General features: G+C 42.3%; 1 protein-coding gene, 1 long non-coding RNA gene and 1 other non-coding gene across 3 annotated transcripts; 2 read left to right on the forward strand and 1 right to left on the reverse strand.

Annotated features, from left to right (window-relative positions):
- Nucleotides 1–24106: 24106 nt before the first annotated feature.
- Nucleotides 24107–24263, forward strand: LOC140705128 (U1 spliceosomal RNA). The gene has a single exon (XR_013542820.1). It is a non-coding gene; the product is annotated as a U1 spliceosomal RNA (small nuclear RNA).
- Nucleotides 24264–24616: 353 nt separating this feature from the next.
- LOC144586445 (uncharacterized) lies at nucleotides 24617–41223 on the forward strand. The gene is made up of 2 exons (XR_013541283.1): nucleotides 24617–36824; nucleotides 40145–41223. It is a non-coding gene; the product is annotated as an uncharacterized LOC144586445 (long non-coding RNA).
- On the reverse strand, nucleotides 38271–51121 carry LOC110070913 (inhibin beta C chain). Its single transcript, XM_020778654.3, has 2 exons — nucleotides 48353–51121; nucleotides 38271–39579 (listed from the first exon to the last, which is right to left on the reverse strand). Exons 1-2 carry the CDS (start codon nucleotides 48663–48665, stop codon nucleotides 38843–38845), a joined length of 1050 nt encoding a protein of 349 aa, XP_020634313.3. The 5' UTR covers nucleotides 48666–51121; the 3' UTR covers nucleotides 38271–38842.
- Between the last annotated feature and the right edge of the window lie 14382 nt (nucleotides 51122–65503).

The following is a 65503-nucleotide window of genomic DNA, read 5'->3' on the forward strand; positions in this document are numbered from 1 at the left end:
TTTGCTTCTCACTTGCTGCTAACAATTTTAAATGTTTCTTCAGTCATCTGTCTGGGCTTTCCTCTTCTTTTGACTATTACTATCTTTCAAGTCTGGTCTCCCAGCAGAGCCACCCAAGAGGGAATGGTCAAAGCTGAGACTCCAGACTAAGGGCTTGATTCCACTGACGATAGAAACTGCTGTTTTATTGGGTTCTGCTTTTATGAAATGATTTAAATTTTGTTGAATGCATAAGGCGTGTACATGCATGGAATACTGTGCCAGGGGAGCAAGTCTTCCTGATCCTCCGCCAGAGGTCCATTTATTTTGAGGAGGAATGCCCCTATTGCATAAATTAATAATCTTGCTATCTGATACAGCGCTATGCCAAACAGCAAAGATTCAAAATAAAAATACCGTGGTCTGCTTGCTGAAAAACCCGGTGCCATGCCAAACAGCTCATCTAAGCCCAAGCTTCCTTCCGTCCCTTTTTACACCCCCTTCCTCCCCTCCTGCCTTGTCCCAGAACCAGCCTCTTCTCCTACCCCTCCAAATCCTTCCTGCCTTCTGTTCCCCTCAGTCACCTGCCCACATGCCCTCTGACCATCATCCTTTGTCCCCTTGTTCCTTTTCCACCCCTTTCCCTCTTGTTCTCCTTCCCCTAGCATTTTCCCTGCTGCCAAGCCCACGGTGCCAAGCGGAGCCACCTGATTGGAGGCGACATGGGCAGCAGCGGGGAGGGCGAGGCACCAGATGTGGAGGGGATGCTGAGGCAGCAGGGGTGGTGGCAGGGAGGCTAAAGCGGCAGTCCACAGGAATTTGGCCAGAATCCCAAAGAAGCAACCCCTTCTTTTGGATTCCGGCAGTGGGACCAGGCCCCAAGATGCATCCATCCCCTTCAGAAATTAATGGTTGCATCAGCAGAAGATAATTTATAGTTCCAATGAGGATGAAGGTAGAAGACCTCTAGCTACTGGACAGCAGCAATAGTGGGCGAGGAGACAAAGGCAGAGTAGCTTTCCTGGAGAACAGCCGTGATGCTCAAACTGCGTTTAGTTAATATAGTGCAGAAAGAAATGATAGTCCGTTTCGGAACATTTTGAACCCTGAAGACCCTATGATGAGATCATCCTAAGGCTATGGGATATAGGAGATGCCTGATGAAATTTGGCAAGCTTAAGAAGGCAGGATTTCTGAGGGGGTGGAGATTTAATAATTCACATTTGACTCTCTACTTAAATGCCAAAAAGTGAAAGAAAATCACAAAGTCAATATCAGGTTTAATTTGTGTAGCGTGCAGAATTTTTTTTCCAATGGTACAGTTGGCGGCGGGAGGGGGACAAGACAGAAAAAAATACACTGTTTGGTAGAGCCCCACTTTATGCCATTTATTGTACAGGATATCAGTAATTTTACCTTCCACCAGCCACTAGAGGACAGAGCCAAGGTCCTTTCGTAGGTGCCTAATTCCGCCTGGTGCTTCTGCTGTTTTTTGGAGGTTAGGAGTCTCTGTTCAAATCTGAAGAGGCTGAGCTCACTAGCCAGAGACGACATTCTGCACCCAGAGGATGGGGCTGCAGGGTGAAGCCCTGCCTGCGAGGGACACCATGCGGATTAAAGTTCTTGGGATATTTGATTTTGGCCAGAGTGAGACTGAGGCAATGTGTAAACACGTTTGTCTGGGAAAAAAGCAGGATGATGCAACCCCAGGGCCAGGGGCGAAGGTCCCCGTTTGTTGGCAGCTCAGCTCCCAGAATAGGCCAGGAATGTAAACAGTTGGCCCTGGCAGAATGCCAGGGCACGTGTCCCACGGCACCTCCACCTACCTGGAGGTGCCAGTTACAGGGGATAGGAAAGCTACTGTGCTTGGAGGAGCTTATCATCCATCAAACCCAGTATGCTTATTCTGCAAGAGATAAAGGTAAAGGTTCCCCTTCACATTTAGTCCAGTCATGTCCGACTCTAGGGCGCAGTTCTCATCCCTGTCTCCAAGCCGTAGAGCCAGCGTTCGTCTGAAGACAATCTTCCGTGGTCACATGGCCAGCACAACTAGACATGGAACGCCGTTACCTTTCCACCTTGGTGGTACCTATTTATCTACTCGCATTTACATGCTTTCAAACTGCTAGGTTGGCGGGAGCTGGGACAAGCGACGGGAGCTCACTCCGTCACATGGATTTGATCTTACGACTGCTGGTCTTCTTACCTTGCAGCACAGAGGCTTCTGCAGCGCCACCACGTTCTGCAAGAGGCTAGTGTATAAACTCTTCACCAAGAAAGTATTAGCTATTGGGGGTGGGGTGGGGTAAATGAATTAATCCCCTCTCATCATTGAGGTACTTTGCTAAAACCAGCTCCTACAATTTGCTTTTGTTGCCCCAGGAGGACTAAATGGCAGAATCTCTTTACCTTTTTGTGACTCTTTTGATGTATTTTGGGACCTTACTGGCTCTCAGTCTTTACTTCTGATGGATAGGGAAGGGTATGTTAACTTTCTACCAGAAACTCCAGGCCTCCTCCTTCATTAGTAGGCAACCATGGTCAGACTCCACACATGTGGAACTTGATGGCTGAATGGATGAATCAACAAAGTGAGGGTGTGTTCACATGGAGAAATATGTTGATCGCAACTTGGACCATTTGTGGAGAAGCCCGGTGTGATCTATTTCCCAACAATGACATGAAACACAGGGAGATGCACTCCATCCTAATCCCAACCCAGACCCAAGATGGACCTTTTTGGGAGGCTGGGCTGGAACGATTCTCTGGCAGGCGGAAGGGTCACTTTGAGGGAGATCATTCCCATTCAAGTGACCCTTTGCAGGGCAATCAGGCACACACCTTTAAAGCTGTCTAATTGCACCCAAAGTTTCCAGATCTGGGTTTGTTTGTTTGTTTAAGAATTTACTGCCTTTACTTTTTAAAGCTAGCCTAGCAATCATGAGAGTTAAGAACTTTTTGAAAAAAACGAAAAGAAGAGCATTTTCTCACGATTCAAACTCATATCAAATTAGAGAGGTCCAGGTAAAGGCAGTAAATTCTTAAACAAACAAACAAACCCAGATCTGGAAACTTTGGGTGCAACCAGACAGCTTTAAAGGTGTGTGCTTGATTGCCCTGCAAAGGGCAGTCAGGCCCAAATGTCAGACTTGGACTCCGAATACTTGCCTTCAAATTTCCACTTAACTATGGAAATCCACGAGTGGCAAGCCACCCTTTGAACATCTCACATACCTCTAAAACCCTATTAGGATCACCATAGGTTGAAACCAACTTGACAGCAATGAACAACAAACAAACTAGAAGGAAATGTTTTGGGCATATTGTGTATTTGCAGCTGTAGGATAAATACATTTCTCTGATCTGGTGGGTACACATTGGAACAGAAAACCCCAAATAGCCCTTGGTGTCTCAAAGCTGTGTTGTGCAAGAGGGCTCTAGCCATTATCTGGATTCCCTAACTCCTTCCTGTTCCAAAGATCATGTAGGCCAGAGGTCAGTACAGTATTTTGAGATTCATGGCACATATTGCATGAGTCGCTGATGCTTCCCAGAAAACAAAAACTCACACCCAACTCACATGCTAACAAGAAGTAGAATGGCATGATGGGATAGGCTCTGCTTGTCCTCCGGAGGTCCTAGCGCGTACGGCTCTGAACTTGGTCCCCAGGGCCAAATTCTCTGTGTAAAAGAAGAAGAAATTCTTATCAGCTGAAACAAGAAAATTGTATATTTATTTATTACAAAAACACCCAGAACAAGGGGATGAAAAATAATTGGAAAGGTTAAATTTGGGCAAAGTCTTTTCAGCAAATTAAATAACTAAAAGGAGAAGGGTAGTAATTACAATTTGAAACCCTAACATTTTAGTTGAAGTTTGTGAAAAAAAGAATCAGATGAAGGGCTATGTATAAAACTGAAGGCACAAAACAGCCAGCAATACATACAGTAATTACTATGTATTTATGCCCCAACAACTGACCAAGCAAAATATTTTTTAATCTATGCTGTTAAAAACCATAGATCAAGAGGACATTGCCATAGGAAGAGGCTTTAATGTATCATCAAATCTAGACAGATCACACTCAAGAGCAAGCAGCACAACAGAATCTGCTGAAGGTTTTCACTGGTTAAAGAAAGTATGGCAGGTAACTGTACTGATGAAAGCAGCATAGAAGAGAACAGTAACTACAACAGGATAATAGATTTTAAGAACAATGGGCATTGTTTTTAAATCATTGGAATAAGAAGACAAGTGATATAGCTTATCAATTATAATTTATTTACTGAATCGTAATTAAAATCATCTCCTTTTCCCCATGATAATAGGATAATTAGGTATTTTTTAAAAGTGGTACAATTTGCTAAAAGAATTTAATGGGGTGGATAAGGTGGCGATGAATAATTCAAAATAATAATATAACTTTAAAGTGATGTTGAGATTGTATCATCATATATATGATAATGAAGCATTATCAAGTCCCTCCCCCCAAAGACTAGAGAAATGTATATTGTAATATTGATTTGGAAAATTACTTTTTACACTTTTATGACACTATCCATTTGGATAAGATACCTGGATTCCATCACAAATAATGAGAAGAGAGGCAGTGGGTATCTGAGCCATGAAGCAAGTTCAGAGAAACATGTATTTCCATAATCTAATTTTTAAAAGTCAAAGTTCTCTTCTTTCACAATATAATCCCTTTCGTGTTTAGACAGAAAAATCATACTAAAATCAAATGGATTAACCAGCTAAACATGCACAGGATTACTGCCGGAACCCAGTGGGTATTTCTTTCTCTCTGCTTGAGATCAATCAAAACTTGGTAAAAGAGCTATTGGAAATAGAGCATAAGTATCTAGGACCAGGAACCATATCAAGTCAATGTTCATTCCCCCCCCCCCAGGCTGTAGCTAGGATGGGGTAACTGGATCTTTGCCCTGGAGTGGGTGCACTCCTTCCAACAGGCTGCTCTATCTACCACCTTAGAAAAAGGCAGTGGTAGACCAGGTCTCAGGGTGTAATTAGATCATTTTTGGCAGGCTGTACATCATGTACGCCAGGCCACTAGGGGAGAGCAAAGGAAAGGGAGCCAGTATAACTGGCCTCACCACAGCATAGCATCTGGATAGAGGGCTGGTCTAACAAGACCCTGGGTAGACCAGGCATCCCCTGTTGGATCCGATTTCCTCCTTTAGCTATGCTCAATGTGAAGACGTCCTTTGTTTTATCTGCTTAAAATCTCCCGCTATTCAGTGTCATGGTATGACATTTCCTTCTAGTGCTGAGAGTAGGCATGGATATAATGAGGTCTCATCAAATCTTTTCCAACTTATGGGACACCTATTCAGGTTTTTCTACTTTTCTAAGTTACTAGAGACTACCCCCAGATGTGGGTTCCCATTCTCTTCTTTTAGGTTTGCCCTGGGTCTGCTTTGTTTGCCCAAGGTTACAAGACACATTGGGGACTCAAACACCCAGAGCTCCAATTGACAGAGGTATCCCAGCCAGCTAGGCGTGGATAGTCTAACTTACTTCTGGTATATGTTGGTTTTTTGTTTATGCATAACAACTTTGTTCCATCCTGTGTCTACATTAATCTGCCCTTCTATTTTTTAAAAATCAATCTATGTTTACAATTTATAGTTTTAATAAACTCTAAAGAGCACATTCAGGGTGCTTTTTTCATTAACACCAATGAAGAATTCAGAGAAGTGCATACACCCAAGTATGCAGATCATGAAATGCTGGATAGCTCAGTAACTTAGGGGGGAGGTTGGGAATTCGATTCCCCACGGTGCCTCCTTGACAGAGGGTTGGACTGGATGATCCCTAGGGTCCCTTCCAGCTCTGTAGTTCTAACATGATGTTCACTTCAAAACGCAGACCAAATAAAATCTTATCAGTCCCCCAATTTTTAGAAAACAAAGAATGCCTCCTTGTTGACTGTTTCTATGATATGCAGAATTTCACATAACGTGATTGTGTGGATTAAAATCAATGAGGTTTTTTTAAATCTCAAAAATTTTAAATTTTAAATCATTTTTTTTATTTAAATTGGTTTTTTTATTTTAATGAAAATATTTTAATGAAATGCTTTCGCGGGGGGGAAGTCTATCTAAAGATAGTTTTCTATTTAAGATACATTATAGTTTGAAATAGAGTTTAGCATGAGGCTGTATATTCATGCAGTACTGTAGTTTCATTTTTGGTAAATTAATTCAATTAATCCAAGTTATCCAAGCTGAGATGACATGCACTTTTTCATAGTAAAAATGGTTTAAAATAAAGTTCAGGAAAAGACTTTAATCCCATTATTGTTCTGCAATTCTGTGTACAAACAATGAACACATTTTACCTTAAATGCTAGGTTTGAAGGTTGTTTCGAGTGAAATGCATCTGTATGAGACTCTTCAGTGTGAGAAGACAGGGGCAAGCAGGAAAAATTAAAGTGAAACTTTCTAAGCAGTTTGAGATCTTTGTGCACATAGCTTGAAGGTTTTTTGTTTATTTTAAAGATATTTTGTTTAACCACTTCAGTTAATAAACATTGATATTTAAGCAAATACAAGAATATGTAAGCTATATAATTTTATTGTTTTAGTCAAATAAAACAATTTAAGTAGTTCTCCAAATATGAGTGATTAACCTATTAGTTTTACTACTGTAATCTGACAAGTTATTATTCTAAATATGAAATATTCATCTGGTTGCAAAAATTAAAGATTACGGCTGCCAGCAAGAACGAGTCTTTACATTTAAAAATCATGATTTAAATCCATCCTAACTGACTAGTGATTTAAATCAAATCTACCGTGATCATGTATTCATCTCCATGTTTTCACCTTCGTTGTAAGGAAAAGGAAGGAAAAAGCATTGTAGGAGTACTTCCAGCAATATGATCGTGTTCCTGGAGGTGTTTCTGTGCGAGATTCTCAATATGGTGTAGTAGGGGATAGAGTGACAGACTAGGACCCTAGAGAACAGGGTTTGAATCCCCCCCCCTCAGCCATGAAAACTCACTGGGATGTGTGGAACTGGAAAACCACTCTTTTAATATCTTACTTGCTTAAAAGTCCTGTTAGGGTTGCTATAATTTGGTTCCGACTTGACGACACACAGAACACACACAAACATTCTTATGCTATACAGTATCTAATTTACAAGTACAGTACAGTACAGCTGGCATCTCATTTTATGCTTCCTGCTGTGCTAATGCTCTACCAACAGAAACCTGATATGCTCCAGTCAGGAAGGCACGGCTCAATAAAACAAATCATAATTTTCAGTTCTCCAGTTTCTCCTTTGAAGGTAGCTTTGTCTCAGGTCAGATTTTTACCTGCCCTGAAAATCATATATACCTGTGTGCACATTTTTTAGAAGTTACACATTTTAGTCTGTGTTTTGCTGAATTGTACCAATTTTCCTTCCTTCCTTCCTTCTTCTTGACTAAAAAACATTTGTCCAAATGGTTCCATTTTGTGTGTTTTTTCCTGCAACTTTTTTCAAAGCATGCATTTATCTTCTATATACTGTATATATATCACAGGCTCACAGATGTGCAGATTTCCAGCTGCAAATTGCATTTGGGCCCACAGTCTCTCTCTCTGTGTGTATGCATGCAGGTAGGCTAAATTCTAATCAAAAATTGATACGTAAATGGATTTCTCATCCATGACTAACAGAGGCCTAGGATATGTCTTTTGTTGTTTAGTCGTTTAGTCGTGTCCGACTCTTCGTGACCCCATGGACCAGAGCACGCCAGGCCCTCCTGTCTTCCACTGCCTCCCAGAGGTCAAATTCATGTTGGTAGCTTCGATGACACCGTCCAACCATCTCATCCTCTGTCGTCACCTTTTCCTCTTGCCTTCACATTTTCCCAACATCAGGGTCTTTTCCAGGGAGTCTTCTCGTCTCATGAGATGGCCAAAGTACTGGAGCCTCAGTTTCAGGATCTGTCCTTCCAGTGAGCACTCAGGGTTGATTTCCTTCAGAACAGATAGGTTTGTTCCCCTTGCAGTCAAGGGGACTCTCAAGAGTCTTCTCCAGCATCACAATTCAAAAGCATCAATTTTTTGCCTATCGGCCTTCTTTATGGTCCAGCTCTCACTTCCATACATCGCTAGTGGAAAAACCATAGCTTTGACTATGTGGACTTTTGGCGGCAAGGTGATGTCTCTGCTTTTTAAGATGCTGTCTAGGTTTGTCATCGCTTTCCTCCCAAGAAGCAGGGGTCTTTTAATTTTGTGGCTGCTGTCACTATCTGCAGTGATCATGGAGCCCAAGAAAGTAAAATCTGTCACTGCTTCCATATCTTCCCCTTCTATTTGCCAGGAGGTGATGGGACCAGTGGCCATGATCTTAGTTTTTTTTTAATATATTGAGCTTCAGACCATTTTTTGCGTTCTCTTCTTTCACCCTCAGTAAGAGGTTCTTTAATTCCTCCTCACTTTCTCCCATCAGAGTGGTATCATCTACATATCTGAGGTTGTTGATATTTCTTCTGGCAATCTTAATTTCGGCTTGGGATTCCTCCAGTCCAGCCTTTTGCATGGTATATTCTGCATATAAGTTAAATAAGCAGGGAGACAATATACAGCCGTGTCGCACTCCTTTCCCAATTTTGAACCAATCAGTTGTTCCATATCCCATTCTAACTGTTGCTTCCTGTCCCACATACAGATTTCTCAGGAGATAGATAAGGTGGTCAGGCACTCCCATTTCTTTAAGAACTTGCCATCGCTTGTTGTGGTCCACACAGTCAAAGGCTTTTGCATAGTCAATGAAGCAGAAGTAGATGTTTTTCTGGAACACTCTGGCTTTCTCCATAATCCAGCACATGTTAGCATTTTGGTCTCTAGTTCCTCTGCCCCTTCGAAATCCAGCTTGTACTTCTGGGAATTCTCGGTCCATATATTGCTGAGGCCTACCTTGTAGTATTTTGAGCATAACCTCGAAAGTGTATGAAATGAGTGCAATTGTACGGTAGTTGGAGCATTCTTTGGAACTGCCCATCTTTGGGATTGGGATGTAGACTGATCTTTTCCAATCCTCTGGCCACTGCTGAGTTTTCCAAACTTGCTGGCATATTGAGTGTAGCACCTTAATACCGTCATCTTTTAAGATTTTAAATAGTTCAACTGGAATGCCATCACCTCCACTGGCCTTGTTGTTAGCCATGCTTTCCAAGACCCACTTAACTTCGCTCTCAAGGATGTCTGACTCAAGGTCAGCAACCACACTATCTGGGTTGTCTGAGACATCTAGATATTTCTGGTATAATTCCTGTGTGTATTCATGCCACCTCTTCTTGATGTCTTCTGCTTCTGATAGGTCCCTCCCATTTTTGTCCTTTATCATGTCCATCTTTGCACAAAATGTTCCTTTAATATCTCCAATTTTCTTGGTCTCTGGATTTTCCCTTTCTATTATTTTCCTCTATATCTTTGCACTCTTCATTTAAGAAGGCCCTCTTGTCTCTCCTTACTATTCTTTGGAAGTCAGCATTCAATTTTCTGTTACTTTCCCTATCTCCCTTGCATTTTGTTTCCCTTCTCTTTTCTGCTATTTGTAAGGCCTCGTTGGACAGCCACTTTGCTTTCTTGCATTGCCTTTTCTTTGGGATGGTTTTTGTTGTTGCTTTCTGTTACGAGCCTCCATCCATAGTTCTTCAGGCACTCTGTCCACCAAATCTAGTTCCTTAAATCTGTTCTTCACTTCCACTGTGTATTCATAAGGGATTTAGTTTAAATTATACCTGACTAACCCAGTGGTTTTTTCTACTTTCTTCAGTTTAAGCTTAAGTTTTGCTATAAGAAGCTGATGTCAGAGCCACAATCAGCTCCAGGTGTTTTTTTTCCTGACTGTATAGAGCTTTTCCATCTTTGACTGCAGAGAACATAAGCAATCTGATTTCGGTATTGCCCATCTGGTGATGTCCATGTGTAGGGTCGCCTCTTGTGTTGTTGGAAAAGAGCGTTTGTGATGTCCAGCTTGTTCTGTTGACAAAATTCTATTAGCCTTTGCCCTGCTTCGTTTTGAACTCCAAGGCCAAACTTACCTGTTGTTCCTTTTAATCGTTGTTGTGGATTTTTTCGGACTCTTTGGCCGTGTTCTGAAGGTTGTTCTTTCTTTTAATCTCTTGACTCTTGACTTTAGCATTCCAATCCCCTATAATGAGAAGAACATCATTCTTTGGTGTCAGTTCTAGAAGGTGTTGTAAGTTTTCATAAAATTGGTCAGTTTCAGTGTCCTCAGCATTGGTGGTTGGTGCATAAACTTGTATTACTGTGACGTTGAAAGGTCTGCTGGACATCTTCTGACCTGAGGGGCTCATTTTCCATCGTCATATCTTTTAGCCCTTTGTTTCCGTCCATGGAGTTTTCTTGGCAAAGATACTGGAGCGGCTTGCCAGTTCCTGCTTCAGGTGGATTGCGTTTAGTCAGAACTTTCCACTATGACCTGTCCGTCTTGGGTGTCCCTGCACAGCATAGCCCATAGCTTCTCTGAATTACTCAAGCAATAAGGCAGCAATCCGTGAAGGGGAGGAGATTTCGACTGCAGTGCTATTGCCACCCAGTGGCAGTGCTGAGAAGAATCAGTTTTCTTGCCCATTAAAACTCTTGTGGATGCATTTTTATCCATGGCTTTGGTGTCATGGGTTCACTGGACGTCTTGCTCACCAAACCTTAGGCAGAAGACCAGTTTGCCCATTTCTGGAAGACAATAGCTGTGTAGCTGCCAGCTACCTGGCCACCCTGTTTTAGCTTCTACACCAGAGGTAAATTCCTACACGGATTTTCTACAGAATAAATAGTAAGCTCTTGTTTTATTTTTTGCTTTAATACCAGCCGCAAATGTGGTTACGTCCTACAGAAGTACCAAATAATCCTAACAGACTGTTGGGAGAACAGTGGGAAGCATTGCCTCCTTGAGCAAACTCTTTGGCAGGGGGACATGTGACCTGCCAGATGACCAGTTTTATTACTTTTTAGCCAATATAGATGATGATGAGGCATCACGGCACTTGCATTCCAAGAAAAATTGAAGGACTGCGTGTTCTCCAACCTTATTCAGTACATTTAATGTGCAAAAGATGTAGGCTCATTCTGTTGGCCTTAAACTATGTGTGTCGGGGCGGAGGTGTGCCACAAGAAGAATTCTTGAGAATGCATTAGATGTCTGGCAACTGATTGTCTACAGAGATGGGGAAAAGTGGTTCATCCTCTTTAGCCTGAGATGAAACCTGATGCAACAAGTTTGGAGTTTCCATCCCGGAACATTACTTTAACAAGAATCCTGACACTGCAGTATCTGGTTTAAATAATACTTGCAATTCCCCCGCCTCTCTCTCTTCTGCAATGCCCAGCCCGAAGAAGGGCCCTGCAGGACTCAAAAGCTCAACTGTTTTTAATAGTTTAGTGGTCCAGTAAAGACATTGTAAGAGTAGGTTTTCAACCAGCCCAAATAGATGGACAGTCTTCCTGACATATCCTCTCTGGCACTGTCCAGCACAGACTCTGCCTGCTCTGATATATTACCCAAGATGGTGCTAGCATGCCCTGGACAGCTAGTAACCCTTCAGTCAAACTTCTGAAGCAGCTTAGGCTCCAAGGTGCCAGAAGCTAGGTTCTGTTCTTAAACACATCATAGCATCTGGCCATGAGTTGCTGCTGTGGCTTATTGCTCAGCAGTCAACATATTTCCGCTACCAAGTCCAAATGATAGAAGATCATGGGTTCACTACAATGTCTGCTTCCAGGTTGGAGATGAATCTCATGGTATCTGTTTTCCAGACCATGCTAGAGAAACTTTGCCCCCTTTAGAGGTTGTTAGTCTCTCGTTCATATCAGTTCGAAGCAGCTTGGCTCATGATCTGGGATTATGTTGAGGACAGAAACATGCAGGAGGAAAAAGCAACTAAAATTATCTGGAATGGAACCCAGAGTGATTATTTCTCTCTTTGTAAAACTATCCATCAAATAGGAAATACTGTTTACAGTTCTCCTGTTTTCAGAGTTGTGATTGGAATACTGTATACATTGACAGGAGTGTGAGAAAGAGACCAACAGTTTAGACTTAGAAGATGAGACAAATTTCCCAAATTCGAGAGAAGAAAGAAAATACCTTCCTCTTCTGTCTTTTTCACCATCTGTGCTCTGGCAGACATGCATAGCTTGTAGAAGTGGTGTAGGAAGTTGCGGATGTTGTAGAATTGCCATTTCCTTTCTGCCTGCCTGCCTTAAGGAAGTGGTCCCAGGGGTCTCCAGGAAAGCAGTGAGCAAGCGTGGATCTGCTTCTCTTCAAAGCAGTTCTGCAGCATCCAGTATGTGCAGTGCTCAGACTAAGAGTAGTTATATCTGATTACTAAGTAGTTATGTCTGATATGAAATGAAGGAGATACTTAAAAAGGCCCACTTTTATAAACCTTCATAGTGAAAAATGTAGTGTGCTTGAAAAACATCTATTGTGGCTGTTTTCTGGTTTTTTTAAGAAGCTACCGTAGCAATTGTCTTCTGAAGTGAAAAAAGAAGAAGAAGCCCTTTGTCTGTAAGCATCAATGTAGAACTATTACTTCAGCATGGAGTTTGGCTAGAAACTTGAAAAATGTAGTTGGCTGTGCTGGCCAGGGAATTCTGGGAGCTGTAATACACTGTATTAAAAAGTAATTTTTAAATAAGTTCTCCGTTTGGATTTTTAAAATATCCATTTGCAAGACCATTGCGTCCATTGGTGATAGCAGATCAAGAGAAACATTCCCCAGGTAAAGAACTCATAGTCAATTAATTGATCAATTAACCAATTTAATGTATTAAATCATGATAAATTTTAATATACAACAGTCTTTTAGAAGGAAAAAAACAGCATTTTAGAAGGAAAAACTGTAACTTCTTTATGTTCAAGTGGTGCATATATATATTAGTTACGTGTCATCAAGTTGGAACCAACTTATAGCAACCCTAACAGGGCTTTCAGGGGAAAGAGATATTAAAGGAGTGGTTTTGCTAATCCCACTCCCCCAGTGAGCTTCCATGGCTAAGCAGCGATTTGAACACTGGTCTCCAGAGTCTCCTAGCCCCTCATTATCCAGCACACCATTCTAGGTATTCACATTTATATAACACAGGCTTAATTAGAAGAGGTTTTCCCTACCATCTGAGTGAAAAGGAAGAATGTATTTTCCAGGTTGGTGCCTAAAAGCTGCTTATACTAAAAAAATTAATATATATTTTTTAATACAATGGCCCATAAACCGGGCATCCCTTAAGACTTGGTTAAGGTTTTCAGTCAATTAACTGATTAAAATTTGCAGTCAAATTATTTAGCTGTTGATATCCTTTCTGAAACAATGGACAGACATTAGACTTCATATCAGTACAGTCATAATTCGGGGCCTATAGAAAGGGATGTTTCTCACATGTGAAAAGAAATTGTACTCGTCACAGGCCGTCTCGCAAAGAAGCATCCTGATGCCCGACTGGGAATTTGGACCAAAGTTAGAGGGAAGGGCCCTGCCCACCCCCAATGTTCTTGCTCATATAGAGAGATTATATTTGGGCAGAAGGCTCTCCTTTTCTAGTTCAGCACTGGAAATATGAAGAAAGCCATGACAAAGGGTTAAGTGCTTCCCTCTAACATGTTCAGAATGCACCGTCCTATGAAGTTTGAGTAGGAGCACCAGTGGGGTCACCGTGTTCTTTTGAAGCAAGTGGATTCGGCTGTGGGAAGCCCAGACTGCAGCTTAGGGAAGAGGAGGTAGAACTCTCTCCTGTCTGCCATCATGATACCCATGACAGCCGCCGCCACTACCACCAAAGTTGTTATTACCTGGGGAGTTCCTCTTGGTACAAATGAAACTACCTCTTCTGAAGTTAACAGCACCCATAGAAAGCCCCACCATCTGGCAGAGCAAGATGACTGCTTCAGGTGCCGTCAGAGGTGCTGGGGTAGATGGAAATGTATACCTAGCATGACGTTGGGGAGCAAAGCTGTGTATGTCACATAGCCTGTCCTATGTTCCCCGTGCTGTCTTGCTGCACTCAGACATAGTTGGAGGAGGCTGTTCCACCACCAGCACTGAAGTAAGATTCATCTGCCAGCCAGATTGGCTTTTGTATACCTCCTCTTGTTCTTCATCTGAGGAGGGTGACCATATTGACTTCCTGAAGTTTGTGTTGGATTGGACACATACTGTATGACTTTCAATTAATGCCTGGTGACTGCATGACATAAAGCTCAGTGCAGGGAAGCCCATTCTGGAGTAATCTCTTTTGAGTAGTCAGCCCTCATTCAGCTGGCAGGGATGGTTTAAATTTGTTCCAATCAAGTTGACATTGCTTTTGTACATTTTCTGCCACTGTAATTGCCTGATCTGGTGCAAAAAGGAGCATTTGAAGGAGCATAAGTTCCCCTCAGCCCTCCTTATTTCCAAATTGTTCCTTTTATATAAAAAAGTTTCAAATCTGTGCTAGGGCACAATAAAAAGATAGAAGGGTGGTGGTGGTGGAAACAGTCCATTAGCACTTGTTAGTACCTTAAGGCTGCTTCTGTTGTTGGAGCTCTGTGCAAACTGAACACTCTGTCTCTAATGCCTCCTGCAAGTTGTCATCTGAATTACTCCAGTGATTCATCCCAGGAAACCTGATTGGATAATGTGCAAAGACACAGCATGATCAAACCATATTTTCCTTTTTATGCTTTTGAAACCTTAGGCAGTGAAATGACTTTGATGGGCCTTTTAAGAATCAAATCAGTGGAGGAAAGGATTAACCTCTCTCCCCATGTGTTATGGTCCTACAGAAACCATTGGGAGGGGGCAGAGATGCCCTTTTGCAGCACTTAATAATAAAAACATGGAAAGAAAGAAGTTCAAGTGACATATTTAGCATCCTGTCTACTACGTCCCATGTAGGTTCATATTCTATCTGTATTTGAAAGTCATCCATACATACAGTGAAATCATCAGACAGATAACTGTTACCGAGGAATCACAGCATAGCTATATCTGATATAATATTGTCTGTAGTCTAATTAATTAGGTATATTGGAATATTTTACATCATCTGTCAGGGTATACTCATCCTCCAATTTAAGCTGAATTTAAGATATGCGGATGACACCATCGTGCTGGCAGAAAGCACCAATGAATTTAAACAACTGTTAGGAAAACTGAAAGAAGGAAATGCCAAAGTAGGACCGCAGTTGAATGTTAAGAGAACAAAAATCATGACTACAAAAGAACTACTCAACTTTATCATTGACAATGAAGAAATTGAAATAGTTGGACATTTTGTATACTTCGGTTCAAACATCAATCCAAATGGAAACTGCAGCCAAGAAATCAGATGAAGACTGAAACTTGGAAGGGCAGCAATGTTAGAATAAAAAAAAGATCACCACACATAAGGATGTGTCATTGGAGAACAAGACACAAGATTGTCCACACTTGTATTTCCGATCACCATGTAAGGGTGTGAAAGCTGCACAGGAAAGAAAGCTGACAGGAAAAACACTGATTTGTTTGAAACGTGGTGCTGGAGGAAACCTTTGCAGATACCTCAGGACCGCCAGAAAGACAAACAAGTGGGTCCCAGATCCAATCAAGCCTGAACTATCTCTGGAGGCAGACATGTTGAAACTGAGGCCGTCCTGCTTTGGGCACATCATGAGAAAGCAAAGATTCTCTGGAAAAGACAATAATGCTGGAACAGGCGGAAGGCAGTAGGAAAAGAGGCACACCAAATACAAGACAGATTAGCTCCCTAAATGAAGCCACAGGCTTGAGTTTACAGGAGCTGAGGCTGTCGTAAACTCGGGGCAGCTGAGGGCAGGGCAGTTTGGAGGGTCACTATAGGGTCACTATAAGTTGGAGGCGACTTGATGGCTTGTAACAACAACAAATAGACAATACCACAAATGTTGATAGTCTCCTAAAAGTGCTTTGTATTACGTTATTGTTCAAGCATTCTGTCTTATACTCACAATTAAGTTCTTATGCATTGGCCTTTCACTGAACAGATGGTACAGTATATAGAAATTTCATCCTGACAAAGGTATTTCTTGCTTGTGGTGTTATGTTCCAATATCTTCAGGGTTTTTTTTAATTCATTGGAAGATATCCTCCCTATAATTTTTTATAATTTTCCCACACTACAGTTCACATGTTGGGTCTTCAAAGGTACTTTAATTTGGTTTTCTGTTTGTATTTTCCAATTTTCTTGTTGCCTTTGGGGTTCCTTTTTATGGGAAGTACTCCTTCCCCTCATTTTTATCTACTGAATTTGGCTATGAAATAGATCACAGCAAGATTCTTGTGTCAGACCTCTATTCAGTCTAGCTCAGAGTTGTCTTTTATGACTGGCTCTGACTTTCCAAGCCAGAGACGGTTTCTTCTAGGACTGCCTGAGACATTTTTGTACCTGAAGGAAACATGCCCTCTAAATTTTGAACGGCTGGTGGTTTGGGTGCCTGGCTGAGGAAACAGAGCTTGGGAATTCTATTTCTCATCATGCTTCCTTGACAGGGGTTGGACTCCATGATCCACACCAGATCTGCAGTTCTAAGGGGAGGAGGAAGCAAAGGTTGGTGTTGATGAAGTACCGTTTGTGAACTGGGTTGGCGGCCAAACTTTATTTCTGTACTGATGATGGGACCATGTCCTCCGTTGCACCTACTGGAAGCAGGCTTATGTAGGGGATACAGAATGTGTAGTATGAACAGCTGTATTGCCTGTAAAAGTAATACCCAGATACCTCAGAATGATACCTCAGAATGAGCAGAGGCACCAATGCTGTCCTCCAGCACTGGCCACCAGAGGAAATGACCTTACAGAGGCCCAGCCCTGCCCTCAGAGGTCTTGTTAACTGAGGATGGAAGGGGCATACCCTGCATCCAAAGCCCCTATTTTTCTGTCTAGCTCTACACCCTCGGTAGAGTTCCATATTCCTCCAGAAAAATTAATGAACAAGCAGGCACAAGAGGAGGGGAGTGAGGATGACCTTGGTGGGAAACTTGGATAACATTTTTGACAGAGAAATTAAAAATTAGCCCTCAATATGACAAAGGTGGAGGGCTGTGGAACATTCCAGCCTGGCCTTGGGCAAAATAGTGCCTTGGACCTTGGCAGTTTTAGTTATTGATATTGGCAGATGATATTGAATAGATACTGGCTTTGGAACCGCTTAGCAGTGGCCACAATTCTCAAATACATGGGCTTGCCAGGTCTCTCCTCAGAGATGGTGCCTCTCGCCTTAAATGTTCTCTGGCACTAAAAGAAAGTAACATCTGTTCTTCCTGGTCTGCTACTCTACCAGTCCTTTCCCAATAGCACACTTAATGTAACCAAAAGACATAGTTTATTGTAGTGCCGGAAAAAATACAGAACTACAGCAGTGCATCAGAATGAAAATGTCAGCATATAACTCATCTTTCTATACATATGTACCAAAGTATATGTCACTAATGGAGCATGTATTCAGAACAAAGTTAGGGTCTAACTACCCTGTTTCTCTGAAAATAAGCCCTAACCTGAAAATAAGCCCCAGTATGATTTTTCAGGATGCTTGTAATATAAGCCCTACCCCCAAAATAAGCCCCAGTTAAGTGAAACCCCAACCTATGGTGCAGCAAGCAGAAGATGACATGACTGTATTTGAATAAACGTAGATTGTACATGAAAAAAATAAAGCACCCCCTGAAAATAAGCCCCAATGCATTTTTTGGAACAAAAATTAATATAAGACCCTGTCTTACTTTCACGGAAGCAGGATATACAGTGGGGAAAATATAGTTCGATCTGCTGTTTGTTTGCAGTTTATCAAATTCCTGGGTGAATTACTGTAGCTGTCCAGACAACAATTGACTGTAGACAGCAGGGGTGGAGGCAGAGAACTCAGCTTCCATGGACAGCAGAAGATGCATTTCCAAAGTTCTCTATATCAGAAGTCCCCAACCCCTGGTTCACGGACCAGTCCCGGTCCATGGCCTTGCCAGGACCGGGCCGCAGAGACAAATCTCCTGCCACCCTTGCACACGCAGATGCATGCAGGCCCCTCCCATGCACGCATGGCCCCTCCCATGCATGCATGGGGGCACACAGGCCCCTCCCACGCACACACGGATGCACACATGGCCCCTCCTAGCACGGACTTACACAGACACATGGCCCCTCCCACGCACGCACAGATGCCCCCCCCTAGCCTGTATGCTAAACCAGTCCATGGAGGCAAAAATGCTGGGGCCAGTGCACTATAGCATACAAACACATTGTGAACAGGTTCTTCTTCCCCCTAGGACGGCCCCTCAGTTTCGGCGGGAAATAATAAAGGAGATGTTTTAATAACTTTCAACGTGTCTTCTTTATTTTCTCCTACATCAACCAGCTCCTCACTTACAGGTTCAAACGGTTTCAAATCTGGCAACAGGCCACAACCATCAGAAACAAAACTTTTATTGTAATCCCAAGGACTCAGCGGCGAGCCTCCCCACGCCATTCTTTCTGCTCAGGTTTCTGAGGGGGAAAGCTCCGAGTCGCACAGATTGTCCCACAACATGTATGGCGGACCCACCCTCTCTCGTCTGGTCCTTCAGAGAAAGGATGTTGCGAAGGTTCTCTCTCCGTTGCAGCTCAAGTTCTCGGGGTGCGACAATCAGAGTCCATTCCTTAGTCATGTACCGGCTAGCCTTCTCCTTTGCTACCTCAGGATCCGGCAACAATCCTCCAACCTTCAGGTTCGGGAAATATTTCATGAGGCTCTGGGTGCGAACCCTCTCAAATACTTTTATACGCTCTTCTTGTTTCTTCTTTTCATACTCCTCTACTACCGAACTAAACCACCTAACCCCCTCCTCATTTATATCTTCCTCCCACACAGATACTTCTTGCTCTGCCCACTCTCCTTCCACCAAGCAAACCTCTGTCTTTCCCGCTCTGTTATCCAAGTTCAATTCTCCCGCCTTCTCTGTAACTGTCATTTGTTCTGTTGTCTGATCCCCTTCGTTTGATTTTTCTTCTGTTTCTATATCTTTTACAGCCAAGGACGGCACACTCCCAATCTCCACTCCTTCACACGCATACACACACATGCTGCAGAAATACAGTAGTCTACTGCAATTCATTGGAATTACTTGTATTTCATATTGATTTTATCCTCTTTTTTGTCTGTGTAGACATGATCAGTTGTTGTTGTTGTTGTTGTTGTTGTTGTTAAGTCATGTCTGACTCTTTGTGACTCCATGGACCAGAGCACGCCAGGTCCTCCTGTCTTCCACTGCCTCCTGGAGTTTAGTCAAATTCATATTGGTAGCTTCAATGACACTGTTCAACCATCTTATTCTCTGTCGTCCTCTTCTCCTCTTGCCTTTACACTTTCCCAACATCCGGGGTTTTTTTTACAGGGAATCTTCTCTTCTTATCAGATGGCCAAAGTATTGGAGCCTCAGCTTCAGGATCTGTCCTTCCAGTGAGCACTCGGGGTTGATTTCCTTCAAAATAGATAGGATACCCCTGCATGGATTGCTGCCTTGTTGTGGCGAAGGGGCTTGAGTAATTCAGAGAAGCTATCAGTTATGCCGTGCAGGGACACCCTAGATGGACAGGTCATAGTGGAGAGTTCGGAGTAAATGCGATCCACCTGGAGCAGGAATTGGCAAGCCACTCCAGTATTTTTGCCAAGAAAGCCCTATGAACAGAAACAAGAGATGATCTAGTGCTATATTAATACTGTATATCAATTCAGTGGTAAGATATTTAGCGCTAAACTCAGTAGTTTGTTTTAAAAAATAAATGCTTTGGGTCAACTAGGGAGAAAGATTGTGAGGGTGGATGTTGCTGCTGTCCAAAACATCATTGCAACCTTAGTACATAATCAAAATACTACTCATAGTCAGACACATTCACACATACACACTGTCCTTTCAGAGAATGAAACAACTGATCACTTGGGGGAAAAAACATCTGAATCACTCTGGCTTGAAAAAGTAGAAGCCCCCAGCAGCAGAGGGGAAAAACAAACAAAGACAAGTTCTGTAGTATAAACATTCTAGAAATTATTTAATGAAATATTCTCCTTAATGCTAATTGATGCTCCAAGAGCTACAGCATGATTGTGGAGCTTGAAAAAGTGATGTCTTTCCTGAGGGCTTTCTTACATTGGTAACCAGATTCTTGGTAAAGAAAAAGGTGGGAAAGGAGGTAGGGGAAAAAGAGAGGATTATAACAGGAGGAGGATGTTGCCTCGAGACCTCATAAAATCCACTGAATTAGGGGGAACAGGGGCATGATAAAGAGTCACCTGGAACTACTCTAAGGAGGCAGGCGTGCTTATGATGTCAAGGATGAGAAATCTCCCCACCCTTGTAGCAGACAGGGTGAAGATTTAGGTCCAAGGGATTTCCCTACCTCAGATATAGGACATTAACCTCACACACGTCTCCTTTCTCATTCCTTATGGTATTTTTCTGTTGTTTGGCTGTCAGGAGGACAGGGAGTTAAGGTACAATTTCTCTCAAATGATGAGCTAGAAGCAACAACAGGAAAAATATTAGAACTGAGAGAGGGTATGCCTGGGAGCTAAGGGGAAATGAGAGGGGACAAGCTAAAAGTTGGAATAAGACCAGGCTCTTGCACAGAAGAATCCTCATTATTAGCGTTATTTCCTAATACAAGACGCAAGCCATCTGCTCTTTGAAGCGATCATGAATATATCCTGTCACCTGATTCAATGTGGAGAGAAGGGTAGTATCTGTTGGAGGCTGTTAGGGCAGGGGAGCCCAGGCATCCGAAAGGCACCATTTGTGTATGCTCGCCCTTGATGGTTCAGCATACCTTGCCACCAGAGATATAAGAAGCACATGGCAGTGTTTCCACCACTCTGCAGTATCCGGGTGGCTGGCAAGGATTTCTGGCTTTCATTTTTTAAAAAGCAGTTATTCCTTCTCTCTTCCCCATGGGAAAGTTTGAGGCAAGCAGGAGCAAGAACCAAGCTCTCTTTTCAGTTCAGGTTCTCAAAAAAACAAACTTCTGGCTGCAAAACACTTTAATCTGACCTTTTTACATGTCCCAAAGAACATGCTAGGCCTCAATTTGGGAACAAGACTAAATAAGCTTCCCCTGTCTCCAACTTCCCGTATGGCCACAACAGTCCTGTAAGATAGATAAGGTGGGAAGGGAAAATCTCTGAAATGGTTTACCGTTCTTCTGGAGGGGGCACCCTGGGGCTGTGCACTGGCTGATTCTACCATATTTTTCCATATATAAGACGCTACTTATCATTACACTAAAATTTGAGTGGCATCTTATATACGGAAGTAAGCTGAGAACAAGGAGAGGACAAAACTGCCCCTTACCTTGCCTTTGTAAACAGGCTTCCTTCAATCACGAGCCTTATGGAACTGATGTCAGCTGATGCTGAACAAACCAATTGGAACACACCTTGTTGGAGGTGGAGCCTATAGGCTCAGATGCAACAGGGACTCATAACGACTGAGCATTCTGAGCCCAGAGGCTGAATACTCAAAGCTAAGTTTAGATTTCTTAATTTTTAGATTAGAAAAGTGTGTGTGGTGGGGAGTGTCTTATAAGTGGAAAAATAAAATACTTACAAGAGGCACAGTGAGGAATTGAACTCCCAATCTCTGGCTCCCACAGCCAGATACCTAAACCCTTAGAATTCACACAAAGCGAAGTTAACCAGATGATGTAGCAATTCAGATATGGGGAATTTTTATTATTTGTTTATTTTGGAATGCTGGGGAAGTAGTAAAACGTGTCCAACACTGCAGATGTAGTCGTTGCTGCCATTCCTGCTATGGCTTGCATTCTGCATCACTGTATCTAGAACATATGGCATGTGGGAGTTTATTCCATTCACTCTTCTGCTGGGACTTGTAGAAAGCTCACCAGCAGCCTACGGGGAGACTATTTTTCTAGGCTGCTGCTGCTGCTGATTAAGCACCAGGAAGGCTCATGAGTCATAATGAAGGTGCTCTGCTCCTTGTGTTGCTCAAATGGCACAGTGGGTCCAAGTGCAGGCACCAATATTTACTCTTGCCAGTCTCCTCCTCATAGCTTTTGGTGCACTGATTTTACGCAAGCACAACGTATGTCCAAACATCTTTATCCTGAGCCAGTAAGTCTGTAGCCAGGTAGAACTGGTTAGAGATACGTGCCTAGTGTTTAAAGCTATCTTAGGAGCTGGTCACATGAGGAAAATGTTATATAATTATCCCCCAGTTAGACTGTTGCTCCCTCGTTACACGATGCACAATCAAGATCAAAACATTTTCCCAGCCAGCAGTGTATTTTCCACTCCCTGGGAGGGTTGTGTTATTTTGTACCTCTGTTGCATCAGTGCATTCCTCACTGGAATTGCCTGTGTGCATGACCTGCCCCACATCTTTTTAGAATTGAAGCCAGGAAGGTGGCCACCATTCTTGCATTTTTTTAAAAATTGTGGCCAGTAAATCGATACATTGGTAAAAGTATGTCACAGAGCAATTTAGCCATTGCTGCAGTACTGGCATTTTGACATGCCATTTTTTTGCCAGTCCTTGTGAGGAGACAGTAATGGGCAGGGGGTTGTGGGGGGGGGGGGAAGAAAGGGCAGATTAAGCTGAAAGGCAGATGAGATGGTGGGGGAAGTACAGTATGTCATTCTGTAGGAGCAGCCAGTGTTACAGAGGACATATTCCCAAACAGAAACCTCTTCCCGATATATCAATGTGTATCAATAAATATTTTATATATATAAAGCAAAGGGATGACTTGCCCCTTGAAGCAAGAGAGGAAATAAACTGGTACCATGGTGTAGCTGGCCATATTGATTCAAACAGGAGGAAATAAATCATTACTGCTAAAAGTTCTTGGGATGTTTACCCCAGTATATATACCGTATTTTTGCTCCATAAGACGCACCGGACCTTAAGACGCACTTAATTTTTAGAGGAGGAACACAGGGAAAATATATTCTGAACCAAATAGTGTAATAAAATATTTAATAAACTATAACAGAATAACGTTTGAACCATGTAAAGTGAACAGCAGTCAACAGTGGCATTAATATAGACCGTTATCAGCCAGTGATAAGACCTATACCACTCTACCTATATTTTACATTTCCTTTCATCCATCTCCTCCCCATGCTTATAGAAATGTCTCAATGACAGATGAGATTGTTGTGCAACTCTGCCCAGCTACAGCTCAAGCCTATATTAAGTTAGAAATGGTTTGTCTGATATGGCACTGCATTGAGAGGTCCCTTTTAGTTGTGTGAAGGATGAATAGTGGAATTAAACTATTTAACAGCTGGTTTTCCTTATTTACTTTAGGTTATGCAAAAGAACAGCAACGCAATGCTTAACCCAATCCCATTCACCAGCAGTAGCACATGCTCAGCATAAGACCAAATCTCCATTTTCTGACATAATTGAACGTTTATAGCATGCAAGGCACAACAGGTTAGGCCACACAGAGCCATGAACAATGTTCTTGATGAGCCAAAGAAACTGAATACAAACTATAGTAGCTGAAATCAGGAAGCAGGTATTGTATTCCAGTTAAAAGTCACGAGGCACAGTTAGTTTCCTTGCTGCAACACCCTTTGGAAATACATTCTCTATTAGATGCCCAGAACTAGTTGAAAAGTTTGCAAGTTGAATCCAAATTTCCCATAGAAATGAATTGAAAATTAATGCATTTTTATGGGGGGGAGAAGGTCAGAAACCTTAAAAAACTTAAGTCACTTACCAGGTACTGTAGACTGAGCCTTGCTCTTCACAGTGCCTTGGTAGACCCCAGAACAGCCAAAAAGAGCCCCAAACAGCTAAAAGCCAGCAGGCACCCAGCAGACGGCAGCCATTTTGTGCTCTTCTCCGCTCCTGCTCCTGCTCCTGCTCCTTCCCCCTCCCCTCTCCCTACCTAACAGCTGATTGGCGCTGGTCTGAAAGGCTTTGCAGGCAGCTTTTAAAGCAAGTACCCCTATGCACGTTTCCACTGAGTAGGTCTCTTGGCCTCTTTCAGGACTGGGGCTGTGCAGCTCTGCTCTGATCAGGAGGTGCAGCCGGGGGGTCACCATGCCTTTGGGGGATAGGGCACAGAAAGGGGAAGAATTTTCAGGGGCCATTCCAACTCATACCTGGCAGGGGAGATACCATTATTGTAAAAGTGGTTTTCCCAGGGTAAGGTTTATCTATTGCACTCTGGATGTGCTGACCCCTGTGATTTCCCCAAATGTGGGGAAATCAACTGCCTAAGTGAGGGACTGTGTGGTTTCCCCTGGTCTTTCTAGAATTACTCTTTCCCCTTTGGTCCTTGGCTGCTTTCATTGCCTGGTGCCATAGGCCTGTTAGCCTTGCTGGTTTTCCAGGTTGGCTGCAAGAAGCAGATCCTGGAAAGCCAGCAGTGCAGAATGGTGAGGTACAAACAGCAAGCAGTCTTTGGTGCCAGTTCAGAGGCCTCCCAGCATGGCAGTGGGAGGCTTCAAGGTGGTGGTGGCTGAACCCTTTTTTACTGTATTCGCTCCATAAGACCCATATACTTTCCCCCCATTTTTTGGGGGGGAAGTGTGTCTTATGGAGCAAAAAATACAGTAAAACATGGCTGTGATTCAGTACGACAGAGGTATTGGAAGAACTAGAGAACATTTTTTCTTGTTTGACTAGAGCCTTACACACAAGAAACAAAATCCCTACCTCAACACTGTTCACTCAAGAGATTTGTCCCTGCCTGAAGACCCATTGACAGCAGTTCCCTAAGACTTTATTATTTATTTATTTTTACTTTGTCATCTTTATAAAATATTGGAAACAATGATCCTGAACAGTTTAATGAAACTAGTGGTGATACTCCTTCTGCAACCGGCTGGCTTTAGACCTGGAAAGAATTGTAGAGCATGAATCCTACATGTCATACAACATATTGCGGATGGCCTTGAAATTGGTAATTGGGACCGGACGGGGTGGGGAAAGTCTTTTTTGACCTCCCAACCACTTATATTGCTCACCATCCTCAAATTGCTGCTAAAATGTTAAAATCAAACTGAGGATTATAAACTACCCTTCTTGCAAAACCACATATTTTGGTTAATTTTCAAGAACAATGCAGTTGACAGAGAAGTCAAAAGAATGCCCTCCTCCCAGGGACTGTGTAGTGGCTCCTGTTTTCTTTAACATCTACTCCAATGATCACACACTTTTCCAAGGCACGAAAGGTTCTGTGTTGACAATCTTGCACTTGCTGCTCAGTTGAATGCTTGTACGATAGAAACCAACTTAAAACTAACCCTGCTAAGATTTGGATTTGTACCTTTCATCTGAGAAATAAGCTGGCACCTCAGAAAATTCAGGTTACCTACAAGGGTGTCCAACTAGATCACTGTTTTATCCCCAAATACACAGGTGTTACTTTGGTAGACTGACCTATAAGAAGCACGCCCAAAATACGAAGTATAAGGTCTCCCCATGGAACAATATTGGCGATGGGGATATTTGTGTTCGTGTATGAATACCCCTGCACAGGTGGCAATAGTGAAGGTCCGGCTGCCTGGGGCCAGATCATCCACTCACAATTCCGCCGCTGCTGCTGCCAGCTCCACAATTCTTCCTATCACTCCAGAGATCACGATTCGCAAGCCACTCTTCAATTGTCATCCTGCCTCCTGCCAGGAGTGTCGAGCTGATCGCGATCTCTGGAGTGATAGGAAGGATTGCGGAGCTGGCGGCAGTGGCGGAATTGTGAGTGGACAATCTGGCCCACCCTCGCTATCGCCACCTGTACAGGGGTATTTGTATACGAATATCCCTTATCTCTAAACAATATTCTTCAAAACCAGTCGGGGCACACAATCACAAGCACCAAGAATTACAATCTTGGCCCTGTGCAACTCCGCGAGTGAATAGGCCAGCCTGGTGTGGTATAGTTCAGCCCATGCAAAGGAGGTAGATGCAGCACTCAGTGAAAGCAGGAGAATCATTACTGTATGCCTGACAACAATCCCTGATGATAAAATCAATGATCCAGCCGGCCTTGTGCCTAGTAGTGACATATGGAGAGGGGTAGCAGGTCATAGTGAAGGGCTCAAAACATCTACATCAAATGTATATCTACTATTTGGCTACTATGCTGCTCTTCTATTATCAAGCAGATTTAAAACAAAAACAATTATGATTCTTGAAACAGCAGAGAATGCCAGGACTATAACGTAGAAAGAAAGAACTGCCCACCCCTTAAAAGGGATGGAACTCCTCCGGCCACATGGAGAACTGGGTTATTTGGAAGTCACCTAATAGACTGTGGGCTGGAGTTGGCAGAATCAAATGGCACCTAAGAAAATGTGTGTGTGGGGGGGGTTTGTACAAAACTAGTTGACATTTTTGAGATCATAGGCAGGGATGTTGGCATTAAATTAAGTCCCAAATCTGAGTCCAAGTCTCCTGAGTCCCAAGCCTAAGTTCCTGTTCAAAATAGGTTAAGCTTTCTTCCCACCAAAAGAAAGGGAGGGGTGTGGGAGAGGCAAGTCCAAGTCACTGAAGAAAAAAACCCAAGTCAAGTCCGAGTTGAGTCACTGGTGTGACTTGAGTCCAACTGGACAGCAAGTCCCGTGATATCAAATCCCCATCCCTGTTCGCAGGATCACTGTAAGTTGGAGGCAACGTGACTTATAAAACTCTCTCCCACTTAACTCCTTGCAGCTTGTGGTGGTGCCCACTTGTGCCAGTCACCCCTATTTTGGGATTCCTGCCTGCACACCAGCCCTCCTGGCCTCTGTGATTTTTTTACTTAACATTCTTAACATAATGCTATTCATTTGTTTAACATTTGAATAATTCACTGTTTTTAGGTTTAATGTTGTGTTTTAATGATGCAAGCCGCCTTGGCTCCTTTCTTAGGAGAAGGGCAGGGTAGAAACACCTTAAATAAATAAAAAAATTAAAATAAAATACATGTGCTGTAAATAGCAGGCAGTTGTTCGGCTCGAACGTTTTAGTACATGAGGAGGATGGGAAGTCAAATGTTGCCCCTTGTGGTAGAAATTAATAGAAAAAATATTAATTTCCTGGGTTTTTTTCTTTTTTTCTTTTCTGGTAGCCAATATTTGGTGCTTGCCTCCTGGCAAGGCAAGACCGGCTGGACGTGGTGTGGAAATGAGGAATGCATCATACGTCATGCCTGATGTTGCAAAAAAAAAAGGGGGGGGAGAGTGCCTGGCTGAGAGTCCTGTTGTCACAATTTCTAGGGTATAGGTGAGAACAGTGTTATTCAGACGTAGAAAACAGGGAGAAGATGTGGGGAAATGATTTTTGTTTTTGTTTTTATCTCTCTCAGGAAAGACCAGATACCTTTCTGGGTCCAAACCATAAACGAATAAATGAAAAGCTAAAAGCAGATAAAAATATAGGATCATGTGGAAAAACTCTTGTGAAAAATTCTGAGGCTGAAGGCAGATTGAGAAATAAAATCCCTTGACTTAGAAAAGCCACCACCCCTCAACCAGCCCCAGGGGATGACTGAGGTATTCACTTCAGTTATAAGCAGGAAATTAACTCTACATATGGTCAGAGGTACTTTGAAGTAAAAGTTGTTTGAAGTTTTAGGGTTTTTATGCCACCTCACATGCTGTCTTTTGCAGGTTTGGCTGGGAAGGACCTTTTCGGTCATGGTGAGTGTCAGCCCTAACTAGTACAGTAGTTCCTTTCCTGCCTGTGATTTCAAAAAGAGACCCGTCTCTCTTCCTGGAACTTTCCATTCCCCTTTTGAATCTGTTGAAGTCTGTTGCTGAAAGTAGTCATATTGGTCATTTTGCTGTTTGATCTGTTGCTTTGTAAGTAATGAAACTTTTAATTCTTTCTACTATTAATGTCTCAAAGCGAGTTGTTGCATTGTATGTACCGGTGAATGAGAAAAAGGGGTGGACTACTGTGGGAAACTTGAAGCTATTCTGCTCTGCAAATCCCTGCACTGCTGCTGTGCAACTGGTGGAATTTAACAAAAAAAAAAAAATTCAAAACTCTGTAATGTTACTTCACATATTCCAGAGCTGAACTCATGTTCTCAGAATGATTTATACTTTGAATGAAATCTTGCTCAAGTAGCAATTGTGCTGCCTGGCTGACAGAACTTGCTCCCTAAAAAAAAAAGAAAAGAAAAGAAAAAAAAGAAAGAAAATATATATACAAAGCAATCCATGCTCTCCAACTCCTCTGGCAAAGTAGGTGAAATATTGTTTTATTTTGGCACCATCAAGGCAGCGCTAGTTCCCCAGCGGCCCTACTTCCTGTTAGTCTGGAAAGGCACCGAAGGTGGAGATGTGGGAGGTTAATTTATAGTTCTTTGCTAACAGTTGCATCAAAGCTTGTTTAACATGACAGCTCTTTGATTCTTAGTCACTTTTCATGTGAGGCTCATTACAGTTATAAATACTGCAGCCATATGCCTTGCCAGCCTGTTGGCCTGTGGGTGGCCTCTTCCTTCTGTGAATTACCTGCTCAGAGAAAGAGCGTCCACACCTTGCCTCAACTGTGTTGAAGAGAATTCAACTCAGACTGCTCCTCTCAATCCAATACTTACTTGCCAGAAACAGCAGTATCATAACAAGCTTTATTTTGTCAGCTGTAGATTGATGTGAATTTAAAATATCTTTTTCAAGTGAAACCTGTGCAAGGTAAGTTACATGTTATGTTAAATACACAAATATGTATCACCTTGTGGATGTTTTCTTATTTACAGTATTTTAAACTTTCTCAATTGAGAGAGTTTAAATGCTTCCCTCCCTAGCTGCTCTTCCCCAGAAATCTACCCCACACATGTGGCAGTTTATAAATACACTTTCTGTTAGTGCCGCACAAACCTAAGGCAGAGGATGATGGTACAAGAAATAGGGAACTGCCACCAATCACTCTCTTTTCTGCTCTTTCTGTAATAATGCATTGGCTAAAAAATTTTGTTGCTCAGTGTAGTAAATTGCACTAGAGAAGGCCCACTGAATCAATGGCACTTAGACAAGAGCTGACTCACTAAAGTCCTATTGATTTAATGGGCCTACACGAATGCAATTTACACTAAGCAACGGTTTTGGCTGTTGTGTAGAATAAAAAGGTACATGTTGTGAGTGTGATATACAATGTTTTCTCTTATTCTTAGACTCAACATGAGGATGTGCGTGGAAAATGTCACAGCACACTGAAATATTGCTACACGTTACTGGGAAAAGGGGTGATTGATTGATGATGATGATGCGCATTTATATCCTACCTTCAAATGGACAATGTCAAGGCAGTACACAGGGCTCTCCTCTTTCCCATTGTGTCCTCACAAAAACCACATGAGGTCTGGCTGAGTTTCATACTTGAGTGGAGAGTTCACATGGATCTCACAAACCCCAGTTCAGTATTTTAACCACTACACAACACTACACTGTCTCTTGATACAGAATTATGGTAATGACATGTTTCTCATACAGTACCAGTTGCTTCTGTTCCTCTATTTTCGTTTGATTTTATCTAAAGTAGAATTCAGGCAGAATTCAGAGGCAGGAAAAGCTTACCGTCTGGGGCGCAAACCTCAGCTTTAGTCTTTGTGTGTGAGATTTCTGTCAGGATCACAGCACAAAAGGAGAAGTTTATCCCTGTTCTACCTACACTGTTGTTCTCATCATGACCTTTATGGTTGCTGTTTCTTAAAACTCACACACATGTACATACAAAGACACATTAAAATATTGTGGAGCTTGGTTGTATCCCAGAGCTTGGTCTTAGAATATATATGAAATACAGTATGTTAGGAAAATATCAAAATTTCATGTCTTAACACTGAGAGGTGGTGGTGGGGCCTGCCCTAATGTTTTGCTACTTGCCACTAACTGGATTGGCAAAGTTTTTCCTTCTTATACAGTATTGTAGGACCAGCCCCGACTTCCTGTTTGCTTTAGTTCCTTTCTTGTTGTTTGCCTCTTCTTTCCAGACCTCTTTTTGAGAAGCAAGTGTGGAAGTTTCCGCCATGTCAGCATTTCCATTTTTTGTCCAATTCTCTTCTGAATGTAACCACAGCTGATAACTGTAAGGAAACGTCACTTTTTTCCTCCTTCAAACGTATCTAGAATGATCATTTTTCACTACAGAAGGGCTAGACTGTGTGTTCCAAGGAAGGGTTGGTAGATTTAGACCGGGCTAAATCTCTCATACTTCTTTTCTTTTTTGTTTTTTCAATACATCCAAACTCCTACTAATGTACAAAACCTTGTTTTTAACCAAAACCTCAACAAAACATTCATATAATTTCTGAGAAGCTCAGGTACTTCTGTTTGTTTTTCGGTGTGCGTTGTCACATGTGTGCACGCATATATCCTGGTATTGCCCTTGGCACAATTTCTTAAAAATGGAAGCCTTGCCAGAACAGCAGAAAATCGCCCTGGCGCCCCCATGTTTCAAGTGGGCATGTGTGACTGACTCATTGGCTCTTGCACAAGACTTAATGGATGGCTTAGAATGCCGGGAGGTTTACAGCGTTTGCCTTTTTGTCCTGGGATTGTTTATTTTGTTAACTGTATTTATTTGATTTTTATATTACCCATCTGGCAGCCAAGGCCATTCTGTTGAGCACCTGATGCAATCTGGCCTGTGACCTAGATTCCTGCAGGGTGCACTACCGTAAAGCCAGCACATTACTACATTTATGACGGATAATAACCTGGCAAGCTCAATTAAGGAGTCTCGCTTTTTTACATGTTTGTTGAGCAAATACAGATTGTGCATTCTGGAAGAGAGGGGTAAATAGGAGGAGACAAACAACACACTTTTTTCTACCTGTGCCCAAGCACAGCCTTGGCTTTTCACACAGCATTGATCCCCATCCGTTGAGCTGTATTGATTCCTCTCTCGTTCCAAGGGCCTCAGGATTTCGTTACCTGTTTGTAGGCAAGCCAGGGAAAGCTTGCTCGTGCAGCGGCTACTCACACGCCCTCTAGTGTTCAACCAGGAGTATGCAGACTATTCCTGCAAAGAAGCAGGCATCTTTCCCCTTAGGCTGTTCTCCCGCTTAGCATGAAAAGCACCAACAGAACAAGTCAGGAAGGGCCAAGGACACTAAATAGGCCCCTTCTTCATGTGTTCAGAATAACAGTCTGTAGTCCTTGGCAATTATGCATATGGACCATGTGTAGGTGCTGCATGCTGAATGACATGTGTTCTAGGGATTTGTGCCCGGAGGTAGGCCTGGAGCAAAGGGTCCCCTTCTTCCTCAGCCAAACCCTTAGCTGCATGCTTAAGTGGTGACAGTAGCAGGCAGGTGAAGAAGCGTCCACTTAACACCACCCCAGCACAGTGTCCCGTTGTGGGAAATTTTCAATGGCAGTTTTCTCAACCAGAAGCTAGATCCCCGAGCACATCACAAAATATCAGACACATGCATCTCAATTGCTTAACATAAGGGAGCAGCATCTGTTTTGATCTCATTGTTATAATTAAGAAACATTAAAAAGTAACCATAGGAAATGTTCTTAAAATATGCATGTGTATACATTTCTAATTTAATCTTAACTATATCTTGGAGCTATCTTGTCTCACTATTCAGAAGAAGAAGAAGAAAACACCACTGCACAGGAGTCAAAAACAGAACAGTAGCACATCTCCTCAGATTGCTTCCATGCCACTCTTTTGCCTTTGGGACCAGCCCAAGAGACTTTGCTGTCTGAGGCAAAGCATAGGACAGGTCCGCCACCACCCCATTCCCTGTACAGAAGGCCAGGAATGGAATGGCAGTTCCCTCTCTGTACAGGGCTAAAAAACAGGGTGGCATCCTCCAATATTTATTTATTTATTTATTTATTTATTTATTTATTTATTTATTTATTTATTTATTTATTTATTTATTTATTTATACATACCCCGCCTATCTAGTCAGACGACCACTCTAGGCGACCACATTATACCTCAGAGTAGCAGATGGGCTTGGGAAGATGCAGATGGCATGACACTAGACAGTGCTATTTTTCAACACAACTGCCTGCCTCATTCTCTGTTGGGAGGACACAGGCCCTGCCGTCAATATAAATCAAAGGCAGTCAAAATGAATAATGTTATCCAGACAATGGAGGGGATGAATCCTCATAGGATAAATTTCCCAGCATCATCTGGGTCTAAGTCCCTGCCAGAGCTAGCTGGTTCCTTTGAGAATGCTTCTTGCAAAACTCTCCCTGAAATAAATGTGTTAGTCTTAAAGCTGCCATGATGCTTTCGTTTCGGTTCTTGCTGGTTCCTTTGAGAACCTGTATTGCTAAGTTGGTAATATACTAATTACTGTAGCACAATCTATTACAGTAAACAGATTACAACAAAAACTATCAACCATGCATGTTGATAATCACAAAATATAAAACCATTAATATGTATACAGCCACTCAGGGGACTTCAGCCGTGTCTTAAGGAACAAATCACAAGCAGTGAGATTTGTATATATCATATCAGAAAACATAATCACATAGATGTGTATGTGGGGTTATATAGGGCAGGTGCTCATCCGTAGCCCTCCAGATGTTTTGAGTTGTTTTTGTTTGTTTGTTTTGCCTACAACGTCCATGGGTCCCGTCAACAGAGTCTGTGGTGAGGAATTCTGCAAGATGTACTCCAAAAGTATCTGGAGAGTCCCACATGCCCACAGGCTTCTCCCTTCCATTGCCTAACGTGTTCTTGGGATGCAGAGGAAGGCCCTTGTGGCTGCAGTTAAAGCAGAGATGGAGACCACCATGTACCTTCTCACTCTCCTTGGATCCTGATTCCCACCGCTCTCGTTATCATTAGTTAGGAGAACCAGAGCAGATAGGCATTGTAGTCCAACACCATCTGAAAAGAAACATGTTCCACATCTCTTGAGTGGAAACAGAAGATTTCCAGTAGCTGGAGATGGGGAAAATTATTTAGCCAAGACATGGAGATGTCCTGCCAGTTGATGTAAGCAGTAGTGGGCTAGACAGAAAGACAATCTTATCGTGTATAAAACAGGTTCCTCCTTCTTGGTTGCTCATAAGATTAGCAGCATGAAAAAAATTGGCTTCCTCTTTGAAATGCATCATGAATCTGAAGAAGATATTTGGGATAGGGCCTCACATTTCCCCTTCTATTGGTGTTCTCAAGGTAGCTCATTAATCGATCCTTCCACATCAAATAAGTACTGTATACCCATCAAGCTTCCACCAGCAAGTAATTTGTGTCACCAGATACATAAGTAAGACAGGTGACCACAAACTAGGGCTTAGGTGACAGAACCTTCCCCTTATCTTAGGGAGCCTCATGGTGCAGTGGTTAAACTGCAGTGCTGCAGTTGAGGCTCTGCTCAACCTGAGTTTGATCCTGATGAGCTCAGGTAGCCGGCTCAAGGCTGACTCAGCCTTCCATCCTTCCCAGGTTGACAAATTGAGTACCCAGCTCACTTGGGGGGGGGGGAATGTGTAGTCTGTGTGATTAAATTGTAAACTATCCAGAGAGTGCTTTAAGAATGATGGGGCAGTCAACTTTGCTTTTGTTCAGCTTTACTGGGAATGATTAAGGGATGGTATCCCTGTTTGTTATATTACTCTGGGGTTAAGGTCATGCTTCAGTCCTGACAGAGACACTGGTAGGATTGAACCTGTTAGGCAAAAGGTAAAGGTTCCCCTTGACAATTTGTCCAGTCATGTCCGAATCTAGGGGGCGGTGCTTATCTTTGTTTCCAACCCATAGAGCCAGTGTTTGTCCGAAGACAATCTTCTGTGGTCACGTGGCCAGCGCAACTAGACATGGAATGCCGTTACCTCTCCACCGTGGTGGTACCTATTTATCTACAGTGGGGTCTTGACTTAAGAACGGCTTGAGTTAAGAACATTTTGACTTAAGAACCACTCTCATAGGAAAATATTGACTTGACTTACATACTTAGATTTGAGTTAAGAACTGAAAAAAACCACGTGGGAGGCAGGGAAAGTGCAAAATGTGAACTTTCAGTTAACTGTTGGCCAGTGAAAAGGGTGCCTGTCTGCTTCCTCACTCCTCCCAGCGTTTAGAGAGTGGATTGGGAGACAGTCTTCAGACTGCCTGGTACTGTACTGCCTTGACTGTATTTTCCCTGCCTTCCCTGAACCTTTCTTGACCTAAGAAAAAAAGGAACATAATATCCCCCTCTAGTGGTCGAAGGCGGAATAGCAGCTTCCCATTAGTTTCTATGGACGGAAAAGAGCAGATACGGATCAAATGGTTTTCAATGCATTCCTATGGGAAATGCAGATTTGACTTGAGAACTTTTTGACTTGAGAACCGCCTTCCAATACGGATTAAGTTCTCAAGTCAAGACCCCACTGTACTTGCATTTGCATGCTTTCGAACTGCTAGGTTGGCAGGAGCTGGGACAAGCGACGGGAGCTCACTCCATTGCCTGGATTCGATCTTATGACTGCTGGTCTTCTTACCTTGCAGCACAGAGGCTTCTGTGTTTTAACCCGCAGCGCCACCACGTCCCTCAGTTGAACCTGTTACATAAGTCTTATGAGACTGGTCCCTTGTTATTCTGCACCTGGCCAATTTCAGAGCTACTGTTTAAATAGGTATTATGCCTGCTGAGTATATACTTACAGTTTTAATTAGCACTGAAATGATGTGCTTCCAAGTCATGCAACTTGGTAACACTGCAGATATGTCCTTGTGGAGTGTGTGTGTGAAGTAACGCACTTGGTCCCACTTCCTGACACAGCATGGGCTCACCATTATGTCCCTGCCATCACACTGCTCACCAGAATGCTTGGTATTTCTTTAACATTTTTACGAAAGGAAGAAATTGTATATTAAGAATAAATTGAAACATAATGGGACAGCTTTCTGGCCTTGGTGAAATAAATATTTTGCATAGTTGTGCACAAAACAGAATAGATGGTAATTTGATATAGAAATTATTATTCAAAGCACTGGTGTGCGTTCACTCAAAGAACATACTTAAATGATTGTTTTTCTTCCTTTGGCCAAATTTAAACTGACTGTAGAATGTAGCCAAATAATTCTTTATTTCTTTATTTCCATTTTCAGGGCCTGCTATCTTCCACCTCTCCACTGTCTCTGACCAATCTATTTCCCCCCTTTCCTATCCACACAGCTCCCCAGTAAGTTTAAATTTATTTCTTTATGTACACCAATAACCTGGAGCAGGTGATGACCTTAGCAAGGACATGACTCACCAAGCATAGTACTATATACTGGGACAAGCAAACTATCGTGGATAAAACATTTGATTTTAATATGCCAAATATTAAACCTCTGGATAAACAACAAAGAAAAACATACTTTATAGAAGAAGCTGTTCTATCCCAAGCAACCTCAACAATCTAGAAAGCACAAAATTTGAAAAGGATCAAAGATTGAAGCAAGAAATTAAAGGAATATGGAAGCAAAAGATGGCAGCTGCAGCTTCCCTACCCTAAATGAAGCCGCAGCCGCCATCTTTACAAAGGTAGCCGGTCTTCCTTTTTACACACTGTGGCTGCAAAGGCCAGATGGAGATCTCAGTGCCGGTGGCATTTATGGTAAGGGGGTGTTGGCGGGGGTGAGGAGCTAAGGTAGGGAGAAGAAGGGGTGGGGGGTAGGCTGTGGAGGTGGCTGCCTGCCTATTGGCCCGCCAATCAGGTGATTGGCAGCCGGTAGGCTTAATGTTTTTTTTTTTTTAATTACGAAGGACAAATAAAATGGGGAAATATTCATCAAGCCATATTCGTCAGTTCTTAAAATTTGACAAATACAGCTCAATGAATATTTAACAAATTGGCTATTTTTGTAAAAAAAAAGATTTGTTTTTATATTCGTCCCCATCTCTAATTACAGCATTGGGATATGGAAAATTTAGTCTCCCAGATGTTTTCAAAAGGATGTCCGGTGTTTCTGGGACCACAACCACACATGGGATGCAAATTCATGCTGGAAAGACAACATGCATAAAAGTTGTCAAATACGATTCTTGAATAAGTGCGTAGACAATAAAGGAAACTTGTAATGCAGCAGCTTGACAACAACTTTTTCTTGATTCTCCAGAAAATATAAGTCGTAACAATTCTGGAGAGTGTGAAAGCGCTCATAATAACCTGGACATTTTTACTTTTAAAACTCTTATTTTTTTGAATGCAGTGTGCTATGCCTGACCCACGCAAATCCGAGAAGCAGAGGCACTCATCAGAGTGGGAAAGCCTGTCTTGACGTGGTGACAGATGACGTCAATTTTTGTGAGACTGATGGGTAGGGCAGATTTTTCCTTTTTCCTGGAAGAAGCAGATGTGGTGATGGTTACACATGCCTTAATCACATCCAGACTAGTTTGCTGTACAACAGTCTATAACCAAACAAATGACCCGTGCAGACTGTCGAAATATGAGTTCTTAACAGTACCTATATATTTTTGCAACACGATATCACTTTACATATTAAATCATTACAGAGTCCACTCAGGTCCAACAATTGAGTTCATCGGGAAGCTGAGAGATCTTGCTTAAATATGTGTAGTTCATGCTAGATAGAAGACCAGATCAGGAATTTAAGTTCCATAAATGTCTTCATGGCAGAATTTCTTTGGGAAGCAGCTTCAGTTCTTTTGTTGATACTTTAACAGGTCCCAGCTAACTTGGCTGCTCTCATGAAAGCCCAATTTTAACCAAGCCGTATGGTTGTGAACAATGTGGTAAGACTCAAGAGCTCCAGCTTTCAGAAAGAAAGTGAAACCAGACTTTCCTGAGAGCGGCTGGGTTAGCTGGGACCTAAAGTATCAACAAAAGAACTGAAGCTGCTTCCCAAGGAAATTCTGCCATGAAGTCAGACCACTACAGGATCTGTTTGCTTGGTTATTGGGGTGAGCATTGTGTTTTGTCATGTTTTGGTATCTATACCGTTTTCTGACCATACTGCCTCCGTCTTGCTTAGATTGCACTGGCCTCAGGTCTGTTGCCAGGTTCTGACTAGCAATCCTGATCCAGACTGGGGCCAGTGTATCTGAAGGACTGGGGCCTCAAGTATGAAGCCGGCTGTCATGTTACAGTCATTTTTGGAGGCCCTGCTTTGCATTCTGTCACCAAGGCAGATGCTGTTTGTAGAGATATGAGACAGGGCCTTTGCAGCAGTAGTGTTATAGCAGTGGAAGACTAGATTAGTCCCCTTTTTTGTTGTCTTATGAACTAAATATTTGTTTTGTTTAATTAAGCATTGAATGTGGGTTTTTTGTTATGATATTGTTTATTATGTTGAATTTTGAACGCTAATTTTAAATTGTGTTGCTGTTTTATTTTTACCTATGAAGCTGAGATCTTTTCTAGGGCAATATGTTCTTTTTAATGAATAAAATTGAAGTAGTGATTCCACCACCATATACTGTATTTATTTATACATATTTACCTCGCTTTTCTATACAGATTAGTCAAACATGCATACACATGAGGATAAGTAAAAGGGAAAAAAACCTAGCGGGGAAGAAATAGCCACACCTTAAGTTGGAATGAATGGATCACAAAAATGACAGATGTCATCAGTTATGAGCACTTATGCTGAGTCTTCTAATGTAAAAAGTAGGCTTGATGAGTGTGAAACAGATGGTGAGAGGAGTACCCCACTCGCTGGAGAGCTGTTCCCTCCTCAACAGCAAAACAAAGGAAGAAAACCCCAGGCCGGCACCAGAGTTGACAGAGAAATCCCAGCAGGAGGCGAGGATAGAAAAACTGTCAGAGGACATGCAGAGAGTAAAGGTGGAGGAGGTTCAGCGAGAAAAGGCGGGAGAAGAGATAAAAAAGAGGGTGGAGTTTGAAGCGGAAACGGGAGGTAGAGAGAAAAAGGGATCAGTTACCGCCAGGTTGGGAGTGGGTGTGAATGCAAGATCTACGGACTGGGCTATGGGAAAGATTAAGGGTTCCCTAGGGAATAGTCTGATTATAGAAGGAAATCAGAAATTCCACCTAGACCCTTGTATTGGGGAGAGGCAGAGGTGAGAAAGTGTAGACTGAGAGAGGAGAAAGAACGTGTAGAGAGAGAAAAGAGAGAAAGGTTGGAATGGAGAGTAAGGGAGATGAAGAGACAGAGTTACAGGGAGGATCTTGGGAGAGACGAGACACTGATGGAAGGACCCAGTGGGATGACGGCGTGGACGAGGAGACCGTGTCCCTGCTGGATAACACGATGGGGCAGACCATAAAGACTGGGTCCCTCCCATTTTAAAGGGACCTTGGAACAATAGTTTTGGAAACCCTTTCCTGTTTGAAGAATGGAGACCCCTTCTGGATCCATTGGCAGAATGAGACAGAAATCATAATCATGTTGAGGACACTTGTTTATTGTTAAGTACCAATAAATCTTTCACCTGTTTCCAAGCAACAGAAAATGTCTGATTTCCTTGAGTCAAAGATGGAGCCAAAGGCTGAACCCTCACAATAAAATGTGCAATGGGGTGGGGGCTGTGTGGCACTCAGATGTTCTTGGATAACAACTCACATGATTCTTCAGCATTGGCTATGCTGATAGGAGTTGCAGTCCAAAAACCTCTGGACGGGCATGGTTTTCCCACCCTGATGTGGAAAGTATTCAGTTGCATTGCCTCTATGAATTATTACTTATTGATTGGGTCAATAAAGAAAGCCACAACGTTTCGTTTGCAAGAGACGAACAGGGCTGTAAAAGATAGTATTTTCTAGGAGTAATTACTGTATAGGGTTGCAATAATGAGGAAGCAACTTCATGGTACGAAACAATAACACTCTCATTTTGGGTTAAGGCTCATGATGGGAATGGTAGGTCAATTTGATACCTTCAGCAAAGGTACAATTATTTAGCATGCTCTTTTCTGTGGACCGTATTCTACTTTGCCCTGACCTTTCTGGTGCTGATTTAACTGCAGCTGCAAGTGTTAACAACCATATTTGGAATTTCTGCCTTGGCAATGTTGTAGTCCTGAGTAAAATATAGTAAGCTGAGGTGCTGGTATTCTGTAGGGACACAACAAGAGTGCTCTGGACTATAGGTCTCCATATGGGTGATGAAGTCATGAAAGTTTGAGAAGGTAGCAGCTGGACTAACAGGAATCCCATTAACCGCCTTCACACACGTGCCAGTGCAGTAGTAGTGATAATACCCTGGAGGAGCGATGATCCAGTCATGCCAGCCAATCTTCTGGAAATCAACATAGAAGCTTCGTCTGCAGCACATGGATATATCATTGCAGAGAAGGTCCCGACGGTGCTGGTGATGCACATCAAGGATTTGACCTTTGGCCACTATGAATGGTTGGTGAGAGTCTGTGTTGCGTAACAAGACGTGAGGTTCCTCCTGGCTTTCAACCTCTAGGTCTACTATGAGCTCATGACAGCCTTGGCTGAAACAAGTCTGGATCGCTGGCCCAATCTCAAGCATAGACCATCTGCCTTCCTTCAGCTCCAGGTCTGTTTCACCAAGTGTCATATTTGAATTATTAGGATTTTGGAGGAGGAGTTTTACTGTCACCCTTTGATTAAGTTGACCAATGACTGGGCAGAAAATGTACAAGGTAGCTTTTAGCATTTCAGTGCTTCTTTCTTGTTCCTGTCTGAAGTCAAAGTGTAGGCGTCTTCTGCTGAGTGTTGAGAGACCTGTTTGAGGGGAGAAAGAGCCAACACTTGTTGAGAAATACTGTTCAAGGCCCTTCCTTACACTCAGTGGGCAGAATCCTGTTTCACAAGATGCGCTGTGTAACTTGCATTATGTCATCAGCCATAATTGTTTCAGGGGCATTAAAAGCTTCCTCGTCCTCCCCTACAGGTTCTGGGGTTCCCCTTCAAGCTGGGAAAATTATTTGGGTGTCACAGAACGTGTGACTAAACTGTTTAATGCCCCAAAATAGCTACTGCTGGTTTGAGTAGTTCCCTTCTCTCTCCCATTTCAAGGCTCTCAAGGGCTTCCCCAGGTTGATGAAGGTGTCCCCCCCCCAAAAAAAAAAAACCTGGAAGGGTGAAGAGGAAGCTTTTAATGCCCCCCACCATGGCTGCAGCACAGCCACAGCTAACATCACAAAAGTTACACCATGTCACTTGCAAAACAGGATTCCAGCTGTTACCCACTTTATCTTCAGGGTGCTTCCAAATCAGGTGTGTGTGTATCTCCTAACAATAAAAGTCTTATTTTTATTATAGCTGTTCTCCCTCTCCTCTTTTTCAGGGAGGAAAAGTACAGAAGCAGCAGAGAGGACTACCCATTAAAGATGATGTTATTTGAACCCTGTGCATGAGAGGCAGGGTAATTGTACAGTAAAAGCCTGTCTGGAAGCAGTCTTGGTATATTGATGGGCCACTAACAAGGAATGCAAATGAACTGACCTTCCAGAAAACAGGTCACTGTGGATGGTCAGCTCAGATACCCACCCCACCCTCAGGCAAGAAGTGGCTGTGAATATGCTTTGCAAAGCAGGAGTAGAGGGGATGGGTCAAGAAGAGTCTTTGTGGGTTGTGTCTGTGCCTTCTCCCATTCTGCCTACCCTTGGCCAAAAATGCCACCCATTCACACATACAGGATCTCAATGGACCTGCAAGCAGGATGTACTTGGTAGTACTCACCATTTGAGTTCCTTTCCTAAAATGTAGATTGAGCTCTTCTTTATACAGAGTTCATCCTAAGGTATTTTCCTCTGGAGAGTTGCAGGAATAGGCGTTTGTCAATCTTGAATGCATGTATCTGAATTATTAATTTATGTTTGAACTTAACCACTAAATAATTTGTCTTTTTGACTAATTTAGTGAGTTTATTTGTTTTGTTTTGAATTTTTTTTCCCATGGAAGCTTTTTAAAAAATGCTTGGGCTTCAGCTACGTAAGTACTATATATGCACACAAACAAAAAATAAAGCATCTTTTCATTGGGCTAGAAAAAAAGAGAGTTAATGCCTGTGTTGTTTTGGACCTGATGCTGCTTTAGCACTAGCCGTGTCTCTATGACTGTGTACTGGCTGCCTGCTCAACCTATATTTCTGTAAGCAAGCAGATATTACAAATTGTCATTAGTCTCCTCTCCAATATCCTTGACTTTTGCAGGAGCATAATTCTGCTGAGTTGCTCCAGTACAGTATATCATACAGTTGATGAATTAGAGACTAAAACAACAATGAGCATAATTATCGAGCAATAATGAACTGCTGGATAGCTCAGTGGTTTAGGTATCTGGCTGAAGAGCCAGAGGTTGGGAATTCAATTCTGTACTGTGCTTCCTTGATAAGAGCTGGACTCAATCGTACAAGGGATTCTTTTCCAGCTCTACAGTTCTAAGATAATGATGCTGATTCACAAGGAAACTTTGGACCATTTTGATATTGGCAGGCAGCCCATTAAAGGTCAAAGTCTGTTCGTTGGTGGTTTGGTGATGGTCTTAAATTGCATTTGTATGACTGGTTGAACTTCAGTTGCTGCTCATCTAGGATCAGATCCTCTTTTTATGACAGCAGGGAATTACCTCATGCTATAAAAAGGTGTTACACGTTGTGGTCGAAATTCACATTCCAGCATGGCAAACATGGTCGTTCGTTTTGCCAAGGAAGCCAAATATCATGCCCAGAATGGTAAGCTGACCTTGATTTTGTTATCACTTTTTAATGTTTCAATATTATGTTTGCTTGTTTTATTTATATGCCGCTTTTCTCTCGATAAGAGGATCCAAGGCAGTTCAAAATATTAAAAAGAAAATACTTAAAAACATAATAAATCAAACATTAAAAACAAACTATATGCTAAAGTACAATTGAATAATTAAAAGCAAGTGAATATTAAAAACTATCTGACTCTAAGAAGACCTTCAGGAATTCAGTCATGACTTTTAAAAGCCTGCCTGAAGAGATGGGTCTTTACTTGTTGGTGGAAGGATAAAAGGGAGGGGCCAGCCTGATCTCCCATGGGAGAGTGTTCTATAACCTGGGAGCTGCCACAGAGAAGGCTCTCTCCATCAACCATGCCTGTGCTGGCAATAGGACTGATGGGCGGGCCTCCTCTGATGATCTTAAATGCCGAGAAGGCTCATATGGGGAGATGCAGTCTAGATAGCCTGGACCCAAGCTGTAATAGGGCTTTATAGGCAATGACCAGAACTTTGAACTGGGTCCAGAAACAGACTAGAAGGCAGTGCAGTTGTTGTAACAGCGGTGTTATGTGCTTCCTAAAACTGGCCCCAGTCAGTAGCCTGGCTATTGAGTTTTGCACCAGCTGAAGTTTCTGAACTGTTTTCAGAGGCAGCCCCACATAGAGTGTGTCAGAGTAATCCAGGAGGGTGCACCAGTTTTAGCTGTGCAAAGGCATTCCTGGCCACTACTGAAACCTAGGTTTGGAGTCTCAGGGATAACTCCAGGAGTACACCGAAGCTGAGAACCTGAGTTTTCAGGGGGGTGTAATGTGATCCAGCACAGGTTATATCCCTATTCCCTCATCTGCCTTCCAATTGATCAGGAGCATCCCTGTCTTGTCTGGATTAAGTTTCAGTTTGTTTGCCCATATCCAGCCGATTGCTGGTGCCAGGCACTGGTTTGGAACCAAGACAGCTTCCTTGGAATTAGATAGAAAGGAGAGACAGAGTTGGGTGTCATCTGCGTACTAGTGACACTGAACCCCAAAATTCCAGACAACCAATCTGACTGGTTTAATGTAGAACGTAAATAGCAAAGGGGACAAAACAGAACCTTGAGGGACCCCAGAGACCAGCAGCCAGGATCTTAAACAGGAGTCCCTCAGCACCACCTTCTGAGGTCTCCCCTCTAAGAAGAACTGGAGTGAGTGCCTGTGAAAGAGTGCCTCCAAATCCCATCCCAGAGGAACAGTCCAGAAGAGACTATGTTTATGATATCAAAAGCCACTGAAAGGTCCAGCAGAACCAACATTTTCCCTGTCCAGTTCCTGGTATATGTCATCCACCAAGTGACCAAAGAAGTCTCTGTCCCATAATGAGGCCTGAAGCCAGACTGAAATGGGTCTAGATCAGTGATGGTGAACCTATGCCATGTGTGCCAAAGCTGGCATGCAGAGCCCTTTCTGCCAGCACACGAGCCATGTCGCCAGATTGCTACTCCCCCCTCCCCCTCTGCAGCCAAACCTGAGCAGGTGGCTACAACTGCGGTGCTGGTGCCCGGAATGGCGGCTGGTCAAGATCTGGAGCAACTGGTGCTGGCGGCAGATCCAGAGTGGGGGCTCGAGGCACCTCTGTGCCTGGGATTCCCCCTTCTGCCGCCACTTCCAGTTCAGCAACCACCCCCCTTTTTTTCTTCAGTTTGGGCACACGAGCCCAAAAAGGTTCGCCACCACTGGTCTAGATAATCTGTCTCATCTAGGAACCCCTGGAGCTGAGAAGCCACAATCTGCTCTAGGCCCTTGCCCAAGAATAGAACATTAGACATTAGCTGGTAATTATCCAATACTTTGGGATCCATAGGGAACTTTTGATCAATGGTTTTACTACTGCAATGGTTTTACAGTCATGCCCCGCTTTATGATTATCCCGTTTAACAACGAATCCGCTTGACGGTGAAGTTTTTGTAATCGCAAAACAATGGTTTGGAAGGGGGTTTTTTGCTTTGCGATTTTTGCTTTACGATGATCAAAAACAGTTGATTGTCGGGTTTCAAAATGGCCGCCGGCCGAAGAAAATGGCCCCCTGCTGTGCTTAGGGACGGATTCCTCACTGCACAGGTTTCAATGCATTTCAATGGGCTTTTTTATTTTGCTTTATGACGTTTTTGCTCTACAGCAATTTCGCTGGAACGAATTAACGTCGTCAAGCGAGGCACCACTGTACTAAGCATGCTAGGACCCTACCCTGTCACAAGGAGGCATTCACTATTTCTCCTACCCACTCAGCCAGTCCCTCTCTGGCAACTTTTATAAACTGAGAATGATAAGGGTCCAATAAACATGTAGCCTTCAGCTTTCCAAAGGTTCTATCCACATCATCAGGCTGAAAAAACTGAAAAGTATCCAATACCACAGGAAAAACAGGGGCTATAGTTACATTCGCAGGACCTGTATCAACTACAGCAGTGGTCCCCAATCTTGGGCCAGCAAATGTTCTTGGACTTCAGTTCCCAGAAATCCTGGCCGGCAGGGATGGTGATGAAGGCTTCTGGGAGTTATAGTCCAAGAACATCTGGAGGTCCAAGGTTGGGGACCACTGAACTACAGCATGCACACCAGAGTGGATTTGGTGCAATTTTGCCTTCAAAATGTGCAAATTCTTCACAGCAATCTATAGTGCGGTCTGCATCCTTGTCTTGTGGGCAGCCTATAACAGGCCCTTGACCACACGAAAGAGCTGCTGGGCAACTCTGTGCAGATGCAATTGTGGCAGGGAAGAATTACTTCTTTGTTGCCACAGATTAGGCCTTCCAATGGGCCCTTGCCCATACAATATTTGGTCAGATTCACTCAGTTTTCCACCATTGCTGCTCTAGTCTCTGTCCCACTTGTTTCATCACAACCAGTTCCCTGAGGCCAGTCTGACTCTACTTTGTGGGATGGGATGTTTAGGAGTCATTGTGTCAATGGCCTTGGCCATTTCCCCATTCCAGAGATCAACTAGGGTTTCAACAGAATTGCCTCTCAATGTGACAGGAAACTCCCCAAGAGCCATCAGAAAAACATTTTGGATCTTTCAGCCCCCTGGGGCAGACCATCTTAATCTGTCCCCCACCCCTGCAAAGGCTCTGAGCTCCAGTGAATTTAATCCTCACCAGATAATAATCTGTCCATGACAAAGGAACAACAGAGAGAGGAGTTCTACACCAAGGTCACCAACATCTACCCAGTACAGAAAAACAGGTATCAAGTGTGTCCTGCAGCATGGGTAGGGGCATATACTATTTGGGACAGACCCATAGTCATCATGGAGTACATTAATTACTAAGCCACTCCTGACAAAGCTGCCTCGGCATGGACACTGAAGTCCCCCAGCACAACAAGCTGAGGTGGCTCCAACACTACCTCCAAGACAGCTTTGCAAACTCAGGAAGGCAGACAGTTGAGCAGCAGGATTGGCAGTACACCAAAAGAATTCCTATTCTGCCCTGGATTTCCATTTTCAGATGCATACATTAAAACCTGGAAAACTGGGGGATGTGACACCTGGTGAAGGGCATGGAATCACAATAATCCATTGCAGCTCCATTGTCTACTGCCTGCTGTTGCACAGAAAACCCCGGTGGACAAAGCTGAGCAAGATAAACATCCCCAGCCACATCCAACCACGTTTCTGTGATGCAAGCCACGTCAGCATGCTCATACAGGATCAAGTCCTGGATGGCTGTTGTTTTCCCATTTACCAATCTGGCATTTAGCAGCAGCCCTTTCAACCCAGGGGGCCTGTCACCAAGGCTGTCCAAGCTATTTAAATTTGGAGACAGCTTAAGGGCAACCCATACCCTCTTGGCCTTCTCTGACGATACTGGTTGTCCCAATACCGTGGATAAATTCAGCGAAATGGAATAGAAACTAAGCCAAATAAAACTAAACCAAACAAGGTCGCTTTGACTCATCTGTGATGTGTGTTTAACAGACGATTGACTAATTTTCTGTCCTAATTTTTTGTTCTCCATGTGCCAGTTTGTTTGTCAGTGCAAATGGACAAAGTTCTAGTAGGCTTTTAAAAAAGCTGAAAATATGGATTGTACCACACATTCCTGCTCCCACTGTTGATTCTAGTCAAACAGGCTTTGGAAAACCATGCAGAAACCTCAAAACTCTGATTTTCAGGGGCTGATGGTGACTGCCATCACAGTGATCTTATTTAAGATTTTGGAAGTAGCTGTCTTGTCTACATTGGAATCATGGTATGTGTGAGCTTGTTCGGTACCAGTAAAGCCTCCCTCCAAGAAATCCTAATAAAAATTAGCTGTTATTTGTTACAAATAGCAAGAAGATCTATGAAATCAAAGGAAAATTTAAACCTAGATTAGGAATGCTAAAAGGCCAACAGGGAAAAACACTATCTGACCAGGATAAAATAAACATAAGGTGGAAATATACTGAATATACAATACAGTGGTGCCTCGCTTTACGATCGCTCCGTTTAACAACGAAATTGCATTACGATTAACTTTTTGCGATTGCTTTTGAGAATGCTTTATGATGTTTACTATGGGGGAATTTCGCTTTGCAATTAACGGTTCCCTGCTTCGGGAACCGATTCTTCGCAAAATGATGATTTTCCTCCAGCTGATCAGCAGTTTCAAAATGGCCACCAGGTAAACAAAATGGTCCCCCACTGTTTTCTGGGATGGATTCCTTGCTGCACAGGCAGCGAAAATGGCCACACTATGGAGGATCTTTGCTGGACGGAGAGTTTCCAGCCGATCGGAATGCATTAAACGGGTTTTAATGCATTCCTATGGGCTTTTTAATTTCACTTTATGACGTTTTCGTTCTACAGACATTTTGCTGGAACGAATTAACGTTGTGATGTGAGGCACCACTGTATATATTCAGTATACTGTATAGAAGAGATAAAAGGAAAACAGATTCCCTGGAAGAGGGAATCTTATGACAAAGAACCTGCAATGTTAGAAAGTGAAGTGAAAGCAATGTTAGAAAGTGAAGTGAAAGCTGCTTGAAAAGGAGTTGGAAGAAATAAGTCATCAGGAGTCGATGCTATGCCAGAATATTTCAAGCTGCAGAGACTGGATCTGTCAAAATCCTAAAAAGAATATGTCAGCAAATGTGGAAAACAAAACAAAAAATGGTGCACAATATATATTGCAATCCCCAAGAAAGATGTTAAGAAGTGTAGCAACTTTAGGACCATTGCTCTAATTTTGCCCTGCAAGCTAAGTGATGCTCAAGGTGTTGCAACAAAAGTTTTTACCTTATATGGAGCTAGAAATACTTCATGTTCAAGCTGGATTCCAAAAAGGAAGAGATATCTGAGTTCATATTGCAGACATCTACTGGCTATTGGAATGCATTAAAGAATTTCAGAAGAAGATCACGAGAGTGCAAGGCTCACTGGAAAAGACAGTAATGCTAGGAAATGTTGAAGGCAGCAACAGGAAATGAGGAAGACCAAACATGAGATCCATTAACTCCATAAAGGAAGGCACAGCCTTGAGGACAGGACATTTGGAGATCATTCTTTCATCGTGTCTGCATAAGTCTGGGACCTGATGGCACATAACAAGTGAAATGTTTTCCCTGCTGGTTGCCTAATGGCTGATCAGCTGGGTAACAGGTAAAACCCATCTGGACTTGCTAGGATTCAATGAGACCTTTGTGCAGTATGCATACTTTCCTGGAAGTAACTCATTCAAGGAATACCTAATGTGGTGTAATGGATAAGAGTGATAAAGTAGGATTCATGAGACATGGGTTTGAATCCCTGTTTGGCCATGGACACTTTCTGGTTGTGGCAAAACACTCTTTAAATACCTCACTAACTTTGAAAACCTTCAATATATTCGCGAAGGCTTTCACGGCCGGGATCTAATGGTTGTTCTGGGTTTTTCGGGCTCTTTGGCCATGTTCTGTGAAGGTTGTTCTTCCTGACGTTTCGCCAGTCTCTGTGGCCGGCATCTTCAGAGGACAGCAACCTGTCCTCTGGTGACAGGTTGCTGTCCTCTGAAGATGCCAGCCACAGAGACTGGTGAAACGTCAGGAAGAACAACCTTCAGAACACGGCCAAAGAGCCTGAAAAATCCAGAACAACCTTTTGAAAACCTTATTAATATGGTTATAACCTGGTTCCAGCTTCATAGCAAATAACACACATATACACGTTTCGCTAAATTCATGGGAAACTACAGTATTTCAGTATAATCATATACAAGATTGTAACATATTTTGGATGTTGCATACTCATGCAGAATTTTAAAAAAACCAATTGCGCTCTTTACTGTGTCCTCCTTAGGACTGGTCCTTGTAAAAGGCCATGAAACAGACCTTATTGATGCCCTGTTAGTAGAAGAGCCTTGCAGTCTAATTGTTTCACAGCAGGAGCGTCTCCCCCTTCCTGGAATTTGCAAATTAGCTTGCTTTGTTTTGATGGTTTTGTGTCTGCCAGAACTTAAGCATGGGATTCCTTTGAAGTCTGCTGTTTGAAACACAGCATGCCTGAATCCTATCTAACAGTAACATGCTTTCAGCTCCAATGACATATCTATAACATCTTGCTTTTTCCCTTAGCCACCTACATCTCAAGCATATCTTCATTTTGAAGGAGGTAAGCATTTAATTATTTTTATCTCATGTTTTATCTGCCCTGTCTATCTGTTTTTTTTATTATACAATTGTTACCATTTTGGAATTTCACTGAATTTTTCTCATTGGCTTTCACTGATGTTAGCTTCATGGAATGGGGCATATGTTTTAGAAGAGTGGAGTATAATCTTTTCTAGAAATAAATGAATAATACAAACCTGGTTTTGCAAAGCTTAGCATCTCATATTCTTTTTCTTTCTTCCTGGATATCTGCCATTGTTCTTCCTGGCTGTTATATAGTTTCTTCAGAGCTACCTCCAAAGCAGCTCCTGAGACTGGATTGGTGATATTAGGCTTCTCTTTCAAATGAAGCTTGGAAAGGATGTTCTGCTTGACTAGCTCAATGTGAAACATCTTCCACTTCTCCGGGTCTAGGGTTCCTGTCCTGCAAGTAAGGCAGCCAGCTCTAACACACATTAAAATTTTGAGGAGCGTAAAAAGCAACATAGCTGAATTTTGCTTATGGGCCATCTTTCTACAGACTGGCAAGACAATGACAAATGCTGGTGAAATATATCAAATGGGACTAATTTCCAAGAACAGCCCTTTGGTAGCTTATTAAACATTTATCTCTTCTTCTGGCTGTAAATACTTGCTTATCTGATTTCAGATAACACCCTTCACTGGCTGGTGATCACCAGTTAAGGTAGAATCACTGTGGAAGTTGCTGCTACCAAAGTCCTTAGTGAATTATGCAATGGGTTCACAAACTTTAAAATGGTCAATTTGAACAGGAAAGTTCACCAAACCAAATTATGCCATATCCTTTGAACAAAGAAATGCACCTTCCTGCTGTTGACTCCTGTTCCTAATAGTTAATTTGCTTCTTTTTGCAGGCTCATAAAATGAGATGTGGTCCTTGAGATAGCTTGGGTCCAAGCCATTTAGGCCTTTACAGATTAGAACAAACACCTTGAATTCAGTCTGGAAACAGACTGGCATCCAGTGGAGTTGCTGTAACAGGGGTTATGTGATCCCTGTAACCAGCCCAATTCAGCAATCTGGCTGCTATATTTTGGACCTCCTGAAGTTTCCAGAGACTTTCCATAGGCAGCCCCACATAGAGGGCATTACAATAATCCAGCTAGGATGTAACTCAGGCATGTTTCACTGTGGCTAGATTAGACCTCTCTAGGAATGGCACAACTGGCACGCTAGTTTTAATTGTGCACAGGCACCTCTGGTCACCATCCAGGCTCAGAGACGAATCCAGGAATTTTCAAGGGGAGTGTAACTCCATCCAGCAGAGTCTGAATCCCTGTTTTTTAAAGAAGGTAATAGGCTTTTAGTCCTCGTCAGGCCCTTTTGAACCCTAAGTTTACAAACTAATAGGTTCTATTTGTGTAACAATCCAGCTTTTCATGCATCTGATGAAGTGGGCTAATAAAAATTATTAGTCTTGCAACAAGACACTTTGTTGGTTGTTATGGGTTTTTCGGGCTCTTTGGCCGTGCTCTGAAGGTTGTTCTTCCTAAGGTTTCACCAGTCTCTGTGGCTGGCATCTTCAGAGGACAGGAGTCAGAACTCTATCTGTGCTCTGGTGCAGTTTGTTTGGATAGTTGAGAATTTATAGCTGTGGGATCAGCGTTTGTTGTTTTCAGGAGATGGGTGATTGTGGTGATCAGCTTGTTTTTTGTTGTGGGTGTATTGTTGTGATAAGGGGGAGAGATGATCTGTCACTGTGATTGATGGGTGTTGTTAGCTGGTGTTTTGTGCGCAGTGATCACTGGTCCTTGTAGCTGGGTAGAGTTCTTTGACATTTTACATGCTGTATTTTTCAGTGCTGGGAGCCAGGCTTTGTTGAGTTTTAAACTTTCTTCTTTTTTGTTGGAACTCTGCTGGTGTTTGTGGATTTAAATGGCTTTTCTGTGCAGTCTAACATAATGATTGCTGGTGTTGTCCAGTACTTCTGTGTTTTGAAAAAGAATTTCATGTCCAGCTTGCTTTAGGGCATATTCAGCTACTGCTGATTTTTCTGGTTTAGTCTGCAGTGCCTCTCATATTCTTTGATTCTGGTGTGGATGCTGCGCTTTGTGGTTCCAATATATACCTGGCCACAACTGCAAGGTATCCGGTATACTCTTATAGTGGTGAGGGGGTCCCTTTTGTCCTTTGCTGACCATAATATTTGTTGTATTTTTGTGATGGACTTGAATACTGTTTGTAGGTTGTGTGTTTTCAAAAGTTTCCCCATGCGGTCCATGACCCCTTTGATGTATTGCAGAAATACTTTATTTGTGGGTTGCTGTTTTTCCTCTTCAGTTTGGTGTTGTTTTCTTGGTTTGATGGCTCGTGATTTGATTTTTGGAGGAGCCATTTGCCTGTAGGGCCCAATTCAGATGCTTGAGTTCAGTGCTGAGAAACTGAGCTTCACAGTTCCGATTTGCACGGTCTACCAGTGTTTTGATTATGCCTGTTTTTTTCAAGGCACTTTGTTGTTTGCAGTGCTATGGACTAACAAGGCTACTCTCCTGAAACACTTGGTTTGAATAGCATTGTACCTGGAGAATGTGATTGTTTCTGTTCTTGTAGTAGAACTTCTGGTGGAAAGAGTTTTGAACTTTTCTGCTGCTGTATTTACCACTTTTTCCTGCTTTTAGTTTTTGAAAGACGTACATAAAGAACAATACGTTATAATTATGTGGTTTCAGGTACTTTTGTGTGTATGATGTCCACCTTTAATGAATATACTGTTATAACAGCTGTATAATGATAATACAAAATTCCAGTATTCGAAATTCAGGTGTTGTTTGTTCTGACATTTTCTTTCTTGCAGCTATGGAGTTTGCAATCTGCAGCTGAAGATTGTGTGGGTAGTGGGAAGTGTCTTCTGGAACAAATTTCCTCCCTCATGTATGTTTATAAGAAAATGTCTTATCTACTAAAAATATCAAAGAACTACCCAGTGTGGCTCTCAACACAGAATACAGTTCCTCCATTTAAGCGCAACTTAATGCTTAGACAAGTTGTCTTCTGCAGATCTGTCCATTTCGGTCCTGAAGGATCAGACCTGGCACCACCATGACACTTGAGCTAGATAAACTATACCAGCAGCTGGGGCTGGTTCTTTTCTATTTATTTTTCCAAGATGTTTTATACTCAAGAGAGTAGTTGGCCGAACCATATACCTGTAATTGCCATGTTGTTATGTACTTTCAAGTCACAACAAACTCGAGCTTTTGAGTTAAATATTTAAAGAGTGGCTTTACCAGTTCCACTCCCCCAGTTAAATTTCCATGGCCAAGTTGGGGATTTGAATTGAGGCCTCCTGAGTCCTAGCCCATCACTCTGTCCATTGACTAGCCATACTGGGTATCCATACACATAATTATAGAGGTTTGCTCTATTATTTCTGTTTCAAAAAAAGTTATCCATTTGTACAATGAAATAGTGTTCATTCTCAAGAGTATTTCTTCTGTCATCATAACTGACAAATAGTTTTTTTTAAATGTTTTGCTTAACATCTCAGGAATGGAGACACACTAGAAAAAAAAGGAGACTGGCAGTGATGTGTAGAGGAAAAACAAACACTACTTATGTGCTTCATGGCTCTGTTTAAATGCAACCCCCTCACACCATTTATCCCTAAAAATCCATGTGTAGTGTCTAAAATTGCCCTGCCCGATTAGAAGACTCAAAAGGGGGAGGGGAATTCCCTTCCTCCTCTTTTAAACACAAGCTTCCCATGCGGGCACTGGGTGAAGAGGAAAACAGACTCCAGTCTTTCCTCAGACTACATTTTGAAGGGGCTTCTGAGGTGCCCCTCAAAAAAGGTCCCATCCGGCCATATTGAGAAAAAATCAGAAACACTAATTTATCTCCTTTAAAAAATTTTTTTCTGAGAAACTGTGTGTGTTGCGCGAATGAATTTTTTTCTCTTTTTTTTACATAAGAACATTTCCTTCTTTTCCTTCTTGTGTTCCATGGCGAAGCAGTAAAAATAACTCCTTCTTCCGTCCCCTCCCTTTCCCATAAAAAACAGGCCCCGCTCGGCGCGCCTGAAACCCTCTCTCTTTCTCTCCGCCTCCACCTGCGCTCTTTTTAAGGTGAATCCAGGAAAGTCCGCCAACTCCTTCCCCCCTCCCTCCCCGCCTCCTCTAGGGAGGGCGGTCTCGGGTAGGCGAGTGCGTCTCCGAGTTCCCCATGGCAACAGCGGCGGCGGGGAGCAGGCGTGGCGCCGACCGCGTGACGTCTGTGCAAGGCTACGTCGCTGCGCCGCGTACGGAGGGGGGGTGACGCAAAACGCGCGCGCAGGCAGGGGGGAGGGGCCGTCAGCTTCTTTCCCTTTTTTTCTGTTTCTTTTTTTCTTTTCTTCCTCCTCCCCCTTCTCCTCCCTCCCCTCTCTCTTTTCTTTAAACATTTATTTTATTTCTTCCCCTCTCCCAACTTCCCTTCTTTTTCTTTTCTCCCTCCTTCCCTCCCCACACGGGCGGCGGCGGCCTTACCTGCTCCTCACGAGTCCCCTGGCCAGCATTGACTCCAGGCCTTAGCCAGCCGGCCGGCCGGCCTGCTTGCCTGCCTTCTTCTTCCTTCCTCCCCCCTCCCGCTCCGCTCCCTCTTTGCCTGCCTCCCTTCCTTCTTTCCGCAGAGCTAGTGTCACGATTTTCTGCCTCCTCCTTCTCTCCGACCCCCTTTCAAGTGTCCTCTTGGAGCTCAGCTTTAGACATCTCCTGCCTGGACATCCCCCCCCCACTCCCCACAGAAGCCCCTGGGCATTTTTAGGCTTCCCACTCCCCCCCCCTTTGGGAAGGCAGGTCCTGCCCCCCCCCTTTGAGCTCTCCCCCCCTTCTCTTTCCCGCCGGGTCCCTGAGCTTGGCTTCGTCCTCAGGCAAGCTCTTGTTTTGCGCCCCCCTTTCCCACACTTGTTGCTCCCCGGAACTTCCCTCTATTCCTTAATCTTCTTCCCCCTCCTCGCTTCCCTCACTTCCCCTTCTTTGCCGCCTCTACCGACGCTCCGTCCCTAACGTCAGTTTGGGGGGGGGGAAGAGGGAAGGGGGCATCCTCGCCGGTCCCTTGGTCAGCACGACCTCTCCTCTCCGCCCCGAAGAGGAGGAGGAGGGGGAAGGAGGAGGAGGAAAGAGAAGAGGAAAGCGCCGGCCCGCAAGAACAGCACCGCACCAGTGAGGGAAAGCGGGGGGGCTACCAAGGACCCCCTGCTCTTCCCCTCCCTCCTCCCCCCCTCCGCCAAGGTAAAAGTGATTTTTTTTTCCTAGTTGAAGGTTGGGACTGGGAGTCGCCATCACCTTCCTGTTTTGGTCCTGGGTGGTACAGTGCCTTGCGTGGCAGACGATTCGCACGTGTTCTAGGGGAAAGGTTGATGCAGATGTCGCTCTTCTCCATATTTATATGTCTTATCCTTGCCATGAATATCTTTCTACTGATGAAGACATCTTTCTCCCAATGCGGGAAAGAAGGTTATGTTTCTTGTTCCACCAGCGCAACAGGTCTAAGCCCAGGTTAAATGAATGGGATTTAGGGTCTAATCTTGAATCTGGGCAAAGGAAGCAATGGACAGCTGCGTTGGCCATTGGAAACTTGCCCCTTCTTTTCTTTCCCTCCTCTCCACTCCTGACCGGTGGATTAGGAAGTGCAGAGAAGTCAGCTAGTGAGAGAGTTTTAAGAGAGACATGTGTGCTTTCAGTGTAAGTGTGAGGGATTCGTTGCTGGAAAAAAAAGGGACCCTTAAAGCAACAGGCACATCATCTGTTAGAGCTCTGGTGTATGTTTTGATTCCATACTTGTTGAGCCTGACACTGGAGTTATATTATAGCTTTACTGAGGCTCTGCTGTTGAAGTATCTGCAGGATTTTTTCAGTTTTTTAAAGGTGAGGAAATATGTCCAGAGACTGCCTTCCAGTCCTGAGGTCTCCCTCCCCCACATTTGCATTGTCACTACAGTATTTATGTCTGAGCCACTTTTGGGAGTAGTTCTCACCTTTAGGTGGAAGAGGTAAGTTGGGATAGTTGACTTGTGTGAGGTCACATTATTTATGTTATCTGTGTTGAGGCTTTGGGATGGGGTGGGCATGCTTATAAATAAGCAAGTAAATAAATATCAGCCTTTGGAGGTTATGAAGCCAAAGTCAGATCCTAGCATATCTAGTAATAAGATATGCTAGGATCTGTAATTTTCTTTTGTAATAATGATCTATTTTGATTCTGAAGGCGTTTGCATGTTTTAGGGACTTGCTGAAGAGTTCTGGGGTGTTTCTTTTGATAGCAAACTGGGCTCTGCCGTCATTTCCTTCTTTCCTGTTTCTTCTTACTGTAAATAATGTGTGACTCAATGTTCTGCTTCTAACAAAAATCAGCACTGAAAATTATCTGAGAGGAGTCACAGATGAGGGTTTCCGGAGAAAATGCTCATGTACTGATTGTGTCTGGAAATGTACTTACTTTGCTAACACAGCTTTACAGATTCTGTTCTTCACACATCTGCATTTATATGAAATTTTGCAAAGCTCTTTGTTGCATTCATGCACCTTGTTCTTCCGGTTCAGTTGCATGCTTCCCTTTATCTGTCTTTTGTTTTGCAGACTTGTGGAGTTGTGCCATATAAAGTTGTAGAGGCTCTTTGTCTAATGCAGATCTTCTGCATTATCTTTTCTGTTGTTCTGAAGTCACTGTAAAAACTGGCATCTCTGAGGAACTTTGATCTATACCAGTGATTCTCAGACTCCCCTTCCTCCTCAGTTGCAAACTCTTTGGCTTCTTGCTAAATGAGATGTGCTTTTTTGTTGTTATAATTAAGGTGTATTTTTCCTGTTTTTATAACTTTTACTTGAATGCCACCATCATGGTCAAAATTGCATGAATAAAATGATGAAGCCAACCAGTCAGGTTAGAAGGGCTCTTTGAGCTGTCAAATGTTATGGGAAGTTAGTGTCAGTGTTGTTTTGTAAGAATTACATACATATCTTACTTCTGACCTTATTATTTGTTCTGTGATCTGAGTTTGGTCATAACAGCCTTAGTCTCTTTATAATCAGGAAAAGGGTCAGCCTTCATTTTCTTTCCTTGCTTCAGTAATGTGTCTTACCTTTGGCTTACGCTGTCACCTTCAACTTACCGATTAGTTGGTTTAAAAAGTATGCATCCTAGTATGTTAGTTGTTCATATTATCACATTATATATGTGCTCTGCGTTTGATCTGTTTGCTTTTGCCTTGCATGGTGTTCTGTTGCAGATTTTTCTCTAATCTGATTCATCAGGGAATCAAACTCATTATACTTTGCTGAGCTTTTTCTGGATTCCTGTCTGTAAACAGAACATATTGGGAGCAATTAATCACATGATGGAAATTTGAAGGGCAGGCCTACTGTAGATATGATGTCTGCCTGCTGCAGGAATTGTTGCTGTTAATGAATTGCTTTATTCTACCTCAGCATAGCTGCCTTCAATGGAGCTTTGCATTAAGGTAGGCCTACATAACACATGACCTGCCAAACTGAACACAGACTACTGGTCATGTATTTGTTGTTTACTAAGGGATCAATAAACCTGGTTTTCCATGGCTTTTGTGTTGTGTTGGATTTGTTGAGCTCCAACCTGTGTAGGCTTGAGCCAGAGACCTATCATTCTTAAGATAAATTATTAGCAGTATTATGTATCTTCATTTTGTTTTGGAGGGTATCATCTTTGCTTGGTGTAGTTGTTCCAAAAGAAAAAGCGTGCTGCTTATATACCGCCCCATAGTGCATCAAGCACTCTCTGGGCAGTTTACAAGTTAATTATGCAGGCTACACATTGCCCCCCCCCCCAACGGAAGGATAGAAGGCTGAGTCAACCTTGAGCTGGCTACCTGGCTACCTGGCTACCTGGGATTGAACCCCAGATCTTGAGCACAGTTTTAGCTGCAGTACAGCAGTTTAACCATTGCGCCACGAGGCTCTTGTCCTTTTTTTCTGGTAGGAAGAAAGAGTACAATTTGAACATTTTCTATCACTGGATGTAGGAATGGAAGCTACACAAGCTTGTCTTCCACTACTGTAGTAATTTTAAGACAGAGGATGTTTGTGTGTAGGCTTGTGCAAAGCTGTTGTATTTCTTAGGCTCAGGTTACATTGAGAAAAGGTCAGATTTGCTTGAGTGGGGCTTTGGGACTACCACGGGGGGTGGGGGCGACATGAACATGCATAACCCCACAGATGCTAAATTACCTCAGTAGTGGGCTATGATAGCTGTCTGGCTGGAATGCAAGGCAAGCAGATTTTAATTTGGGCCACTGCTGATATTAACATCTTATATTGATTTATATTGGTATTGAATGCTGGGGAAATCTCAAGTGGTTTATTCCTTTGTATTAAATGGGACTTCAGCATAGTCTTCTTGTAATGTACCCACTAAAACTTAATTTTAGGAGACACTTGGGTAGAATGCCAAAATTTTGGGGAGGGGAGTAGTCACAAAGGGAAGATTACATGTTCTCTGTAGAACATTCCTAAAAGTAAAGTAGGGTAAGAAACACTCACCAGAACAATCTAATGTAATAACTCATTGAGTTTTTTAAATATATGCTTTGTTTTGTCTTAAGAGTAAAGCATTTACTTAATGGGAGAGAAATGTTTATATGTACAAGGCCAGAATTTGTTGGTTTGTTTTACTTATCCTTTAGAAGGCTGCTTTCCTTCTGAATGTAAAACTACTTCTCTTGGAAATCAGTTCCAGTGACATTAATAATGGTTATTGCTAGGGTTTGCAAAGAAGGTGTGTTTACAGTTGTGTTGTATATTAGGCTCTAGGCTGCTTGTTGTTGTTGTTGTTGTTGTTGTTGTTGTTGTTGTTCAGTCGTTAAGTTGTATCTGAATCTTCGTGACCCCATGGACTAGAGCACGCCAGGCCCTTCTGTCACCCACTGCCTCCCAGAGTTGGGTCAAATTCATGTTGGTTGCTTTGATGACACTGTCCAACCATCTTGTCCTCTGTCGTCCCCTTCTCTTCTTGCCTTCACACTTTCCCAACATCAGGGTCTTTTCCAGGGAGTCTTCTTTTCTCATGAGATGGCCAAAGTATTGGAGCCTCAGCTTCCAGTGAGCACTCAGGGTGATTTCCCTAGGCTGCTAGTCTTGGACAATCTTAATTTTTCATCTACATAATTATTAGTATGCTTAGTATCCCTAAAGTATTCCCTTGCTAAGCATCCGTGCAACATATCTATTCCTGTGGTGATGAATATGTTAAAGACTGTTAAGTACTTGGATACAGATATATTGTGGCCATGTCAGCATCTAAAAATAGAAACTATGATCTCTTCAGGGAAACAACAAAATCTTTAGGACAGAAAAGACAGACAGTGGCCTATCTTTGGATTTGTGATGACACCGAGTATTATTTCTAACTATACCATCTCACCAAAAAAAAGAGACCACAAATGGGGAATTTAGGCATTAGGCCTCCTATTTACAGCCTCAGTAGTGGCACTGGACTAACTTATTCACTGCTCAGACCTCAGCCCACCAAATAAACAACAATACAGTGGTGCCTCGCATTACGACATTAATTTGTTCCAGCGAAATCGCTGTAAAATGAAAATGTAATGTGATTTTAAAAAGCCCATAGAAACGCATTAAAACACGATTAATGCGTTCCTAGGGGCTTGAAACTCACAGTCCAGCGAAGATCCTCCATAGCACGGCCATTTCTGCTGCCCGTGCAGCGAGGAATCCGTGCCAGAAAAGAGCGGGTGGCCATTTTGTTTACCCGGTTGGCCATTTTGAAATCGCCGATCAGCTGGCCAAAAATCATCGCTTTGTGATGATCGGTTCCTGAAGCAGGGAACCGATCATCGCAAAGCGAAATTCCCCCATAGGGAACATCGTTTTGCGATTGCTTTTGCGATCGAAAAAAACATCGATGTCTAGCTATTTCGTCGTCAAACGGAGCGCCCGTTAAGCGAGGCACCACTGTATAGAAAGTCCCATTTTGTAATTAGTTTTATAGGAACAGCTCCATGTTGTTTATATAGGGCCAAACTAATTCTAGGTTTTTGCTTCTGTGACAGAATCCAGATGCTAAATATTAATGGTGTTTGTGGTAGTCTCTGATATTTCATTGAAAATCGTGTATGTTTCATTACTTGCTTTTCATTAGAATTGTACATAAAACTTGATAAAGTGAAAAACAGATTAATGTGCAATGAATACAAACATTGCTATTGAAAGAGTTTAAAACAAGATGCCAGAAATAAGGTTCCTTTCTGTCATCTTAGTTTGTACACAGCAGGGCATAAAATTGATGTGTGGTAGGCAGAGCAGTCAGAACCCTGTGAAACCCCAAATGTGTAGCCTTCATTTTTTTGACAGAAGCTTGCAGGAAGTAGATATCTAGAGAGAGAAGCCACCACTTAAATTCACTAAATGTGGGAAGATAGAATAGGACTGTATGTGCCTGTACTGAAAAATTAGCAGAATAACTGGTGCTTGCTTATATTAGGTAGAAAACCTATTTGGTTGAAATAGAATATATTAGTCATTTTCAAAGTTGCACGTCTACAAGTATCCAGAGATTTTACTCAGTTCACATGGGGAGGGCACAAACCTTCCCTTAGGCTTTCATTGGTCACCAGTGATTTCTCCCTCTGGAGGTGTATACTGGAGGTGTATACTAACCCAACTCTGAAATGCATCTCTAGTTAGAATATAAAGTATGGCAGAACAAAAAATTGGACTTACCGGTACTTGAAATAAGGCCCTAGGCAGCAACTGGAAGTGGCCTCTGGTTTACAGCATTTGAAATCAGAACTCATTTTTAATGTTTTGATTAAAAGTGTTTGTTATTTGCTCAGTGACATTTGCTTGTAGATTGGAATGTCACTTGATTAAATAAAAACCTGGGTAAAACAACAAAAGATTTAAATTACTAGTTTATTAGAATGGAATGAAATAACAGATAATTCTGCTAGGTATTATAGGCACAGTTATATTTCATGGAGGCATCAGCCTTGGCTCTGTTAGCTATTTTACAAATCACTTTATTATTTTTGCTGCACACACGTATGTATGTGCTCAATTTTCCCCCTGCCTTTTTCTGGTTGCAAGTCGAAGCTCCGGCCCCAAGTCGAAGCAAAATTTTGCAGCCCAAGCTGGTCGCAACTCAAAATGGTCGTATGTCGGGACATTCGTAAGTCGAGGCACCACTGTAGGTGCTTGAGCAACCCTGCTTCCTCCCTATCCAGTGGTAATTAAAGTGGATAAAAATGCTGTTCTAAGCAAAGCAGATAGTCCACTCTTAAGTATGTAACCTTCTGTCTTCCCTCTCTTGCCACTTCTTGTGTATGATTTTATTCTTCGTATTCTTCACTATTCGATGAATGTAAGAATTGCTCTGCTTGACCAGACCAAAGGCCTATCTAATCCATCTCTCTGCTCAGCATGAATTTAATTCCCCCCCCCACACACAAAAAATACTTTGTCAGACTGTTGGTCCACGTAGTCCAGGACTGTCATCTCTGCCTAGCAGCAGCTCTCTGAAGTTTCAGGCAGGATTCTTTTTTAGTCCTGCTTGGAAATTTCTGGTATTGCTGTGTGGTCTCCCAATAGTAACCAGTCAAGACTCCACTTAGTTTTTCAAATCAAATGAGAATGGATGGCAGCGAATTATTCGATATGACTTTGTATGGTTCAAGAAATATTTCCTTTTGTCTTCTGCTAGTTCAGTTTTGAGAGATTAAAATACGTGCTTTTGGTCCAAATAGTTCACAACTATATACACTTCCAAATTTCCTTTGATTTGTCTATCATCACTGGATCATGGCCATGTAGCTGAATCAGAGTTGTGTGCCATTTGCTTCTGGTTGTGCATGTGGGGCAGGAGCCCTGCCCCATGCTAGTGGAAAATTAAAGAGAACATTGCATGGATCTTATCTTCTAAGAAGTTGATAAAATATTTCAGTGTCATTCATTTATAAATTTAGAGTAATTAAGCTCTTGCTCCTAAAAATAATGGTGTCAATGCCAGTAAATAATAATAATTTCAGTGTGTGAGAAGGTATCTTCATTTCTTAAGGGACCTGCTTAGGCTTTGCATTGAGCACAAAAATGTGTCAAACTGAGAGTCCCTGGAGCTGCTTCAGCTGCTATATTTAAAAGGATTGTAATATTTAGCTTGGCAGTTTTGAGATTGCTCAGTTCTATGCTGCTAATGGACAGCAAAGAGATTAAAATAAATGAAAATTTGATCTCATTGATTAAAAGAAAAACACCTTGATATACTGAATGGTTGCTCATAAGTCTGCAATGTTGCTTTCCTGCTGCAATCTTGAAAATATATAAGCATATGTTTACCATTTATCACTTCACAGATTGTCATAGTTCAGCCCTTACTTCATTTCTTAAAGTGGAACAAATGAATATACATACAGTACATGCCTACAAAAAACAAACAAACCCCAAACCCAACACACAGCTGGCAGCAGAGCTAAGTTTAGGCTTTTTGCTTGGTCTTCACATGAACTACACATTGTGAAAAGGAATTCCAGCAGTGATGAATTTCTATGGAGATTTTTGACCTTACATAGTCACTTCTTTCTTACAAGACAGTAACCATTGTGCGATTCAGCTTTGAAAATTGTGACATAGTTTTGAATAATTGAATAATGATGATCCCTCTGTTTCTCCTTCCTGCTTAGAACTCCATAAAACACTTAATTTTTGCCTTGGCTTTTTGAAACTTATTTTGGTATGTACTTTAGTTGGCTAAACATTTATTTAGATTCCCTCTTCATTGAATTGGTAGATTATCTGCTGCTAGATTTAAGCGTTTAGTAAGTATTTTTGTGTTCTTGTGTGTATCTCCTGTGTTGTTGAAGAGCTACACACCTTTTCTTTCTTTGCTGTTTTCTTGAATTCAGTAATGGATTTCAAGCCTTTCTCCATTTGGTAACTTGCTGTGGAATTCATCAGCAAAGAGTAATGAAAGTTTATCTGTCATGGGAATTAAAGCTATTAATTCCCAATAAACAAGGGATATTCACGTAGAAGCAGAAGTTCTTTTAGATATGTGGTCCAGAACCTCTGATAGCAAAGAAGGACACATCTTGGGCTTATTCATTTGCCGATTTGTTGATATCACTGGTTATGATAAGGTGGCTTCTAGGTTTTGGACATTAACGTTTAAGAAGATGATTAATGTCCAACAGCTCTTTTTTGGTGGCAGTGTTAAGATGTAGAGTGGCTTGTACTGTTTTACTCTGGTTATTAAAAAGGAATAAAAGTTAAGATTGATGATTGCTTGGCTGTGGCCCTTGCAAATACATATCTATTTGTAAAATGATGCCTATTTGTGGAGTAAAGGCAGGATGAATAGGCTGGATGGCTCAGTGAGATGCAGCACAAGGATGGCAGGGAAGAAAAGGAAAGTAGTTGTAGTGGGGGACCCCCTACTGCATGGGATTGAGACTGAAATTTGCCAGGAAGATCCATGGACCACCAGGTATGCTGTCTCCCTAGGATTAGGGATGTGACAGAAGGATTTCCATTGCGCATAAAACCCACAGATACATATCACTTTCTTCTCATGCACATGAGAACAAATGACAGAGCCAAGTAGAACTATAAAGAAATCACATCAGACTTTGAAGTTCTGGGAAGAAAGCTCAAGGACTTTGGGGCACAGATAGTCTTCTCATCTGTCCTACCAATACTGTACTCAGAAGAGGAATAGAAAGGGAAAGGGAAATACTCTAGATGAACAATTGACTGTGAAGGTGGTGCTGATGTGAGGGATTTGGATTTTGCGATCATGAGCTATGTTTCCTGGATGATGGCAAGTTATGGGTTGCACCTCACAAGGACTTAAAAGAATGTGTTTGTCCATAGCATGAAAAACTTCATCAGGAGGGCTTTAAATTGAATTGGAAGGGTAGGGAGAAACATCTTTCTTTACTCAGAGGTAAAGATAAATGAAGGTTTATGTACAATAAGTAGAACAAATCAAGCACCTTTAATGGGGTCCAATAATAATCTTTTAAAAATGTAGTGGGGAAAGCCAGCCACAAATGGCACAATCTCTGGTGTCTATGTATGAATGTCAGGATTATGGGAAACAAAGAAGAATTGGAAATCTTAGTTCAAGAGGGTAAATATACAACTCTCAGTTATTCTGATATCTGTTGGGAGACAAGATCCGTCACATATGGCTCAGGATTGAACTCAACTCATGAGCCTCTGCTTGACTGCAGTACTGATTAGCAAGCTAACTACTTATCAGCTGGATAGAACAACTGTCAGATGGAATCACGGTTGTTTACAGAATCATACTCAGAGAGTGTTTATCTATGGCTCCTTCTCAAACTGGGAGGAAGTGTCAAATGGGGCACCACAAGGCTCTGTCCAGGGCCTGGTGTTCGTCAACATTTTTATTAATGACTTAGATGACGGGGTGCAGGGAATGTTTATGAAATTTTAAAATGACACAAAATTGGGTGGAATAGCTAATACTATAGACAGAAGCACAATTCAAAAATATCTTGATAGGCTTAAGCACTGGGCTGAAAACAACAAAATAAGATATAACATGAGATATAGATAAGTGGTTAGTTCTACACCGGTGGGGGGGGGGGAACACAAATGTGGAGTTACAAGGTAGGAGATACTTGGCTCAGTAGCACTACAAGTGAGAACAGTTCCAGAATGCGCCTACAAGAAAGGAATGGTAAACCACTTCTGAGTACTTTTCACCTAGAAAACCCTGGAGGTGGTTGCCATAAGTTAGCATCAACATGCTGATGAAAATAAGGTATTTATTTACCCCAGTGGGTGGAAGAGTATAGCCAGAGATGATCTAAAGCTATTCATAGGTGCAGTTAATTTAAAGATTTATTTAAATTTACAGCACATAAACGAGGGAATAAATTTCATGAAATGAAGTCACAATATAAAATCAATGAATTTCTAATACAGTACAATGCAATGATGAAATGAAAAATGTAAAGCGAACAATCTGGATAAAGTATCAAATGGAATTATAGTTATACAAAAATAGCAACAGTTAGCACTTTATAAAATATTATATTTGCCTCATATCTTCCAGCAGTGCCCTACTAGTTAATCTCACTGCAATCCCAGTTGTTCAGCAATCTTGTGCCCAAGGACTGCGAAAGAAAGGCATATAGCTATCCCAAGCAGTGGGTTCCTAAAAATTCAGAGAAATGTGCAGGAAAATTGATCCAGGAGAATCCCAGATGAAAAAAATTGGAGGAAAAAAAATTAAAATAGTGAAGTTTGCATTTCTATGAGTGTTCAGAAGATAAAAACTAAAGAAGAAAGTAAGGGTGTAAATAAACATTCACTCAGAGTGTCCAACAGGCCAGAAATGTAGCCCCACAAAACCTAGCTCTTTGTGAAAACAAAGAAACATGGGGGAAAGGGATGTATAGCATCTTTTAGAAAGAGTAATCTAACCCATTGTAAAAACTGAACCTTCTTTAGAATTAAGGCAGCTAAAACCCAGAGTAGTTTAAAGTCTGCAAAAGTAAAAATTACATAAGAAAAAGTGAACTGAAAAGCATCTGCATGTCAGCATGAATATGAGTGTGACTCCCTTTCTCGAAGCAACAATTGCTTTTTGTTCCTCTGACACACCTCATTTTCCTACCTTCTGATGGATTTCTTTAGCTTCACATGTAAAATTCAGTTCTGTATTGGCAAGTTGGGTAAAAAGTACATTGTACCATCCTTTAAATCATCGCTTTATCCTGTGGCGCAGGCCATGATTGTAGCACCTTATCAGGGATTTTCCTGGGCATGGAGCTGTTGAATGTAGCAAGCTTTGTGGCCTGTCCATACTATTTGTCTTTCAGCTTGGATAAGGTCTTGTTGCTCCACAGTGTTATATCTGTCCTTTTGCTTTTTCCTTTATGTAAAAGTCCAGGCTAAGAGAAATCCTCAGCTCTCTTTGCCAACAGGAAACAGTCAATTGCACTGTTTATGAAACAAATAAAATATTTCCTTGATGCCATTACATAGACAGGCCATTCTGTGGGATAATTATCCAACCTGTAACCGTATATCTATAGGCCACTTCAATCCAAATATTCACACACCTTTTGCAAAGTGCATCCTTAAACCCTAAATGTAGGGCTTGATTAACAGATGGCACATGATTATTATAATTAAGGGCAGGACAGGTGAATCTATGTTGATGGTAGAGAGCCGTAGTAGCAGACAAATAGGGAATATTGGGAGGATCCTTGCACATACACACCAACCTCTCCAGACAAGAGGTTGTGTATGTTTAAGAGAGATAAATATGTCTTTCCCTAACTACAAATTTCTTACATTCTTCCCACATCTATGTTTCTGATTTAAAATACTGTACTGTACTTAATTTCTTCATGGATGTCATTTTAGGGTGTACTGAAATATAAAATTAATAGATGGATTGAAAACTAAATGTTACCATTCTCTCTCTCTCTCTCTCTCTCTCTCTCTCTCTCTCTCTCTCTCTCTCTCTCTCTCTCTCTCTCTCTCTCTGTGTGTGTGTGTGTGTGTGTGTGTGTGTGTGTGTGTGTGTGTGTGTGTGTGTGTGTGTGTGTGTGTGTGTGTGTGTGTGTGTGTGTGTGTGTAAACAAATACAGTTTTTCACTAAGCCAACTGATTGGCTGCACTGCCTCATGTCATGTAAACCCAAACTGTGAGTTTATCATATTCAGAAGAGGTCTCCCTTTCCCCACCATGTTCAGGCGATCTTCAATCACCTTTATTTTTTGGAGGTAACTTTAGGCACAAATGTCAAAGGCGATAAATACTGTTAGTAGCCAGGGCAGGGCAAGGAAGGTAAGGAAATGATTTCCAGTGTGCTGTTTCCATTGACTCAATAAAGGAAGCTGTGATCTTTTTGAAGACCTGAGCAGAGTTGTTAACAATAGGACATTTTAGGCGTTATTAATTCAGAGGTCACAGTGACCTGACAGAACATAACTACTCTGCTTACAAAGTATCTTTCATGTCACTTGATCGCTGAAACCAGGTTTTGGACAGTGACACAATGTACATGTGTATGCTCTTGGCCAGGTGGAATGGCTGTGTCTGTATTTGAAATAAAATGTGTGAATTTCCTCGGACTTCTGCTTATTTCTTTTATAATTATCACAATTTTATTAGACCTTATTTATAACTGATCATTTTTTATTGATATATGTCTTCTTTAATTTGAACATCTTGAAACTGAGAGTGCAATTTCTTGAGCAAATGTTATCTAAATGTTAGATGAGGGAATATTGTTTGTCAGTGTGATTCAGTGTCTGATGTCAGTTCTTCAAGTGAAAAGGCATGAATATATGAAATAATGACCATATCCTGTTTCCTGGCTAT

Source organism: Pogona vitticeps, chromosome 2 (assembly GCF_051106095.1).
Source record: "Pogona vitticeps strain Pit_001003342236 chromosome 2, PviZW2.1, whole genome shotgun sequence".
Classification (NCBI taxonomy): Eukaryota; Metazoa; Chordata; class Lepidosauria; order Squamata; family Agamidae; genus Pogona; species Pogona vitticeps.

Bases quoted from the DNA above. Each gene is read 5' to 3' on its own strand.
- LOC110070913 (XM_020778654.3), bottom strand. From the start codon at position 48,665: ATGGCCCATAAGCAAAATTCAGCTATGTTGCTTTTTACGCTCCTCAAA. The intron at 39,580-48,352 runs GTTTGTATTATT...CCCCTCAAACAG, and splicing joins GCTAAGCTTTGCAAAACCAG to GTCTCTCAACACTCAGCAGA.